Raw genomic sequence first — 72,089 nt, forward strand, 5'->3', positions numbered from 1 at the left:
ACAGCTAAACATAAGCAAAGAGGCTCTTGTGTTTATGTCTTATTTGATTACCACTTCTGCTATGAGATTTACAATAAATATTGTACAGCATCTAGATGAATAATGTGTTACAGGACCAGGGCATCAAACACTACTAATTAATCCTAGTCCCATTCTTTATATTTAGCTCCATTCATTAATACAATTGCCTGAATTGGCTTAATATTAGGGGTATTTGCAGGGCATTTAGAGCTGTCACTGTCAAGTGCATGCCAATTTCCCCACAACCGCAGCCATTTCCCTGAGTACCCGCGCATTGTTTTCCTGAGGCATTTATGCTTGGGATATTTACCTGTTATACCAAAAAGGCAGTCATTCCAACTGAGACAGATTGGCAGATTTAAACCCAACGGGATCCTGACCCCAGGTTCCATAAGCAATAGATTAGATAATAGAAGTTTATTACTTTTCAGAAGAAATGACAAAATTGAACATTAACAGACAGATTGACTTTCCTGTGGGGTCACTGTTCATTAAATTTCCCACTGCTTTTACAACCTGAACCACTACAGTCATTTAGCTTTTAGTTCAAGTCCTTAAAGTGAGAAGATTGTTTCTTTATTACCTTGCAACCATTCTTCATTTTAATGGCATTTTTCAAACTCTCATCTTAAAACTGGCGAACATTATAAAAAAATGAAAACTGTGCTTTCTGTGGCTTCAACATAAACAAAACAAGTTGCTTCCATTCTTCTCATTTACCATCTGACAGGCACGAATTTGTACCAGGCAGGTAACGAGGTGCCTAATGGAGACAGCTTGATAAGGATGAAACATCCTTCACAGAAGTTAAGGGTAGACTTAGATCAATTATCAGTGAAGGTGTGACTCTGCAAAGCAGCAGATTTTGGGAGAGACTTTAGGAAAAGGTGTGCTCAACCAGGTCTTGTCAGACAGAGGAATCAGGGCTAGGAACTGGGGACAGGTGGATGAACGGAGGAGAAAATGCCAGAGAGGGGTTTTGCCACTGGGAGCGTGCACAGATGCAGCAAGGTAATTGTAGCCCTGTAGCTGGACCAGAAAGTAGAGACTTCAATAGCCCTGATATCTTCTGCCTACTTCTCCTGGCTTCTCCCAGAAGGTGGGAGGAATATATTCCATATATATTCTGTTATATTCCAACATATGGAATATGAACGGATGGCATTATAGGTCATCCAGAGGACTGTTGTGGGAAAGGGGACAGAAAACAGTAAGCAGCTCTGCAGAAACAGCCTGCAAAAGATCCCACCCACCAAAAAGGAAAGATTTTTTTTATTATTACTTGTGAGGTAGACATGCTATAACATTTATAAAGTTATAATAAAAATAATTCATAAAATGATTTAGTACCCATCTTAATCACATTGTGTATCTACAGATGTCAATAACTGCCAGGACAGTATCTTATGGACCTTTTTTTAAGGTCACTGGATATTTAAAAATACACGGGCTATAATTCAGAGTGTTTAAAGAGCACTTGGTGTTAGAGATCCCTCTTATTTTACATCTCTGGTTTCCTAAGAAAAACACCTCTCCTGCACATACTACAAGATTTACAGTGATCTGGTTGCTTTGTTTTCTGAAAACACAGGGCTCGTCTACTAGATTTTACATGGTTTGATGGAAGATTGAACAAAACCTTGGTTTTATGCCACCCTCCTGCTAATAGATCGTGATCCTTTAACTCTTTTTTCCTATCACAGACAGACAGTGGAGCACCACAACCTGACCATCTTCCTTTCTGCCTCCTCCAGAAACCAAAGGGTGATAAAAACAACAGGCAAGATGGGAAGAGGCACACATCTGTTGAATCAGTGTTCTGTGACTTAACGAGATTTTTTTAGAGCCCTTAACCCAGTGGACTGTAACAGCTCAGGACGCCTAAACCAAGAAACATTTGGGAGAACTTTGCCGCTGAGCAACAGCGGGGGAAGGAGGATGTGCAACATCATAGGCTGCTCCTAACATTACAAGTGCCAACTGATTTTCCTTTCTAAATCCAGATTTATTGTTTGGGGCCATCACCAAAATGTTCTTTGTTTTCCCACTATGAAACAGATGGCATAAATGTGCTCTACAGTTTTATTGCTGTGTTATAATTTCATTGTGTCATGCTCAAACCAATAGGTTCATTCACTCTACAATAAAACTTTCATTCTGCTGTGCTGTCTGTGGATGCATTGAATAAAATGGCAGTTTAAAAAGTTGCAAGTCGCTAAATCAATATTCCATTATTTGTCTCATATTGGTTTTATTAGTGATAGAAATGCAGCTCAACAACTGATAAAAGCTTGAAATGGTTACTGGGAAAGATGTAATGAGAATAGACTTCTGCAAAACCATTACATTTTTAATCTTTCTTTTCATTTCTTAATAGAAGTTTAATACATTTCCCCAACATGATTACGGTTGACAAAGTTGCTCAGTTCTATTCTTTGTGAGGTTGCTGAAACTACAAGCAGAAAGAATCTTTCTCAAGGTTATACACAAGTGAAAGAAAGCTGCCAATATAAATTTGCCTTGACACAGACTAGAATAAAACAGAAAGCCTAATCTGTGAAGAGACGTTCTAAGGAGCGATTAGTTCAAGAAGAACATGACTTAGAGGGAAAATACCTGAAATAAAGCAAGACACAACTCTCCCCTGTTCTTTATTAGTACTTTTCAAACACAGCAAGTCATCTGTGCAGCACATTTAATCATTTAAGACCAGAGGCAGGCACAGAAACTTGCTACTCTAACCTCAGAGGTATTCTCATTACCCAAGGTGGAGTGGAGTTGATACCTGAATATATAAACACGTTCAGAAACCCAGCTTCAACCACTCCTTTGATTTAAAGTGAAATAGAGCAGACCATACTCTATCGGCATTTCAAACAGAGCCTTAAAAGAGAAAGGCCAAGGAGAGATGTTGATGACAGAAATTCTCTTCTGCAAGAAAAACATCGCAAATCTCTCAGCTCTAGGGGACACTTGCCCTGTACAATTAGCCTTACACACACTGCCAAAGGAGCAGAAAGGCAATTTCTGCGTGCCGGCGAGCCTCCCATTCGCCCTCCCTCGAGGTTGACTCTTTCACACAGATACCATGAGTGCCTGAACTGGCCGGTCCGGTTTAGTGGACCAGTACCTCTGGTTATCCGTGATGGTGACTGGTCCGATGTCTCCATTTTCATGATCTCCCCACTGGAGATTTGCTGGGTAACTTGGTATCAACCTTTGCACAGAGGCAAGCCACGTCAAAGCAGAAAAGTGTGCATTAACTTGATCCAAATACAGACAATAATGTTGTAAAGATATCAGAGATACATGTACATGAAAAAAATAGTGATCTGAAGGACTTATAGCACTCATGTTCTGTTACTAGTGTAATTGTTTCAACTGACCTTCAGGCCTCTTCCTTTTCTTTTTCTTCTTCTTCTTTTTTTTTTTTTTAATTAAAAAAGAAAAATCCTTGACCACTATTTAGTTTTATCACTTTATATATGGCATTAAAAGAGACCTTTTAATGTTTCCAAGTGCCCTTCCAATAATTAGACTTGCAGAAACCACCCTGTAGCATTCCATTAAAATGAATTCACTCACCTGCCAGCAGCTTAAATAACAAAGTGAAGAAAACAATGTACATCAGACACTGGACAGTGACGGCAGGAACATTATGAAAGCACCCACCTAATTTCTGTATCCTCCTTTCAAACCCTTATAAGAAATGTAGCTTTTACATATCCCCAAGAAGTTAAAATTTGACGCAAGTCAGGGAGAGAGGCAACTACACAACCTGGAGAGCTCCTGATGCACACCCAACCTCCTTTGCAGGAAAGAATCCCGCTGAGATGTTGCTACCTGTGGTTGCAGGGGTATGGCACAAGGAGAGCAGTGATCTCTCAGGTAGATAGGTCCAAGGCAGCTTAGGGGTTTGCAAAGCAGACCTACTACCTCAGGCTGCACAGATCTCACAGCACTGCAGTTATTTATGTGTCTCACTCGTGGACTGAGCAGTTCTTTCTATATGAACTTTGGTCACACAGAGCACGCTGCATGCAAAAGAATGGCTTTGCACCGTGACAATGTCTGCTCTAAAGGGTCTAACTTTCTGGTCACACACGGTTAGCAGCCAGGTGTCATAGGGCATGCACCACAGGCACTCCAAGACCACATCCTGTTGATGAGCTCTCTGTCAATGCTGGATGCCCGTCTTCAGGAGGGGGGAAGGACAGCATCCCTGCCATCTCTGTGCCACCCAGAAATGTCTCCAGAGCACCTGTGCTGAACCACAGCCGCAGACCAACGTTGCTGCTCTGGAATATACGTATTTTTAATAAACTGTTCTATAGTGAAAAGTAATTCAGTGGAGTTAAAAGTACTCAGGTGACCACGCCAGCTTTGATGAAAACAAGCAACAAAACTTGCACTGGCAAAGACTTTGCAGGTTCCAAATGAAATTTGTGATCAAGAAAGTGTAATGTGAAGGTTGGTGTCACCAGCATACAAAAACCAAGAGGATCGGCTCAACCTCAACCCCAGTGATATACTTGCATAGAAAACAAATAGTCTGCTTCCAGAAGCTTAGAAGAAGCTAATTATTATTATTATTTTTTTGTAAGTAGTTTGAATTCATTGTACATAGAAAACTGCATACAAAATAGCAAAATTTCAGGGTATTTTGAAGTTTGAAAAAGATGACTACTAGCCCAGTCTAACATGCAAAGCCTAATGCCCTGCAGTGGAGAAAACCCAACTACAAATCCTTGCTGCAGGGACGTGGGACAATGGTGAGGTGAGGACACGAGACAGCCTTCCTCGTGGGCTGGGGTCTGCTGAAAGCACCAGGCTACTGCCTGTGGTGGTGTTGGTATCGTGAGTTTGTGAATGAGCTTCGGGTGGTCAATCTTGCGCTGATGCAGAATAGTAAGCGTTGAAATCTGAAAGCACTGCGCAGGACAGAAAACCCTCTTTTAAACAGTTCTCTTGCATATGGGGGAGATGGCAGCATTTAAAGGAGCCAAGCTGCCAGTGCAGGAGGGCTGAAAGGTAATGAAGGTGGTAGCACAAAGGGGGAAGAGAAGGGAAACTAAGCTGTAAATAACATTTTGTAATGCTGGAAAAAAATCAAGAGGACTTATCATTAGAAATTATTTCTAAACCTATTTTTTCCCTAAAGAATATGTGCAATAAATACACCAACTTTTATGTACTTTGCTTTAACAGCATCTGAAAGATTTTAATGGGGGAACAGAACAAAGAGGTATCGTTTTTCAGCAGTGCTATTAAATAAACTGTGAAAATCAGCAAGTTAGGAGGGAAAAAGAGCTAAGCATCTAAAAGCTAAGCTAAAAAAAAGCAGCTAAAAGAGCTAAGCATCTACCTTTTTACCATCACTAGTCATATCTGATTAAACATGTTAGACATTTTTTCATTTTGCAAAAGTTATTAAATTGTTAAAAAAATATCTGGAGCTCAGACTGACAGTGAAAGTTATATAAATGTTAATCCCAGTTCTTACAGCCGACAGCTCTACTCCTAGCACTGCTTTGGTTGCCTTGCCCAGCTCAGAGTCTCTCAAGCAGTGACCGCTGCTCTGCAGGGTGCGGCACCGGGCGGGCTCACGCTGCTGCAGGTGGCAGAGCCGGGCTATGCAGGCACGGCATGGATGAGCCAGATCATGCTCTGCTCCCGGGAGAGCATCACGAGCGTGTATGTTAGTTAGAGCAATGTTTTGTTCTCTGCTGGCCCTGTGCCTCAGCACCCACGTGCAGAGAAGAGGAGCTAAGCCATTACAATATGCTTATTATGGGCAAAACCCGCAGGAGCACCACCATACAATTGCCGGGCTTGTACTAATTGCCGGGGTGGCTGCCCTCCTCCCAGCCCACACGTCTCGCTAGCTAGGCAGCCAGGCTGCTGCCCATGCACCACAAAGCTGTGCCACCCATCCCTGGTTGCATGTCAAGCCCTCTCAGATTCAGCAGGCCCTCTCAGAGTAGCAGATTCAGCCTCAGGTTTGAGGTCAGCATTTATTTATTGCATGAAAAGCAGCTCTTTTCATTTTAAAGTTGATATTTACCTTCCAGCTTCTGCACTCGGCAGGTGCTTTCACAGGAATTTGCTTATCATTGCCTCCCACTACTAGCAAATGAATACGCATGTGCCCAGACTTTATTACTCTAGTACAGCTGAACTTTGTGAGCTGGAAACAACCCATGCAACGATTCCACGTGGCTGTTCAATGGGAGAGGTGCAATTAGACACCAATCAAACATTCAGATGATAAGTCCATGTGACTGCATGCAAAGAGGAGGTAAGAGATAAATCCCACTACTAGGTTGCACAGCAGAAATCAGAGTGGAGTTCTCTGGTTTTATTTAAAACTCTAGTGAGGTGGGTTACATTAGAAAAATCCTGTCTGACCAACTCACCTTCCAGGTAGATGCAGATGAATATACCTGCCCTCTGAAAGAGCAACCTATGGCTATGATAAAACCACAAACAGAAAAACATACAAACACACACACAATAAAAATACCAGTCATTTATTAGTAAATGGAAATAAATGACTTCGGAGAAGGTGGCTTAGCAGTATCAGCCAGGGAATATTTTAGAGCAGGTCACATCATCCTTCATTTTCTCCAACTATCACTTTTCACAGAAAATCCTGGCAAGAAATGCTGTCTGCAGTGGTTTTGATCTTGGAAATGACCCATCTGTGGTGACTGCTTCAACTGCAGTTAGAAGGTCACAGATAACAGCCTGTGCCTCACACTGTGTAACAGCAGACTGATGCCTGTATCCGGCCACAAATCCATGCATTCAACCCCTCATTTACGTTTGTCCAGCACCGAAACGCTGCATGAGGTGTGACCAAGCCAGCAAGGTATATGAGCAAGGCATGAAAGGAGACAAGACTGGGTCCCAAGCCCTCACATATACAGACCTTGCAACAAGCGGTCGTTGACTAAACAAGGCAATCCTTGTGCACAGCAAAGAGCTGTCATTGTGTCAGCGATGGCAACTGAATAAGAAAATAAAGAAAAAAATAAAATCAGGTCTCTGACCTATGAAATTGGTCCAGGGTCTGTTCTGTGGGAAAACATCCTACGCCACTGAAAGGTCAGGGAGACAGCCTGGTACAGACTACTCCTTATGCAGAGATTTCATTACTGGGAGTATCTGAATAAATTTTCAGAGTGTGTTTCCTTCTTGTTTTTAACCCTCTCAACCAGCCCAAGGAGCCGTGCAGCTATGTACAAAGCTTCCAGCTGGAGAAGAAAACAGCAGGTCATACTAAAAGTTTTTTTCTTAGAAACAACAAGAACTAAGACAGGGGGAAACAGCACAGTAGTTGGTGTGTTTATATGGCATAATATACTGAAACAGGATAGGGAAAGAACACCTACTAACATTGAGAGAGTTAAATGGAAAGCAAATGCTACATAATATAATATAATCAAGAGAATACAGACGAGGACTTTCTTGCAGTGACTTGTTATTTAGCATTCAATAACCCATCACCAAGTCAAAAATACAATTACTGAGCTCTTACTGCAAGAAGAAAAGTGTAGGTCAACTTTTTGGCAAAGCTCAAAGTTCAATTACCCTGTAGCAAATCAATCAAATGCATGTGCAGCAAGCAATGAAGTAGTGCAGGTGTCACCTCCCTGCTTTCAGCTAACGTGGCTTTTCTTAAAAATCAGGAGGCAGCACTAGGAAATATTTACAAGGTTCACATTATACAAAGATAAAAAGGAATCTATCAGTGTGATTTAGAACAACAGGGAACAGTGTTCAAGGCATACGAAACAAATAATGAACATTCATCACCAGTAACCTAGAGTGATGACTTGGTTTTTATAGGCACCAAGATTTATGATACCAGTTCAGCATTATATCCTCCACATTTCAATAGCTAGAAGCCAGGCAGGCAGAGGCAATCACGCATTGAGCCATGTGCAAACACGTTAGCCAGTGCTGATGGATGTGTGGTCAGGACTCTGGACGTGTACATGCACGGCAAGTGTCACTTAACTGCAAACAGTGCTCTGTTCCAGTGACATTGTTCTGAGCTCTGCGAATAAAAACACCAACAAAGAAAGTGAAGTGCTACACCACGCATATGACAGCTTGGGAAGTTGCACACAGTTCCTCTTTTTGCACTTTTGTGACTATGTTTGCACTTTTTTTTTAAATGACTGGTGTAAAACTGCACTTGTGTTCATGACATGCCTTCTGTAATGCTTCACTTACCTCTTCAGCAGACTCCAGTCATATAGTAAACTAGTGAAAAATAACAGGGACGTATCCTATTTACCAGCAGCTGAGTGAGAAAGGATGACACAAAGTTTCTCAGCTGGAATGGATATCTTTAGTTTCTAGCACATATCACTATAAAAGGTCTTTTTATTGCTATTAAAGCATCATTCAATCATTGCAGAATGAATCACAGAGCTGATGCAAAATTCTGCACTCATTCTTTCAAACGGCTGAAGCCAACGTTGACGTTAAGTCATCTTGACTACAGTTTTTTCTAGTGTACTCTTTCCTTTAGTTGTAACAAAGAATAATTTCTGCCTTCCCTCTCTGCTTGTGACTTTTATTTAATTATAGCTACACCAAATACTTTTCTTTAATGGAAAATAACCAAATTCACACATCTTGATATTCTTTCAAAAGTCTATTTTTTAATCAATCTACCCAAAACCAAAATTATATTTATATTTTAAATTATCAAAAGAAAATAATTGATTCACTGCAACTGATAAAGCACATTTAACAATCAATGGAAATTGAAAGAGCACCACTTAAATACAGTTAATACTACAGTTGTGTAGAATTGATATTTTGAAGCACTAGAGGCATTTAAAAATTTTTATTTAGCATATCCAAAAACAAATGTTACAAAAAATTTTCTATAAACATAGGCAAGAATGTTTAAATACGATAATTTAATGTAAACCAAATCCCTTTAAAATACTCAATACTGTAATCAGACGTTATTTACACCCAGTGAAGACAGAACAACCTCCACTAATGTTAATCATCATCTAAGCACAATTAATTTCCATAATTTCTTAAAGAGTGACACTTAAATATAAGATAGTTTTAGTGGGTAAATCATCTGAGTCCTAATACAAGATGAAATTTAGTGTTACATTCAAAAGTGGGAAAAGCAGTATCCTGACTGTTCATGTCATCAGTCAAAGCAGTACTGCATTCAGACTTGGAAAACCTTCAGAGAAGTACAAGAAATTTATAATGTTTATTGCATAATAATGCAATTACAAGATAACAATATTCAGCAAGTGCCCTGAAAAACAAAGCAGTATAAAAACCCACTACAAAAGAAATTTTATTCTTCAATCAGATCAAAAAAGCCAGCCACAAGTCTGAATTACTTTCCCACATTTCACAAAGAAAAACAAAATATTTGGTAATTTGACATTATTCCAACAAGAAGAAAGCTGCTCATGTCTCAGAGGAAATACATTTGGATAACTGGCACATGCAGATTTTATTTGTTTATTTATGAAAGTTTATTCACCAAGGCTTAAATTTATAGCCCAAAATAGCATTCATACTCACGCGCATGGATGCAGAAAAGGCATGGCCCAATAAATTCTAGTCACAGATCATTTTCGATATTTGGTTGTGGTTGTTTTTTTTTGGGAAGACAAACATGTTTGCATTGCATGTAAAAGTATCTCCAGGATGCAGCAACATATTCTACTTAAGAAACTGAAGTGTGAAAGCCATTAAAACTGGTAGTGGAATACAGACCAACAACGACAACAACAAAAAAAAAAGGTGGCTCATCTCTAAACCAGATTGCCCATGTTCAGGGGTAGACAGCTGCTGAATGACCTAATGTGAAATTGGTGATCTCCATGCATTTCCTACATGAAAGTCATATATCCAAACAGAAAAGTTACTGCTAAAACTGCCAGCTGTGCTGGCAGGCACAGAAGATGCCAATATGGCATGGACATTGATACCAGCTCTTTGAGGTGGCTCCTGCAGACTGAGATGAGGCACTTTGTTTTGGTAACGTCTGGCTAAAGGCAGTATAACTGTTGCTCAGTATAAAAGGAGCTTTAACTTCTACAAGTGGCAATTTAGGTCTTTACACCAGAGCTAAAACCACTTCAAAAGAAAAGGTCAGACAGTCTAAAAACAAGATTCAGGCAATTCTTACCACAAATGCCCAAAATATGTTGTAATCATCTGCCCAATATCTGTCATAAATAATAAATATAAGTAAGTCTCATCTTTTTTACTACACTTTGGCCTGGAGTTCCATCCATTAACTCCAATAAATTTGCCTTTGCAACTGAAGAACCCCAGCAGACAATTTAGGTAGCCTACTCTTTGCCAAAAATGAGAATATAAAATTAATCACAGGATCCTAACTTCATTTGTCAATCCACTGTATCAAATTCTTACAGAAGCGTGTGTAAGCACATCCATGTATGATCATACATTTCTTTCTGGCAATTTTCTGTAAACTTCCCTGGATAAAAGATGGGCCAAGGTGCCATGAGATCGTAGATGCCAGCATGCATCTCAGAAATTAACTGAGGACATTAGCAGTGGTTTGAAATGGATGGCACTGGTGTTTTATTTGGAAGAAAATACTGCTTCAGTTTTTTGTTTTAAGAAAACCAACATAACCCAGTAATCTTTCAGGGCTAAATACATTTCAACTGGTGCTAACTGATTAGTAGAAAACAACAATACTGAAGTTAATGCCAGGTTACGTTGGTGTGAGAAGAAAAAATTGAAATGAATATTGATAAGCTAAACTGAATTATCAACTCTTAAATTAAGCAGAAAAAAAGAACCACCACACTACAGCTTGCATCAGCTGAATTATCAACAGTATCTAAACCACTTGGTTGAAATTCTATAGAAGCCTCTACTTTAACTTGCATCAAGCCTGACAGAAATACACATCTCTTCAGCCTCGAAAAGTCACTCCAAACTAACACTTGGGTGTATGTCTGCGTTGTGTTCTTAGAAATGCAACACAGTGGGTCCTCATGGTTTGGCCAGACATCAGGTAGGCTCTACAGTTCACATAGCTAAGCCGTGCTGGCCACACAGTTTCTGGAGCCAGCCTAGACTACCATGCTTCCCAGCACCTTACTTGAATGAGCAAATGTGAAATCAGCAATAAATACTTCAAAGCTGTTGAAAAGAGGTATCAAAAATGCCTGCAACAGATTTCTATAGCCCCTAGAATACAAGATGCACACATGGTACATCTAAGTATGCAAGAGGCAAAATATTATCAGAATTTTAGGAAGGGGATCTGATTGTTGGGGAAAAAAAGCCACACACCAAATGCTTTTCCTTTTTCCATTTAAAAAGGAGAGTAATACCTTTGGGTTCATACGTTTATGGATAATGGATAAAATCCTGGTCCCAGTGAAGACTACGCTAGTTTTGGTATATACTTCCAAATAAGCAGGATTTTATCCAATCTTCAGCATTTCATTCTTTAGTGTTGCATGAATTTTCAAGTTGTAAAGTTGTAATATGCACACTTCTCATCCCTAGAGCACAGGAATAAAAAACAGATAGGAAAACTGAAAGGAAAAGCAGAACACACAAAAAAAGTACTCTTAAATTCACTAATTACTGTCTTCAGTTATTAGCTTCTAAACATGAATTGTAAAAGCAAAAGCTTTAGAATGCACCTTCTCTGCTAGGGCTCTGAAATTATTGCTATTAAGCCAGCATACTCTAATATACTGGTTTGAACACAAAGGCATACTGCTCTTGGCCATCCAAAGGCCCAAGATAGGACACAGCACGTAAAAATCCAAGTGAGAAAAAGGAAATGACCATACAAGAGGCAATACTGAAAAATTAGTCCCCTTTGGTGTAAGTAAGTTTCTAAAACATAGCTTAACAATTCCCCATCGCAGGCAATTCTGAGATTCTGCATCAAGAAGGGAAGGGGATTCCACAAACCTCGTGGGGAATGTGGACACCATTTGGAATAAAACAAGTGACATCCCTCAAAGGAAAGATATTTTTGAGAAGTACGACAGAGCACCACATTTGTACATGCACTTACACTCTCAATACAGGTTCCTTACCGTTTAAGACCCGCTATAGGGGAAAAAGAAATCCAAGACCCAAAAAACAAGTGATTCTTAAACAAAAAAGGAAGTTCATTATACAGGTCCATTAAATTACAGAAATGCATAATAAGCCAAGATAAAGTGCTACAAAATGATTAGTAAATTTTTTTTTTTTTAAAGTCCATAGCATTTTTCCTGTTTTACTTAGTACTGGTGATAACAGGAGATAGTGCAATTGCAGTGGCTGAACTGGAATTCACAATGTCTTCGTACTGTGGGGGTGGATCTAAATGTTGTTCAGTTTCACTTCTTCTCATACTGATTTCACCAGTGGCTTCCTCATAGGAAGGAGGAGGATCACAGTTTGACAGCCTTGTGGATATTGAGTCTGACTGTGCATCCGTATAGCTCAGACCTCCAGGAGAGAGCCCACTGACTTCATACATTTCCTCCTGTGGGGAATGAACAATGCTGAGAGGCTGCGGAAGCGAATCTCTGCCGTCAGACACAGCACCATCACCCATCGCTTCGTGGGCTCCCCTACGCACGTACACCGACTGTCTACGTGTTTTCTTTTTAAACAGGCATCTCCATATGACAAAAATGACAATGAGGATAACAAAAAGGCCAATGATTAATGGAAATGCAAGGTAAAATGAATACCAGCTATGTCCTGTGTTACTTTCTCCCTGAAGTCCATTTTTGTAGACTTTCCAGAACTCCTTCTAGAAGAGCAAGACGGGATATGTCAGTAACGATAAGACAGTTAAAAACAAAAGAACAAAACAAACACTTTAATCAATCAGTTACAAACGAATGAGGGAAAAAATGGCATTTCAAATACTGATGATCAAAATGAGAACTGGTATGAATAAGCACACAAAACAAATTTTCAAGTCTTCTTCTGATGTGTTTAGTGATACAAAAGGCTTTTTTTTTTTTTTATTTCACCAATTCCTTGCTACTTGTAACAATCCTGTATTGGCACTTAATATTTAAAAACCTGTAACACAGACAGGAATAAGCAAGAAATCTAATCTGCATGCACATCAGCTATGCGGCGGATCAAAATTTTTCAGCACCACTCAAGCTCTAAGTTATTATTTATTTTTTAATTATAATGCACTGATACAATTTGACAGGGAAATATTGTTCCAGAATGTCAGACCAATTTAGCAAAGCACAACTATTTTGAACCGTCATTTCATAAATCAGACCTTCTCTCATCCTCTGGCTCATAAAGCAATTGTTGTCAGCATATTCTGAGTTGCTTCAAATCCTCTCTTTATAGTTAAATATAGCTTCATCAATGTGAGAATATTACACGGCTTACTTATTATACTGTAGAAACTTTGACAACACAACTACAGATACATGGAACAGTGAAAAGTGAAGATACAAACAAGGGAAAACAAAGATGAAGGGGGATACTTCTACTTTAAATACTTTTTGCTGTATTATTAATATGCAAAAGCAGGAGCACAACAATCACATCACCATCCAATATTCTCTAGAGTGAATGCTGTGCAAAGCTAGTACAAAGAAAACATATCCTGCCTCAAAAAAGTAGTCATCCTTGTCTGTAATGTGTGATCTCTAGTAAGAAATACTTCCACTGTGTTTTATAGCAATGTATAATTTAACAAAAAAATAAAAACAACCCCCCTGACAGAAATCCCGAGCTTTTTAGCTTCCTTTAAAAATGCAGAGACCTGACCTCTTCATATTCACACTAGCATCTATAAACAACACACATACTGCATGTAAGTATTTAAAAAATACTCACCAGGAAAAATGACATAGTCATTTCTCAGTTATTAGTAAATTCAGGTTGCAGACTGACTTTGTGCACAGACAAATCAGATCTATCCCCCCCTCCGTTCAGAACTGCTGCCACATGAGCAGCATTACATAAATATTGCCACCAAATTGATCTCAGCGTGAGTCCAGAAGCAGTCTGGCCTCTTTAGCGTGGAGGCTAAGCTTGCCCTGTGCGAAGCTGGGACCTGGACAACATGGGTAAAACACATGCTCACAATGACTCTAAAAATATACAAAGAATATACTAAGGTTAAGAACAATGTCATGTGCCTGAAAAAACAAACAAACAAAAAACTGGCTATCACATTTGTTTGTTTTTTAAACGCAATACATTACATTGTTCTTACCCTTACAGTCAGTGCAAGGTCCAAAAAAAGGCTTATTCCAGAGCAATCCAGAATCACGTGTTTTTCCTAATTTCCAAGGCTTGACATCACAAGCAAGTCATCACAGTGCCCTTCTGATACGAACCCTGGTTTAAATCATCTCAGCTAAGTCAGGCAGCATTCACTTCAAACAAAGTAAGCAAGTCTTGGAAGAAGGACTAACCCCTCTAAATACCTCTCTACAAGGGCCTGGATGCACTGCTCCACAGTGAATCCCAGAGCAACTGTGCTGACTTTGGAAAAGCTTATGGGAAAAAAACTAATGTTAAAAAAAATGAAATTAGCTGCACAACTGAGGCCTAGGGTTCTCTGCACGATAGGAAGGAAAATAAACAAAACCAAACACTCCATCTTTCCCTACCAAATCAATAGGCAATTAGGAAGATCTGTTACCCATTACCTTTCCAGCTGGTTTGAATAAAGCAAACTAGATCTTAAATTGAATAAATAATATGTTCTCAATTAAAAAAGCAGAAAAAAGATTGATTAGCATTATTAACCACTATTGTCTGTACTGGAAACCAAGCTTCCCACTTCACCGCTCTACTACCTCAGCAGCAGCAAAGGAATGATATACAATGTTTATTTCTGAGGCAAAAACTGCAAAGATTTACTGGAAGTCAGCAAATACACTGTGCAAGGGTGCATCTTTTTAAAGAGAAAAGTAGTTTTGATGAAAATTAAAAAAAAATTATATCAGTTTTTGCCTTTGTAATGTATTTTATGTTGGACACTGCAGAGGAAATGCACCCTTCCCAGTGTAAGGGTAGGAAGCTGTGATGGGTATTTTAGTAATGTTTCCACACTACTTCTAGCTCAGCGTTATCTGCTGGAGAAATGTATCTGTACCTCATTCATGAAGCTGAAATACCAGCATTGCTCCTTGTCACTCTTGTCACCAGAGTGGCAGGCAGGCAGTTCAGAATAGGTTACATGGCAGGGGGGTGGTCAAGTTAATGGTGTGACCGGACAGGTGCATAAAGAGCTTAATGTAAGAATTTAAATTGCCGTAAAGATGAAAGTAGTTTAGTGTCCACTTTCATTTACAAGTGAGGCAAAGGAAATTCCAAGGCACTTTGGACACGCGCTCGTGTGCCAAAAACTGCAGTGTTTCAGGTCTGCGGCTGTATTACAGAGACAAAGGAATAAAGTTCCTCACAGGTGAAAAACTGCTATGAAACAGTTGTTTAGTCACTATGAAAAATGTTTTCTTTTAATTTTCCCCTTTAAAAAAGAACTTGCTAGTGTATTAAACCCAAGGTTTCCAGCTTGCAGTTTGGCAAGCCAAATATCAAAGCGAACCACAAAGACTGTTAGTTCCAGAATTTATGGGAAGTGCAGGAAACTAATACTTCAGCTTCGAGCTACTCAGCTGCCAAGCAGCTCCCCCCTCTGCTCTGTCATCCCACAGCTGTGCTGCATGGTAAAGTGATGGCACACAAGGAGGACAAGCTACCTGGTCAGAGTCAAATAATGTGCATCACCAAACAAAACCAGGGGGAACTCAGATGAATTTGCACAATGTGGGAGTTGGTACAATCTGCTATGAAAAAAGAAGAGAAGAAAATAACGAAATCCCAGGAGGTAGCTGTAGAACTCATACAGAAGTTAAAGGGTAATTTGAAAGTTGGAACGCTTACAGCACAAACATCCCTTCCATAGTAGCTGGTCTCTTAAACCAAGAAAACAAAAGAGGACTGTCTTTCTACTTGAGAAAACTATGAACTCGTGATTTATGAAAAGGACACTCCAGCAATCATTTACCCTCCAGCACTGCATAGCTGGGCTGAAAAACTAAGTTAAGTAAGCCACAGAATCAGATAACTGCAATGGAAAAGACTTAACATCATCTAGTGTAAGTTACCACCAAGAACTACTTTTCTGCATATTTCTTACTGCTTTAGCATACCTAGTCCGGAATAAAAAGAATTCTCAAAGGCATCATAAATAGACATTTACAGACAAGCTGTCAGGTTTGTTTTCCCTTGTATGTCTAATACTTCACTATTTTTATCTATTCAGAACAGAGTCAACTTCAGTCAACTGGATCTGAACACTGAATTAAAACAAGGGGTCCACATGAAAGTTAAGAGTCTTACACACTGCTGTGTATTTCAGCAGAGGCCTTTACTACATTTGGCAGCACCGTCAACCTCAAATGACTCTTGGTCCATTGTCTGACTTGTTTTAAAGTTGGACTAATAATATGCCAATCAGAAGAGCGTTTAGCATTCAGTAGGTAAAGGATATGAACAAAGCAATAACGGGAAGTGAGAGTACCTGCTACCCTGTGTTCTTCTGGTCTGCCCTCTATTTCAGATGACAGGAAAGAATTCACATCTTCTCTTCTGGGTATTTATCCAGCATTCACAATTAGATACAGAGTGATGCTAGAAGCCTTACTTGATCACATCATTTTAGATCTGGTATCAAGTTTTGAGTTGCTTTCGAAGCTTTCTAGTGTTTTTTTTTTATTCTGAGTTTTTTTCCTACATAAGAGTTATACAGAGGATCTTGCAACTTCTGCAATATTTAAAATAAAGTTTGTGGGAAACACAGAACCCTTACAAAGATGTGACTTTTTTTTTTTTAATCTTCATGCAGTATCATTTAAAAAAACCAAGTTAATGGACTTGAAATGAATATCCATGCTTCAGTCACTCCCAGGTATTTTGCACAGTAACCTTTCTGCAAATCTTTAAGCTTCCCAACAACCTTTGACTACGGACTAGTGACCACATACAGTGCTCTCTGTATGCTACAGCTTCTACATATAAATAGCTTTAGATCAGGTGTAGGGTTCACGTAACCCATTATCTTCTGACAACAATCATCACAGATTGCCACAAAGAGCATAAACATAGCCAGGCAGTGATACTCTCCCAGCTTTCACGTCTTTGTACTTCAGAAACTTCCCTCAGCCAAAGCTGATCCCTTTTATTCAACGGTCCCAGATTGATTTACCAATATTATTTTACTCTTTTATATTCTCCCTTTCTGAAGCTAGGTAAGCTTTTAGCATCCATGACATTTTGTGGCAAAGCAGTTCATGGATCCACTACCCATGGTGAGAAGAGATGGTTCTATTTGCTCTGAATCTGCATCTTCTCATCTCCTTTGAGGACCTTTTTATCTTTCCTGTCAGAAAAACGTCAAACGACTCACCTCTGTTCAATCTTCATACTCCTTACAGACATCTACTACATGTTCCCTGGTTCAACTATTTCCAATATATTGTTGTTATACAAGTATTTTTATCTCTTTAGTCATCTCTCTGGTCCCCTGGAACTTCCCCAGCTACTTATTTGCTTTGTAAGAGATAGGGAGGTCAGAGCTGCACATGATATGTTCAAGATGCAGGTGCACAGTTGTGTAATTACATTCTCCATTTTGTTCTCTATGCCTTTACTAGGATTCTTAACTTTCAGGTTTTTGTTTGACTGCTGGGCATTATTAAGCCAAGTTTTCACCGATGATTTATAAATTTGGATCTTGTTCACAAGGCAAACATATATATATATATATATATATATATATATATATTTATATATATGGAATGTTCCCTTTTCCCCAGTATGCATTACATTTGTCAACACTGAATTTCATTTTCTATTCCCCCCCAGTCAGTACCACACATTTCTGCAAATTCTTTCCTGTCAGCTCTAGCCTTTACTATCCTGATAGTATCATCTTTATCATTAATTTTATCATTTTATGTAACACTTCTGAAGATATTGTCCCCAACGCTGCACAATATTAAAGGCAGTCAATACTTTCATGACAGCTGCCTGTATACTTAATGTACATAATGCTAACTTCCAAGAAAACCAATGCATCAAAAATAACTTGAGGGCACTGCTTGGTATTTTAATGTTACAAAATCAGATGTAGCCCACCTCCTCAGAAGACTGCAGAAAAACAAAGAACCAAGTGGACAAGATTAAAAAAATACGAAAGGGTGATTATATAAAACAAAGTACCATGAGATAAATAAGCTACATATTCTTTTTGAATTCCAATCTATCTATACTATGAAATCATTGCATGTCTGTTATTATTAACATACTATGTTACGACCTCAGTCTACTGTACCTACTTCCCCAGACACCAAGTCTTATTAAATGGCTGTAAAGATGGATTCAACTGTGAGATAAAGGACCAAATAAAGCCTAAGTAAACAATGCTCGTCAGGCATGACTGCACTTCAGTGGAGTTTGGAACCCTAGCGAGGTACTAACAACAGAGTTAAGCAACTAAACAAAAAGGATATAGTAGTAGAAACTGATAATGGATCGGGACCTCATTGGAAATTCCCTCTGCACTGTGACAAAGGTTGTAGCACAACAGGAAGTGTAACTATTTCTACTCTAGTATTTCTCAAATACTTCTGCAAGGGAAAGGGTATCTACCGAAACACAGCATGTTCCTCAACATTTAGTAGTGGAAAACAAGCTGAAGTGAGAGGCAACACAATTATAGAATATCTTGAGTTGGAAGGGACCCACAAGGATCATCAAGTCCAACTCCTGGCTTCACACAAGATTACCTAAAATTAAACCGTATGTCTGTGAGCGTTGCCCAAATGCTCCTTGAACTCCGACAGGGTCAGTGCTGTGACCACTGTCCTGGGAAGCCTGTCCCAGTGCTGGCCACCAGTTTGACCGAACACTGATGAACATATTTAGGCTATTAGTGATACTGTGTTAGATTTTATACAAGTTGCGTCATTGTACACACTATTGTTAATTACACAATGAGCTATCATTAGGAATAGCCACACCAAGTCAAGTTTGAGAGGCAAAAAACACGTCTGTGCATGCACTTTAAAGCTTTGGAAAGAAGAGCATTTGCAAAGACACCACACATCCTTACTGCATCATTTTAATAAAGTTTTAATTCCAGCCTTTTCTACCTTTCCATGTATGACCACCAACAAAAAGATGCCAAGAATGTGAAGTGTCCATTAGGTCTTTACAATAACCTTTTTTTTTTTTTTTTTAAACATAGAACACAGCCAGTGAAGGCTAGGACACATCACTTGGGTAAATTCTGAAAGAAGTTCATAATGTTCCCTGTGCCACTTTGCTCATTAGCCTTGCCTGCACAATTTCCCTGTGCAAAAACATGAGAGAGAGAAACTTTTTTTTGAAGAGAAGTTTTCTGACTCACATTTTCTAACACTAGTTTTTCACTTTGAAATTGGGGCTGAATTTGAGGATAAACCTTAATCTGGTCTGTCCTGAATTAGAAAAAAAAATCCTTGACTTTTGCATTAAATATGTCAGATGACACCATCAAAAGCTTACATACTGTTCTTATTAGTTGGGAGGCAATTTAAGATATGTTGGGTATAACATGCAGCTATTGCATCCAGAGCCATTGGCCCACAATCTTCTTTTAATTAGAGAAGCCAACAGACTTACACAACAATTCTGTGTGGGCAGTATCTGCTTCATTCCAGTCAATGTATCACTGCCCTTGCATAACGTACAGCAGCACTGAAATTGTTATTCTTTCCATATTTTAGATCACTGCTGCTTAACAACACACTCTGGGGGCCTGCAGAAGTTACCTTCAAGAAAGACATTTATCTTTGCTTATTTTTAAGACTGCGAATAATCTGGCCACTGAACACTTTGGCCAGCTACGCTGGCACATGGGATATAAAAGCCTATTTTAAATGGAACACTTTTTGATTCACGTGCTCATTTCATGTGAACATATTCCATAAATAAGTTAAGGGGCAAGGTAAGTGAACACTTGCGACCTCTGCTTCTATATATTCCCTGTAATAGTCCCAATGCCATCATTTCATCCAAGCAAGACAACAGCATCTGTGATATGTAGGTCAGACTTAAGTGTGTGATGATACAAAAACCAGTACACATGCTCTTTGGGTAAGCAGTGCTGTCAAACTACATAATGACAGATTTGTCCACGTTTCCTCAAGTGGGGGTATTTATTCATGTTCCTTTTCTTCTCAGCTGCTATTTTTTTTTTTAAGAGCATAATTATCTTTGAGAACTCTGTCCCTTTCAAATTCAGTTTAATTTGGATGAAAGATTCAAAATTTATTGCTGTGGAGTCTAGCCATCTCCACTGTAGACATTAATTGCTTAAAGAACCATGTCAAAATGAAAAAAAACAGATCTAGTGTAATGTTAGAAAACATACAAACTCTCAGCACACCCCAAAATTAATATCAAAACACCTCACCCATCTACAAATGCACATCAATACATACCGTCTTTTCTTCATTTTCAAAAGCTTCTCTTGCTTCTTCATAGGTACAGATTTCTTCTCTGCATTCATGTTCTATATCCCCTTGCTTTAATTCTTCCAAAAATTTGTTGGCTCTTGGATATCTTTTTAACACAGAATTGGCTTTGTTCTCTGCTATGAACACTGAATAAAAGGAAAGACAAGAAAGGTCACTACTGAAATAGATACCCAAAACCTCATGGTAAAACTGTTCAAAGAAAATGCATGTTTAAGAAACGAAAATCTTTTTTCAAAGTGTTCCCCTTTATTTAATACGATAAAAGGCCTTTGCTAGTTTTGTTCGCTATTATGAGCGTTTGGGACTACAATTTCAGTAGTTATTGCTACTTCATAAACGTGATGGACCCCAGTTCCACATCATGTTCATGTAGGCTTAAACAAGACTGAAGCCTGTGCCTAGGAAGAGTGCTCAGAACAGACAGGCATATGCTCAGCTCAAGTAATTTCTTAAACTAAGATGACAAAGAACAAACAAAACCTGCTTGCGAACATCAAAAAGGTATCTGCAACTGCCTGAGGGCATCACAGCCAGAAGAGCCAGAAGTTTTTGATGACAAATATTTCTGAATATTACCTAGTCATACACACCAGAACAGCTGCCTTTATCAAAGTTTAATTCCATCTGTTTTCTTAAGCAACTTTGAAGCAGACTTGCTGCCTTCACTCCAGAAATGTCAGCCATGAAATAGCAACTCTTTTGGGGATGTAGAAGTAGTAGTCTCTCTATTTTCTTAAATCATACACAAAACCCACTATTTGATGAATCAAATCAAATAACCCCAAAAGGCAACCAGTTATGACAAAGGTATTCTTTGCTTTCCTTAGTTTTCTGTTCAAAGAAGAGAGCTGTAAGTAATCTTCTGATCCTTTCCTGGAGGGAAAAAAAATCAATTTTTCTGTCAAATTCCCTGACCAAATGATTTCTACAGTAACACATAGCAACTGAATATTGCACTGATTTTGCACATAGCAAAATCCAGTAGACTGATTTACTCAAAAGGTGTATCTGCAGTGAACGGTGCAGAAATTTTCCAGGTATTTCAGGTCAAGGAAGCATAAAGGTCATGCCAACTCAACACCGTTCTTGGCCTCTCACATAGGGGATCTTTATTCAGCGCATGGCCATACTAACCCACTCATTCTGCCTTCCTGACCTATCCTACCATTTCTGCACTGGTTCATTTACAGCTAGCCTGGGACCTCCAGCATGGTAAGAAGACAAACTCTCACTGTCTGCAGGACAGAAACTAAGTGGTTTAAACAATGATTTATCTATGACTTTCTAAAAACCAGTTTGCTACTTTTTTCCTTAATAATCTTATTTGAACACTAAAATAGGATTTGCAGCAAGTCTACAAAGACAGGTCACTATACTTTTCCTTTCTCGTAACTTAGACGTGGTAGCATTTTTCAGCAATGAAGATACTACCACAATTAGGCTCACCTACTTCACATTAATTTAATTCTGGTAAGTCTCTGTGATGTGTGTACTTTGTTGTAAGTCATTAGACAGTCATCTTCCTTTCGAAAAAGATTAAATATTTGAAGATTAAACTCCAATATACCAGTCATTCCTACACTTTCAGCTGAATACATGTGGTATGTGCACGCACCACACAAATTACATTATTCATAATGCTGCCAGAGATTCAGGGCATACAACTCTACGACTGCTCCTACTGCAATTTTGGTTTCTAATAGCACCACAGATGAACGCAAGGGCACCTCTTACTGTGTAAGTACATAGTATAAACAACACATAAATTAATTTTTAAAAGTCTCTTAAAAAAAAAAAAAAAAAGATAGCTTCTTTATTTCCCGCACAATCCTTCTGACTCCCCTCTAGGCCTGAAGAACCAGCTTGCCTTCCACATGCCTCAGCAATCACGGAGAGTGATGAGAAGGAGGATTTGGCAACATCAGGAAGCCAGCATGCCGCCCTGTATGGGGATGAAGTGCCCATGCTCTAAGTACTTCTCACCAACTCCTCTTGCGGGCATTCTTGAAGTAGAACAAGCTACAGCCAAAACACTCTTAAAAGCAGAGTCACTGAAGAGTAGATAACACACTCTAAATCAACAGTTTCCCTTCCTTCAAAGGATAAAACCTAGGGAATTTCATTTCACACATGGAATCCATCTTTGAAAATAGAAAACAGAAAACTGTGACAGCTTTGCACTGGATGCAGAGGGAAAAGAAACAGAAAAACAGCGGTAGCTGACAACATTCTGTTTTGAAACTTCTGGCTCTCAGAAAGAAAGTACAAATCTTTGTTTCTACATGCACTTTGCAATTTCTCAAAGAAGCAAACATAGTAAAGGTTTAAAATCTGGTATACCATGAAATATTGCATTCACTACATATTGTCATGAGTTTCTAGGTAATAGTTTAGTTTTCCAAAAAAATCCAAAAAAAACCCCAGCAAAGCATACATTTCTGCTGCAAAATGCATTGACAAAGCACGGCAGAGCACTAAAACAATTCAATATTCAAGAATGGCCAATATGGAAGAAAATTCACCTTTTTTGTTTAGCAATTCACATTCAGAAAGCCTCTCTTCTCTCACAATACAGTATAGAAAATGCATATCTCAAAAAGACAAAAAAGCCCACTAAGGACAATAAACCCCACACCATGTTAACCCTGAATGTATCTGCTAAATAATGCTCTGTTCAAACCAGAAATGACTTTTGACCCTGCAAGACTGGAAAGAATGAAATATAAAATCGTTCATTTGTTTTGATCTGTCATTTTTAAAGCTCTGCACACCCCTAATGACTTTAAATCCTTATTGAGAAGTCAATACCAAGGCTGCAAGGAAACAAAAACATGCACTGATCAAAGCAATCTTGATGGAGATACTGACTGAAATACAGTGATTTAATGAGAATCACTCATTGCCTAATGAATCCTATAAAGAGAGATAGTGGCACCATATTGCAGAAACCACGTTGACTTCTTAGTATTCTATGACTGTCATCATGGAGACATTCTGTCATAATTACACAGGAGGGTGTGAAAAAAAACCAAACTCTTTGGGTTGGATTGTCCACCTAACCAAGCTATAATGTGGCTGAATTCACTGCAGCTGTTACTACAAAGCTGAAAATGATTAGGGAAGAATGGCATGGCAAGAATAAAAGAAGTACAATTTAACTTATTTTTTCACGTTGTTAAGGAGATTAACTAACAAATGCAGATAAAAGAAAAAATCAAAATGATGAGTTTAATTAAGATAGACACAGAAACAAATAATCTAAAATCCCTTCTTCCTCCCCATATTTTTATAGAATATAGATGAAGGTATACAACTACCAAATGTAATGCATTGGAATACATTTATTTCTCAAACATGCTTGCACTCAGTGCTGTGTGTAACTAATACTTGTTTTTTAGCAAGCTCTTATGTATCAGAAAGCTACAAAAAAAAACCTTTTCAAAGTCTTCATCTGACATTATTTTTGGAAAGAGTAATATAGTCTGATCACTTTATTATACATTCTCAGGAAAACCTGTGGTTTTCTATTCACACAGTGAATAGATACTCTAGCAAGATGAAGGTCAACCAGAATCAAGAAGAGTCAGGCAAGGGCATGAGTGAGGGTAAACACGTCTCGGCCTGCCAGCTGAAGCTATCACAAAGAAAATTGGCTTCAGGTCTGTAGCGACAGAGAAATAGGGAGCTGCAGTGTGGGAAAAGTATCCTGATACACAGAAATGCTGCAGAAGCAAAGCCAAGGGCATTGTGGACACCAAAGCCAGCTCTATTGAGGCTGCTGTTGACACTCCCCTTTTCTGACTCTTTACCAACACCCAAACAGATTAAAACCTCTAGCAAATACTAGAAGTAAGCACTTCACTTTAAATAAAAAGCTGCAGCTACTGATAAATGTGAGTCTTTCTGTAGGTGATCTTAATAAAACTATTTGGTTTGCACAGGGGAGAGCAAAGAAAAACATTTTGATCTTCTACTTATAATGCTTAAAGACTGACTTCTGCTGTGAGAACCTAGAGTTATTGAAACAAGCTTAGGACGCAAGGCTGGAAAATCAGCTCTGCAGTCTCTGCTCTGCAGCCAGGTTTCAAAGGTCCATGAATGAGTTTGTGATGCTCATTATTACGGTCCACATATAATATATATGTCAGAACAGTAGTCCAATTCCAATTCAGTGTAGTATGGACAAAGAGCTCTGTCATATGTAATACCAAAATCAGTTCGATAGCAGAGAACAATTTTTGTGCAAATTGATTTGGATTTTGAGTGGAGGACAATTTGGGGGGAGTGCTTCATGGGGAAAGCTTCAAAGCTTCACAGGGAAAAGTAAAGAATACACATTCGTATCAAAGTTAAACTTACCACTATCCATGACGATTACTGTCAAGGCACAGAACTTGCAAATATCAAATCTGAAAACGAAAGAGGAAACATCCTGTTGAGTTTGTGAATCATGATGAACAGAGGAAAGTTTATAATAATATATGGGAATCTAGAGAAATGTATAATAGTGTTGGAAACCCTGTGGTAAAGATTTATCCCCTTTTGAGTTGTATCACTCCTGCATACATATTAGCCTTGGTACTATAAGAGTACTATCCAACAAACGATGACTCTTGAGAAAGGGTGAATGCTTCAACCTTTTTCAAAGCATTTCATATTTAGAATATGCAAAGATACTGGTATGAAATACAAGGCGTGTATCATTTTATACTAATCTGCAACCTCTGTTTCACCCAAATCAACTTGAAAGGTTAAACTACTTTTATCTTATCTAAGACTCAAATTCACTCTGCAGAGAACATCATGTCAACTCATTACCTCTACTCTATGGATCAGATTTTTGAAATCCGAATGAACACATGCAAATTCAGAGGCTAGTGATTAAAACGGGATGCCTGCATTAAGTTTGAGGGTAGAACAAGACCTGCAATTTGGCAAAGGAACTTGCCATACATGTAAGGATCCCAGCCCGGCCTACAAGAACTTACACGTACATTATAGCTCATCTTGGAAGGAGAACAGACAAAAGATGCACTCAGGCAAGAAAAAGCCTGAAGCTCATTGTACCCACCAGGCAGAGAGCCAACAAGAGCCACACCTGAAGGCCGCAACAGCCGGCTGAGAGACTGTTTTCAGTTTCTTGGAGTCTTCATTAGTATGAGAAAAGTTAAGAAAATAAAAGCTTTCAGCAAAGGGCTAGAGAGGTGCAGCTGTCTAACCAAGTTGGTAGAACACCACATGAGGTTAAAGATTTTTTACTAATAAATTACCAACTCCTAAAGATTAGCATTAGTTCTACTTCAGAGGCCAAGTTACACATCAACATATCATTCCGTACCCCTGCCCACAATCTCCTTAAAACCAAAACCTCACAGGCAAACATCTCCATAAAAAAAGTGTTAATAGTGTACAAGTGTTGGCTGTAGCTGCTGTAACAAAAAGGGAAAGTTAAGGCTTCCAGCACAGCCCTTCCAACACGAATTTGTCTAGCAAGAGCAGGCTGCAATACTTGTGAGAAATGCTGCTGAAGTGAATGGAGCTCTATAGAAACATCCCGGTCTACTAACAGAATTGTAGGACTGGGACTAGAGGAAATGTGGGACACGGGAGTAAAGCAATTTTAAAGCAAGTTCATCAAGTCTCTGCGAAGGTAAATAAATGCAAATAAATAGTGAAGATTAAAGCAGTGAAATCTCACCACCATGTTTATTATATCATTCCTAAGTATGGTAGGGTAACAGAAGCAGAGGGCTTACAATTTTTTTCAGGACATATGCAGTCTCCTCCAGTAGCCTTATTTTTTCTCAGCAGACTACTCTAAGCAAAGACAAAAACATCTTTGACGCTTGTTCAATAAAACTGAAATTAGCACAGCTTTCTGGTTAGTCCCATCTTTACAACCCAAATATTTGTGTTGAAAATATTGCCAAACTTTTAGTAATAAACAGGTCACAAAAAATCTGTTTACTGGTAACTATTTGTTTCGTCCGATACAACGTGAGTTTCTCTCCCCATTTATTATCCTCCAGTTTCAGGCAGCTTCCTTGCAACAGCTCCTCAAATAGCATTAAGAGCAACAGAGGAGCAAGACCCCCTCCCACCCTCAGCTCATCTGCTGTAACACAGTACATGAAATGAATCTTGCCAAGCTTCTTCCCTCTAACAGGAACTTTTTATTTTATTAAATTTTGGTTAGCCTTTAATATTTCAGCCTTATAACAAATAACTTGGATATGGATTTCAACATTAGCAATTAAGAAAATGCAAAAACATACAGCCCCATCCACACTCACTGAGTCACACTAGATGGCTCTGCCTACAGGGAGGTTTGCTGGAAACGTGGGCCGTGACATCCCTCTTCCCTGCTAAGGGAAGTTTTCCACCGGGAGCTGAGTCTGATACTGTCTAGGTGTGCAGTGCTGCCTTTGCAACCGGCATAAGGAGCTTAGTACATCATAATATTTGGGAATGAAAATCAGAATATTGACACACAGATTGTAAAACTGTGGGAAACAAGTAGAGGAAAAATCAAAAAGAAAACTGTCTTCTTCATTGTAAGTTGATGCAAGTATATTATGAACTAGTGACAAAATAAAGATTCGCTCAGTTGGCAGCAAAACACAGAAGTTACAGATCTTCTCACCCTTCCTTCATTACAGAAGGAATCAGTGCACCCTTCTCCAGGAGACATCAAATCCATCTTTCCAGTCACTGTGGTGCAGAAACTCCCCTTCAGCAGTCTACATTAGATTTTTACGGCAATGACAAGTATTTAGAGATCCCTCCAACCAATTATACCAATTTTCCTCCAAATGTGCATCATTCTTTTTTTATGCTCCCCTGCCTTCCCTCACCCCTCTCTGTATCTGCCCAAGCTTCTTCATTTCCCAGCCTCCTGCTCTCCCTAAACTCCCACAGCTCACGGGCAGTTTCCTGCATCCCACTACCTGCTGGGCAAGAGGCTGATTCGGGACCCAGGCACTGACTGCCCTGCTGCTGTATGGGCAGGACAGAAAACTTCAGCTCACCCAAGAGACCTTCCCACTACAGAAGAACTTCTTGGGTCTTTGCCCTCTACTTAATCATCTCTTCCCCCAAAGGGAAAGAGATTAATAATATTTCAGTCCTCTACCCCCGACAGTTTTGGTTCAAATTGACTAAATAGTTCAAAGATTGTTTGGAAAAAGGGTTTGAATGCAGACGAGTACATGAATCTTTTTTTTTTTCCCTTCATAAACCAGCTAATAAAACTGAAGAAGGTTGGCAACACTACAGGAACATCTTGACCTGCTATTGACTCATTTCCTCCTCCACACAACTTTTTAAATTTAGTTTCCTGCTTTTTAGTCTTCAAGAACCTCACTGAAGGCTAGGATGGTCCTGTGGTGTCAGAGCAATGTTTTTCTTATATATTTCTATATATACACACACACATACACACCAATGCAAGAACAAAGTAGCCACAGATAATATCTTACTAGTGACACTACTGCTTGTTGTATCAGGAAACACTCCTCACCCAAGAGCCAGTCATACAGTAGACAGCATGGATAGTGCTACAGCTAAGCATCAAATTCTGAGCTCAGCAGTAAGCTGACGTATCTGACCAGCGACTGTTCAACAGGGGATCTTTTCTGAGCACACACTTGACCATCGGTACGACGGTAAAAAATACGAAAAAAACCCACAACCCTAAAACGATGAACCACCCACTTCTAATAGAAAATATAAAGACTCAATGGGAAATAAAACGAGTTATACAGTCCATATGAGACAGCAAAGGAGATGTATCGAAGCCTGTGCTATTTACCAGCACTACTGTGCTCATCACCAAAGGGCTGTAGCATCTCACCGAGAAGCGTTTTGCATGACAGTTTATGAAGCTAACATTGAAGCAACAAACCAAGCTGCACATTTTTTTCCATATCTAACCTAAGTATTTTTTCCTCAATCCTGAAGTGTTCACACTTTGAACACACTATGTATAAGCACGAATCACAGAATATTTTTACAAACATTTCCCAAGCTGGTAGTCATATTCTAGCAATGCAGCATATCCCGTAAATTGGGATAACTAATTTCAACAACAAACGTTGTTGGCCCAAGATAATATTTCTGCAAGATTTTTTTGCATTTATTAAAATAACCATATTCTGCCAGCAGGTACTCTTCTCCTGGCTACATTTCCTGCCCACAAGCTAGATTGAAACCTACGTGCACCACATACCATTAGAGGGCAGAGGACCTGACAGAGGACACAAGTCCAATTTGCCTTTGCTATTCTTGCTCACTGTCTGTTACGTATTCTAGAGAAAAACAACATCAAGAACGAAGCACGTCCTGAAGGAAAGGATCCTTAAGGGATAACGTGAAGCAGCGGCAATATCTTGCCTCACTCCATTTCTCACTTGCTGCGTTAACAGGGACTTCGAACACTTAAGGCCAGCAGGCTCTTCTCCCAACAGGGGACGAACGTGCACTCCAGTACCCAGGTAGGGATGGGGAAGTGTGGTTTGTTTTTTTTTTTTTCTCTCTCCATTCTGCAATACAGCCGTAACAGGGGATACAGTTGTTAAGCTTAGTTTTGTAACCTGTACAATTAATGAGACTACTGGGACGCAGTTTACAACCAGATGCCACACAGCTATAAAATTTTTCATACTATAAATATTTAGGTTCTTCTGGAGCATTTTATAAAAGCAAATACATTCAAGGGACACTGCTAAGTAAAACATCAGATGTTCAGTCCAAAAATAAACAACTCTTTTCTAGTCCCCAGCCCTAAATTGTGTGCAGTGAAACAAGTAAAATACTCCTGTGGGAGGTCTGTTTAGAAGAAAAAACGAAAACAGTAAATAATTACACAGGAAGACAGACAATAACTTTCGAACTGCCATGTATTCAAAATGTGGGATGTGCTTACCTAAAAATCCTAGTTCCACCATGTTTGGCTTTTACATCCTTGGAAAAAAGCATTACAGAAGACTACAATTTTACTCATTACGGTCTTTTTAGAAGACTTTTTTTTTTCAGGAAAAGTGCACACAAGGATTTATATGTATTCAAACACTGTAGAAATATATTGCTTTTCCTCCAAGCAGGAAGTCCACAGTTTAAGGATATGGGAGAAGCCTCTACTTAGTAAATTTGATTTGTCTGGAACAGCAGGGTTTGCCATGGAATCAGGCTGGGAATAAAGAGGGATGAAACCCATCGGAAACTACCGTCATATGTACAAGATTCACCCCACCCGAGACTACAAAGAACAAGGGTAAGAGTGAAATGGAACTGGAAAAAAAGCCCTTCAGCTTTATAGATGCTATCCAATCACAGCGTTATAACACATTAATTTTCATTACATAGGGATCGAAACCACAGACTAAATCACTAAGAGACGCTTGTAGTTAGCAGACTGCCATTATGCCTTAAAATCAATAGAATAAATCATCGCTCACAGAACTAGTGTGATAAGTACAACTCTTCACGCAGAGCAGCATTTGACAGAGAGCAGGTTGCTCATGACTGCAGCTGGGCAACGCTTCAGATGGCTGAGGCTGAAGTCCAAGTTTCTGCCTCAGCTTCATTACCCATTCTTTATTCAGTGTGTTTTTGTCACTTTAAAGCTGTGATAGTGTTCTGGCTGCCTGTACTCTGGTTACTCCCAGGCTCCCCCAGTTCAAAGAGGGAATTACTGTAAGTTAAGACATCTATTCCTTCCCCTGCCCTTCAAAACCAGACAAGAACAATCTCCCAGTACACACATTTTGGCGAGCACGACATCTGTGCAGAGAAGTAACACCACTCTCCCTTTGGCGAGGCAGAGCTTTGGTTAGTTTCATTGTTTTGAAGTGCATGGGGACCATCTGGGCAGTCCTTGGGAAAAATAACTGAATACTTACAAAACCAGCAGCACTGAAACCAAAACTGTACAAATGCTCAAGAGTCCATGCCTTTCTCATCAGCCTACATAGCAGCATCCCAGACACTTTAATTTTCTGGAAGCTGCCATTGAAAAATGTTGCTTTAGGTTAGACATTATCACCCTGCTTTGGGAACACAAATTTGGAGTATTTAATTTGATAACCCACTTAAATGTTGATATTGCAATAATTGATTTCTCTTTTTTTTTTTTTTAAATTGGGAATGGTGCATGATTAAACATAGCCTTCACAGTATGATGTATTTTTATCCTGATTTTGTATGGAATCAAAACTAGTGATATTGTGTTACCTAACCATTCTAACTTCTGCTTCCCCAGTACCTTTTAACCAAATCTGACGCAGATTTCTACGTCTGTGCTCCCGCAAGTTTTCCTCGAATACTGATGACCAAGAAGAACAGAGAAAAGCCATTAATGTTCTCAGTGAAGTATAAGTTGGGGTTTCCCACTTGTGGAAGCCTTTCAAGAGGCATGGTGCCTTTGATGACTGTAAATCATTACCCATTTTCACCAGCACGAGGTAGGCAGGCGGTAAGCATACAGTCCCAGCCTGAACAGACCTTTGCAAGCTGCCAAGGCCAAAAAGTTGGAGAGATGAAAATAGGGAAATAGCACACCGGCACAAGGGAGGTGTCTGAGAATACTGTGCTTTGGTTAACAGCTGGGTCACAAAAATACACGTTAGAGAATGGAAGAGAACTCAGACTGTTGAAGTAGAAAAGTGCAAAAGGTGACAGACAGGAAAACAGCTTCATCATAGTTCTGGTGCTGCATGACCTAATTGCTGTTTAAGTAATGGCTTCCAAATCAAACTCAAGCTGTCAGCTACTTTGATACTATCTATTCTAATTTAAGACTTGAATAGATGGACTCTTATCTGCAACATGGATAATAACCTTTACGTGCCCTGTATTTATCTCTATCGATGCCTATACTCACGTTAGTGAGGAATGCAGCGCAATAGGGGTAAGTCTGAAAAACAAAACAGTTGGTGATGAGGACCCAACATTAACACAACATGCATGGTAAAGATTTTCCTTTGCAGTAGCTCCTACTTGATTCCTTGGGCTGAATATTGTGCGGTTGTCGGACTGCATTAGGTATGCTCTCAGAGCACATCTTTCAGTTTATCTTCATCCAAAAGTAATTCAGTTTGATTGCTTTGAAATGATTCTGCAATGAGAAACCAAAGCACGGAAAGTGGTGACAATTGGGAGTTTTGCTTCCATAGCACACTCCTAATCTGAACCAAAACGCTGCTGCAGATATGTCCAGTGTGTATGTAGCGTATGACTACACTCAAAGAAGTTCAGAAGCTTTGAGGAAGGAAGCTCTGGGTAAACCATTCATCAGCAAAGAATTAAAGGTCGTCAGGGGACAGCAGTGAATGTCTGGCAAAACTTCCTGTGGTGCTGCTACAGAATCACTTTGACAGACAAGTAGCCAAAAACAGAGGTAACACAAGAATCTCCCTCAAGCAAGAAAGTAATCGCTAGGGTGCTAGTTAGGAGTAACACCTCCCAGACAGAACCCCACATTTTTAGGACATCACCCAAAAATGTCAGGCTTATCTACAGATGGAGGGGAAAAAAAACAAAACAAAACAAAACAACACCAACAAGCAAAACGACAACAAAAAAAGGCAAAACAATAAAAACTCAAGAAAACAAAAAAAACAAGGAAACAAAAAAAAGTACACCAGATTTCTTAAGCTATCTATGTGCTTATCTTATCTTCAAAAGCTGTGTGCTCCCTGTGGAAATTGAGCAATGCTCTGGCTCTAAGAATTCAACCTTGTTAACCCACTAAACTCTATTCAAATTCAGCTGAAGCGATGTGTTGAACACACTTAAAACTAATCACAAGAAAAAAAAACCAACAGCATTGCTAATACACAGGACACCACAGGGCCCAATCTAAGAATTAAAAATCTGAAATGCCAGTGTTTGCTCAGAAAGACCAGAGGGGAAGAAAAAAAAGACACAGCTAATCAGCTAACCTGGTAAGCAGGGAGATAACCTAGCCACCTCCCACAACCTCAAAAAAACAGGACAGACAAAAAGCATCCCCCACGTGTAGTGGAAACCTACTATTAGAGACTACAAAGTTAAAATCTGGTTTATGAGCACCATTATTATACGCACTTTCAGTAACTTTCTCTCCAATCTCTGTTACCAGCTTCTAGAATAATAAAGAAGCACACAAAGTCAATTTATAATAAGCCAGGGAAACTCCATTATGATCCTTCTGCCTTTCATTTACAGGCAGCTGAAGTTCTAAATAATGCATTGATAAATTCTTATTCCACACTATTAAAGTGGCAGCTGCTAGCTCTTTTCATGAAAAGAGCCACACGACCTATATCAGAATTGCTGCAGACTGCTTCATTTATAGAGTGTTTTCACCCATAACCTTCCTAAACTAGAAGCAGCTTTGAACGTGCACTTGTTTTACTTTCCTCCCGTTCTGTGCTCCTGATTCCATGCAAATGAAACGTTTGCATGTTTTGTAAATTACAAACAAGCCAACTTCCACTTTGCAGTTCAAACCATCTACTGCTGCTTTACAGATGACAAACTGAGGGATATGAGTCAAAAGCTTCCAACTCCAGTTATAAACTGGGATGTATGCAGATTAAAAATGACATGCTGCTTTAAAAAAAAAGGGGGAAAAAAGGAAAAAAAAACCTTTGTGTTTGAATAACCACTGTATGACAAACCACTCACTTTAAAGCGGGCAGACATTTCGGGTGATCTAATCAGACCATAGACAGTCTGTCAGGGTAAATTGGTCTTTTGGCTATACACTTGTGACCTAGCAGGTAATTACATTACAGCTCTCCATTATTTCTCACGATAGGAGAAGCAAGAGGGCACCCACTGACCTGAGCTGATGTGGATGTAAATAAGTACAACGACCTTAATTTTCACATAGCGCTAAAGTTAGGGAACTTGCTGCTGCAAGACAGCGTTGAGGACAAACATTGAAATGTTTTTTAAAAAAAAGTAAAGTAAAAATGAACAAATGGATGTAGATTTGGCAACTCCTGCAACACACAACCTCCAACTGTATCCTCTACCCCAGGAAGATCCTCATCAGCTGATAGTCCAGCAAAACACCAAGGGATGGATCACTCTGCCCATGCTCTGCCGTAAGACACCTCCCATGGCATCTCACCCCAGCTCCTGGCACAACACACAACGCCAGGCTGACATTTGGGTTGATCCAGTTCTTAGAAGCGTATGCTAAAACAGCTAACCGTTTAGCTTCCAGCAAGCTCCAAGTTATTAATGCCCAGTTTAGTATCTTATGTATTTACGATCAGACAGTTTCCAAGTGTTTCAACTAAAAAAGTTCAGGAGCCATCTAGCCTTCAGATCTTCAAGTTTTTTTCGAAGAAAGCATGTATTATTACATCTTCGGAGGTACCATATATACTTCTACTGGTAACGATCTGGCTATAAAAGAAGGGAAGTGGTCTGGTGCCCAGCAAGGAATGAGTAACTCTGCTCAGTTCCTCTCCAAAACAGTTTATGGGTGGGTTAGGGCCAGGGAGGTAAATACCTGCACATAAAAATCGAGCTGATAAGTGGCAAGTGGTCTCTTCAATGGTTCCTGCCCTTCACTATCTACAATCTCCCCAGACTCTGGGTCCCACCTCCCCCTGCCAAATCGACACATTCAGGATAAGCAAAAAGTAGATTATAACCCTGCTGGTTTTATAAAGCCTTTTCAAAGCATTTATAGGTCAGGGAGGAGAGAGGAAAAAATTACTACATTTACTTCAGATTATGCCTCTCCAGGAAAGGCAAAACACTTTCTTCTCCTTCCCCCCTGCAAGTGACATTTAAACATATTTTTCATGGCCAGTAACAAAGCTGCTAGCGCTGCAGGATACATCAGAGTTGTTGTAAAGAGCAAAGATCTGGCGAGGCGTCACTTGATATTTGTCTGGCACTGCCCATCCTTGGGATGTGAAGGAAAGCCGCGTTTTATTTGGGATACAAAAATCAGAGAAGGGTCAAGCGACAGTACCTGGTCAGAGTCTCTTCACAAGGCTATAATTTCATCGCACGTATGGTGCTTGCCCATTCAGAAAAGGTCAAAAGACCATGGCTAAATAAATATGTACTTTTTTTTTTTCCTACCTGGAAAATCTTATATTTCTTCTCCAACACATCTTAAAACGCAAAACCATGACGCAAATGTCACAAATAATATCTTCACGGATTTTCCAGTAACACAGGCTGGCCGTACAAAATTCAGCCTCCAACTGTATCAGTCTGTATCCAATATTCAAGCCTTCTTTTTGCAGATGAAGAGAAAAAAAGACCTGAGATTCTGTACATTTGAAAAAGATTATCCTCGACTCCCTGAACCTTTTCTTGAAATTGTTATAATGGGGTGAAGGGAAAGAAGCAATAGCTACTTTACTTCCCTCTAAATTCCTGATATTTTGAAGTAAAAGGGGGGAAGATAGGAAGGGAGGGAGGGAGAGGGAGATCAGAATGTGCATTTTCGTAGCCAAAAAACGCCTAGATAAATTCACGCATCTTTGCTGTGCAGGCAATAATTTCATAATAAATCTAAGCCTGCTACTTTGTAAAGTTTATTTTGCTTTTCTGCAGTGAGGAAAAGGTGAGGTGAATATTCTGCTCTGTAAGTAAACTGCATTAGCACTTGCTTGGTAGGCCAATGTCTTACACCTCATTTAACTTAGAAAAATTATCCAGAAGCAATACAAAGTAATTTCTCTAGCTTAGTGCAGCACTTCCCAGAGAAATGTGCAAACAAAGCCTTCTCTTCCAAATATCTATGCACCATCAGCATGTTTGAATACAAGTTTCCACCCTGCCTGTTTTCCCCTGCAGCAAGGCACATATGACGGCATTTCAGAGCATGTTTTAATGGGATTTTCCAGTCAACCAAAAATCAAATTGCACAGAAGTGCCAGAAGAGTTATATGAAAGCTATAAATAGATATTTCATCTTATCAATTATATGGTTACTAGAAAGAAGATAATGAGGCACAACTACTTCACTGATTTTTATGAAGTTTTGTCACATTAGGGAGTTACAGAAAGGCACACAACACACACATATATACATATATTTTAATACCACTACTTTCTCTCCCATAACGCCCACCCCTCTCTTCCCCGCCCCGTGGAACTGGGGGGCGCTAATGCAGCTCCGTGCCCTGTACTGCAGCTTCACAACTCTTCCACCCACCTCCCTCGCCTCTCCTCTACCCCTTTGCATTCAAAGGCTGCTGCAGAAAAGAAATATAACTTCCTAAACTGCTTTTGCCACTGAAGCCAACCTACCAGTTAACTAGTTTTGCATTCCTCCTTAAGTTACCTTCAAGTCGCAATAATAAATTAAATTCCGTTTAGAAAGACTGAAATCAAGTACCATTTTTCATTTTACACACTTGCAATTCTGTAAGAATTGCTAGAAATGCGAAAGTGGAATACTTCAACAGTATTTCTTTTTAAAGGGTGCGAACACAGTTTTCCTATTTTTAAGACTGCTTTCCTTTAGCAAGAGGGCTTTGCGTCTATGTGGGGTTTCCTCATGTCCTCTAGTCCAACCCATTGGTCCTTTTCAACCACCTAGTACAGAACAGTAGAAAAATACAGTTGTATTCACAGAAGTTTTCCCAAAGAAAGCAAACTAGTATAGAGGATGGAACCGTTTTGAACATCGTAACTCAGGAAAAGACTTGAAGTTACCATCGAAATAAACACCAGAGTAAAGCTTGAAGTCACAGCCTATCATCGATCAACCACATGGCATAAATCCATAGAAAACAAAGCTACATGAGTTCCAGTAGTCACAAAACCACCAGTATCACAGCGTACATACAAAGAATTTCTGATACTTTCCAGCACTGTGGAAACACTAGAGCACCTCCCAGAACTAGAACAATAAATCTATTGATACTCTCCTACTCCTTATAAAGTGATTCAGTACATTACACATTCTGCTTTTGAGTAAGAAGCACGCAGAAGTATGCAACAAAAACAATTCTGAAAGATTTTGGCTTTCAAAAATCAGTTTTAAAAGATTTAAGGCAAGAAAAATGTTGAACTCACTTAAACACTGACATGCCAAATTAATGTGCAAAATTAAGTGTATTTGAAGATACAATTTATCTTAGTTATGTTGAGAACACACAGAGTTAAAATGGTTAATTGCTGAAAACTTTATTCGCAACAGAAAGGTCCTCTACCAGCATCTGCACATCTAACGTTCGTTCCTGAAAGATTTAAAAGGTGGCAGTGGGAGGCGCTCTGCCCACCCCTACAGGCTGTATACCTACCCCAGCACCTAGGGAATGTCAAGGGGAGAGGAGTCCTCTAATACGTGCAAACAGATCACTGATGTTTTTTTTAATTTGGTTAGTTCTGTTGTGTACATTTACATAAGAAATACACTGCAGGAGTCATTGGAGAACATTCCTAGGCTTTCTGCCCACCAGCAGCTGCATCTCCACTTTTTGGATTTCTGTGTAAATCATTTCACCTGCCCAGAAATTTCATCAAACCTTTGCCAAGAGTTCCTGAAGAACAGCCATAGTGAAATCGCTTTGACACTCCATTTTTTCCAGGACAACACAGACGTGGCAAGCTTGCAGCTGGTCATGTCCTTACAGCTTGGCATAAGGGGCCTTTCCATTAAGGGTAAGTGCGTTCACCTCGCTCCTCACACTTTGACTTTGCTCCCCCAGATCTATTCACCAGCTCCTTGCCCCTCTTGAAGATCCTCCTTGTGCCTTCCCCTCTGAGCAGCCTGCTGTTGCTCTTCCAGGATGTCAGCAGAGAAAGTTACTGAAATACTGATGCTTTGCTAAGAGTTCCTGTACATCAATCCCAGCTAAAGCTGCTGTCTGGGCAGGTAGTCCCCCCCTACAGCCTGCTCCCTCCCTCAAGCCAACACCACGGGGTTTGGCTGGTGGCCCTGTGGCCAGCCGGCCAGAGTCAGCCCAGTGGAAATCCTTCTGTGTGCGTGTCAGCACATGAGTCGGTTTGACTTCTCGTTTTAAAGCAAATCAGCTCCCTGGTCCAGCTGGCTGCACACTGCTGGGAGTACTACTGGGGAGGTGGCCAAAATGCAAAACCTCGCAAGGATGGAGGGAAAAAGCAAGAACTCTTGTTTTCAGGCAGCAGCACACACTTAGATCAGTTAAGCTGCTTACGAAACCACGCACTCGGTTCTCCAGCCTAAGCCATGCCTTTATGTTGCTGCTGCCCACAGCCCTGATAAGCAGCAGCAGCAAACAGAACATGGCACAGTGAGTCCGTTTCACTGCTGATACTCAGACTGCTCAGCCCCACTGAAAGAAAATGTCAAGGACTGTGCTAATTTCAGCTGCTGCAGGACAAATCTATAGGAAGACAGGCAAGAGTTTGCTAATGATACTGCTGTTGAGACCTCTTTCCCTCCACAGCGAGAATGGAGACTAGGGAAAAAAGACCAGGAAGGTGCTTCTCCTCTCCCAGCTTTAGCAAACAGCTTGGAGAGGAAGACTCCACAAATAAGAGCTGAAAAATACACACAAGGTCAGTGAATAGCACACCGATAAACCTGGAGGCACAGGCAGGTGCAGAAGTTCACAACTGATGAATGCCACTGTCTGGCAGCGTTCCTATAAACTGCCCAGCAAAAAAACTCAGCGAGCTAACAAATTCATGGTTTTTGAGCCCCGAAGGAATAATTCTTCAATGTTGAGTAGTGAAAACTTAGAAATATGGCTAATATAACAGATATTACACACTAGGCAGTTAATTTAGAGGCAGGGATTCAAGGAGGAATTGGTGTAAACTGATCCTTGAAATTGGTTCATGGAATTCATTATTACACTATATGGAAACAAGGAGCTCACAGGAACAGGAATATCCAAAATTACAACGACAGCAGATAATGTCTTGCTGTAAACAAAAAAAAAACATCTCACGTAATCTACGGTTCTGTGAAAAAACAGAAGTTCTGCAGTTTCAGGCAAGAAAACGAACTATGATAAACTGTTCCAATATTACTTTCCACGTCTTCCCTCCATTTTTTAGTATTACTTAATCTGAACGCTGTTGGAGTAATCTTATTGGAGCAGACTGACCGCTATGCTGAAAAACCAGAGGTATGTTGAGTGGATAATCATAAAACATGAGATGCCAACTTTCAACAGTTGTTTCAGAAGCAAGGTGAGAAGGTTGATTCAAATGCTTTAAAGGAAACCCTCCACTGAGCAGGTACACAGCACAGTGCAATGGATAAGATTTGAGTGATCTCAAGCCTCTAAGACATCTGCTCAGAAAAAAATTACACAAGGAGGGACTCTTAGTTTGAGAACAGGCAACATTTCATTTGCCACTGTATTGTTTTAGGAGTCTTTGCCCTAAATTCCAACATAACGGAGCTGGGTTGTACAAATGCTTCTCATCAGTTTTTACAAATGTATTTCCGAAAAGGTGAGTAACTTTTACCCAAAGTTAGTAACGATTACATAAAATATCTTTAAAAGTGAGCCCCAGCCTGAAAATATGTATATATCATTTTCAACAAATATATGACTAGTAAGCCAAAACACAGGGTGTGATTTTAGATGGTTAGCATGCAATTTCTTTAACCCTGTTTGCAGATAGGCTTTGCTTTTGAAATGTAGCTATTTTAATAATGATATTCAGCAACCTTGGTTAAAGCACCAGTCACTTCATAATTAGTACCATCAAAACTAATGGCAAAAAGAGAATGGTATAAGCTTATTTCAGACTTGACAAATGCGTATCCCATTTTACTGAACAGGACTCAGTAAATAGAACAAAGGTAAACAAGGAAAAGCCTGGGTATTGTCAGATTAGATTTCAAGAGGTCAAATAGCTACTGACATCTGAACTCAAACAAAAATAGCTGGCAGCGGAACAGACATTAGACATGAGGTCATTTAATCCACTCCCTTACCAGTTCTGTATTATTTTCTACTGTGCACTGCAAGTACTTTTGTTTATAATGTCGAAGGGGAGAGGAAGCAAGGGATGTGGGGAGAGACGGGGGGGAAAAGCAGGCTGTCTCTGGAGGCTGAAGCAAAATAGGCACTAGTGACATGAGCCAGACAAAGACGGCACACTGGAAACACAGTTGATAGGAGTTCATGAAAGGGTAAGACTGTATGGAAAGCAGCAGAGAAGTTCAGAATCGAACTGAGAACCTGAAAGCAAAAGACCTTAACAGGATTGCACAAAAAATATTTTTTTTGCCTATAGGGAGCTGGAGAAAATGTGAACATACAGAACAAATGAGATTGACGAGATTAATGGACAAGCGGAGTGGATGGGCAAAACGGCTTTGTTTTTTTTCTTTTTTCCCCAGTACTTATACTGGGAGTGAATGGTACCAACTGCATGTTGTGTTGCTCCCTCGCCCGCCCAGTTGTTGATAGGAGCTGCTGGGTAAGGGATATGATCTGGGGTCAAAAGCAAGTCAGACTTTTTTTCCCCAGCAGGATTAATCCTCTGATCCACCTCACCAGATGAATATGGAACAGTTATGCTATTAGAAAGGAAGGAGACCACAGAGGTATGCAGGGCAGCATATGGGAAAAGAAGAACAGGAAAAAGGAAAGGAGCTGCTGTAAAACAACATAGCAAACACAAACTTTTCGCAACAATATGGCCTAAAATAATCTAACACTGTACTGAAGCATATTCTGTCCCTGCTTTTGCCTCAGAGTTCCTTCGTGACTTGACAGAAGTCGCTTTAAAACGCACACAGTTAGTGCCCACGCTTAAACACCATTTTATTTGAGAGACACTTTTCTCAAAATCCAAGTGTTTGATTTGTAAAAGCAGCAGAGGCTTAGACCAGCAATTCAATTTATTTGAACCTGTGCACTTAATGTAAACCACGATATGGAAGTCGAAACCATGAAAAAACACAGATCCTGGGTGTTCCTGAACCAATCCGCACAGCTTTACCCTCCATTCTTCATATGGAAGTACAGGGATGATAACTAACAAAACTCTCCCTAGACGAGGAAGTAAGCAGGCATTTGTCAAGTGCTGAGATGTCAACGTGACAATAGACAAAGACACAGAAGAATTTATAATTCAATATTCGAAGCAGAATGTGAACGCTGATTTGAACAGCATTCAGAAAACAGATCTTGAGGTCACACTGCCTACGTACTGACCACAGGCCAAAACACTTCATCTCATTCACACCCTGAGCCAAACAGGAATTTTTATGCAACAAACAGCATGTTATTACCTAATACAAAACCGTAGTTCAATCTAGATGTGCGAGGAGGCTGAACTGAGGTTAACTAAAGAACTTTTAATTTGTGAGAGCTTCTGGAAATGACAATCGTAGCGCAGTTGTGTTACTCCCTACCTTTAACAAGAGGAAACTGAAGTCCCTATGTTATAATCTCAGCACCTAGACATGTTATAACCAGATGCAATGCTTCGCTGTTTGAGCTAGCGCATCAACTTCTAGCAGGAGTTGGCTGCAGATCTCTAGGTGAACTCGCATGAGAAACAGACAATCCCTGTTTTGCCCGGGGATTTCCTGATACTTGCTAATTGCGAGGGCATGGAGATACTCGGGAATCCCAGGCTCTCTCCTAGGCTGCCCTGGAAGACACACTCCTTTACCTACGAGAGGTTGAAGCGAGGTGGCCGAACAGAGGAGCAAGAAGCCTCACTCCTGCTCTCCCGGGCAGCTCTCCCCCATCCCATCCCATCCCCTCCCCTCCCCTCCTCCCCGGCTCCCGGCCGCGCTCCCACCGCGCGAGCAGCAGGAACCGCGCCGCCCAACCCGCCCTTCCCGGCCAGGTCTGCTCAGACCGCCCGGCCGTGCCCCACCGCCGTGCAGCCCGTGACGAGGAGCCGAGCCCCGCCGAGCCCCGCCGGCCCCTCCCGCCCCGCTCCCCCCGCACTCACCGCCCGAGGCAGGCGCGGAGCCGCCGCCGCCCCAGCGCTGCCGCTGCCCCCCGGCTCCCCGCCTCACGGCGGCGGCCGCACGACGCATGCGCCGCGGGGGGGACGGGGCTCCGCCGCCCGGGCAGATGGGGGCGAGGCCAATGGGAGCCCCGCCCCCAAGAGCGTGGCCGGCGGGCGCTTCATGCCCAGCGGGTTAAGGGTGGGGGTGCCGCCATGTTGCCCTCGGGGGGTTGGGGGAATGCGGGGGGAAGGGGGATAACGGCGCTCACACAGCTCGTGGCCCGGTTACAGCCGCCACCCGCAGCAGCAGCGTGGTTGTGAAGGGTTTAGGACCCGCTGGCAGAAATGGCAGCCTGGCTGCCCCCTCTGTGCCAACTTCAGCTGGCACAGAGCATAGCATGCCATTTTTCCCATGACATGGAAGCGAAGCATGCTATGAATATGCAGTGTTTTTCCTACTTTACGTTACTGCCGTCTTTGTACTTAATGGTTTCAGATGATAGCAGGTTATGATACTGTATACCACTACTTTTTACATTTAACTTTACCGACAGTCAGTAGAAAAAGGAATGAGGTAACAGCTTGGCCACGTAGACATTTAGGTAATGGAAAGATGAGACACGGTTTGCAACAGTTCAGGCGTGTCTGAGCTTCTTTAGTGGATCGTGACTTCTAATTTAAAGCCAATGTTTTCATATATGTCATTGATACCAGGCATTGAGACCATCAGAATTCAAATAAAAGTAATTTTATAGAATTATCTAGAAATTCAACTCCTTTGAATCAATGGGAGACAAAATATCTAGGCTCTTTGAAAGTTGGCTAAGACCCTGACAACAAAAGGCCCTCAGGAGGTCCCATATACATTTAATATCTAGCTGAGTCTGCCAGGTCTATCAGGCCTAAGTCTTTGGTACCCTCCACCAATTACAATTCAATCCCGTAACAACCCACCGTCCTCCGAACTGATAACAATTGCAACAGTGAGACAAATGCTATTTTTGCTTATGTTGATAATACTTTTTAGTTTTAAAAAGGCATTTCCAGTGCTATGAAGAAGGAATTCAGAGAAAACATGTATTTTTAGAACAAAAGATACACTTTAAATTATGGGATTTTTACTACTTTTCAATACAGATAACTTCATTTTCCATTTAGAGTTTGCCTTTTGGCCTGAATCACCAGATCCTCTATTTTGAATTACAGACACATAATTCAGTAAACAAATGTTTTATTTATTTTCAGAAATGAAACTGTGTGGTGTAATTCAATATACATATACCAATTAGGTTCAAATGCAATAAAAATAAAAGGACATGTTATGACTCAGCTGCAACTTTAAAAATATTTTACTAAATAAATGATGGGAAAGGTACAAATTTTAGATACGCTTTCTATCTTGGAGTGGAATATTCTTCAGAATGACAAATGGCCTCAAGTTTGTGCTAAAATAATACCAACTGAAATTTCCGTGGTGTGAACAAAAAATAGTAGCAGGCTCCCTTACATGACCTGAGAGTAAGATGCCTTCCTCACGACGCTCCCATCTGGCCTTTTGCATTTTCTTGTAGGTGACGAGGAGCAATTTTCATGTAAAATGCTGAATTTCTCTTTCTGCCTGCCACAACCTAACACAGGTGCTTGTGATGCAATTGTCCCTGCTGGTCAGGCAGACTGAGAATATGTGGTAGCTCATTCTAGCCCTCTCAATGCATGGCAGCAGAAGCAGTTCACTCTTCTCATCTCTGCCTCTTTCCTACTGTTCTGTGGAGCAGCAACACTTCTTGTTCCCTTTCCTTTCCATGTAGTTGGCTGGAACCTGGAAAGGGTTTGGCAAATTGGTGTTGCTGTTAGAGAGAATGAGGAGGAAGGGAACTGCTCTTGCATAGGTGTAGGTATAGGCTGCTTCAGCATTTGGAGCTCAGGAGGTGCATATGGATGAGTCATAGAACTTGGATTTGACTCCTAATTCTAATGTTGCTAAGGCTGTCCCATCCTGAATCTAGAGCTTAACATATTTTTCAGTGCCTTGGCACCTGATTCTAATGCTTAGATGCCTAATGAAAAAGATGTTCCCAGGAGTCCCTATTCTCTGTTATTTTCATCAGCCAAGACATCAATCTGGTTTCTTCCAAATAGCCTGGTGCACATAGCAGACAAAATGGGGGACTCCCCAGGTGGTGGCTCTCTCACAGGCAAACAGACACATGAAATCTGATCCACAAACTGAGGAATGGGCAAGCTTTGATAATTGTTAATTTCATCTCTAAGGAGTGAAGGAAACTCCCAAGCCATGTGGATGCCTGGAATTAAACAATTTCCCTGCAGTTTGGCTGGACAATGGAGGCAGGTACAAACCAATGTAGGTTAGGTCTCAAAGAGTCATAAATTTGCATTTGCCTTTCTTCGGAAGGCAGGTAGTTCTTGTGTAATAATTTATGAATGCTTACCACAGGTTGTTTAACTATGTAGTATTTGACCATACCTATTTAATTTAATAGCAGATGACTGGGAAATAACCGGAGAAGGCTATAGACAAAAAATTCTTTATAAGGGCTAAGAGACAATATTTAACTTAAAAATTATGCAGTACTTTCTTGATTCCAGACACATTGCGTAGTTTGTTTGTGAAGGCCTAGAGCCAAAATCTCAAAAGGGCAATAAATGTTAAAAAGGACTCTGTGATTGGAGGACAAGAAATGTCACAGTTATATTGGAAGAGAACAAATTCTTATTGATACTTACTGGAAGTAGAGGAGGCATAAAAGCAGAACTTACGAGGCTTACAGTTATGTAGACTTTCTCTACAGAAATTTGTCATTTTTAATAATAGTGTAATAAAAGTGTAATAATAGTGTAATAAAAGTGTAATAATAAATTGGGAGAGGTATCTTGCTTCCAAGGTGGAATTTCTGACAGAAAGAGAAGCATTAGTGGTGGCAATAGATTTGCTGTTTAAGTATTTTCATTGGAATTGAAAACAAATTAAGATCCCTGCTCTTCTACTTCTCATATATTAGGTGGGTAAACAGCTGTGTCCCACTTATTGGAGGTGTTCCACTTTATATGAACACTCAGGTACTCACTACAGCAACCCATCTGCCACCCAAAGGTCTCAACTCCTTGTTAAGCTGAATGACTCTCTGTTTTCATGAAAAGGTCTTAAACCTCAGTTTATCCCTAATTTCTGTCATGGAATAGAAATAATTTTGAAGTTTTATGTCATATCTGCTTTCATCTCAGTTAGTAAACACTCATTTGTTTTTAAAAAGATTGTTATAGGCAATTACACAATTGCTTGTAACTCCAGGTTACCCTCAGGAAGTCAGCTCCTATATCCTGAAGAAAAGAGGTATAAAAGTGAGAATCCAGCCAGACCTTTCTGGAGTGAAACAATTATCATATACCCTGTAGCCCAAGAGCAGGGTAAAGAGTGGGACAAACAAGGATTCCAGCTGAAGGGAGATGGAAGTCCAAATTCTCAGTAAAAAAAGTTGACAAGACCTAAAAATATAGGAGGAAGCAGAGTTGTGGCTTGCACGATAACTGTGGTGCTATACTGTTTTCTTGAAAGAAACATTCATCAATATTATAGTATATACCGTAATTATAGACACAGCATACACATATAAATAAAATGTCTTATGAAATCTTTTTTACGTGTGTAATACGATACAATTAAAAATACTTCTAAATATAGAACTTGGAACAAGCAAAGGGAAAAGATATAAAGTGTTATTTCTGCCCAGAATAGTGCATGTTTATTATGGGTGCTGTGTTTCAAACTCACAAAGTTTTCCTTTTTATGCTGCACATTATATTTGCACAGATAAATTGTGTCTTGCACTACAGCATTTCCCTAGATGCTACTCTTCCACATAAATGTAACTGGTTTATTATCTCTTTGTCCTCAAACGAAGCAAACAATGGTAAACGCAAGAGGTTTCTAAAGTTGCTGTGTCAGACACATATTCAATGTCCTCATTAATCAACATTTCCTGCTCTATGACTTTTCTTCATCTCCTGACAAATGACGAATATCACACATGTTGTTGTTCTGTGCTGAAAGGGCTGTTTTGATAGCAAAAAAACAACGCAGACTGTCTCTCCTCCTATCATCCCCTGGTCTTGTTTTACCATCTAGTTTTGAAGCTTCAGATGGCACAAAGAATCAATAGCTGCTGTGGGAATTTTCCAGTGTATTCAGCCATTTGTACCCTCCAGTCCTTCTGCCATGAGATCTTGGACTGGAGCAACATTCCTCTCAGCCATGTAGGGCTAGATTAGCCTTTTAGAGTCCATTAAAGTTGCGTCTTAATCATCCAGAGGAGTTGGTCTGGAATGGCAGCACCGATGAGTAATGATCCCGAAGAGCCAAGCATGTTGCCTTGTAATGACCCCTAACCCTGCTGGATGCCTCTGCTCAGAGCTGCTTCTCCACTGAAACACTGCATTGCAAAATCTTCAGATCAGCTGCCAAGCTTCACTAAGCAGTGAAGCTGCTAGCTGTGTTTTGTGTATATACATCACATGCATGAAATATACACTCTTGGGATATTTCCAAGTGTATTTAAAAATTGCTATGTAATACATTAACTTTTTTTTTTTTTTTTAATAATCCTTTATTATTGCAGCACAATGACATCGGAATGTTTGGTGTTCTGAATGACTGACCACACATCTAAATGGCTTTGTGCTTTCAGAAAGTAATTTATGATAAGCTACACTCCCTTCCCAAACACTGACAGGACTTTTTGTGTCTTCTGGTTGTATTGTGTATTGTGCATAAAGCACCATTTTGCATCTGTGAAGGCCTGAGTCATAGTAGATGACACACGTGTGCTGTTGAACAAAGCCAAACATTACAAAGTAATTGCCAGTGTTATTCCTATTCTATATTCTGCAATAAGGAGAGGAGATTGTGTAGAAGACATACTATTGTTTTATCGCATACATTTTAGTTTGATTCAGGTGATCTATGAAAGTGCCATACTTATTTTTATGATTTTGAGCATTTCTTCTGTGGTGTTAAAACAAAGACAGACACAAAGAAAAAGAAACTAAGAAAGGGAAGTGAATAAAAACAAAATGGGTGCATTAATTATACAATTCCACCCTACAGAAGAGAAATCACAAAGCCCGCAGCATTGCACGACGTGAATCTGCAAGTTGTTTAAGGTTGTGGTAAACCTTGGCACTGAAAATTATGTGCCCTTACTAGGGCAACGAAATAAGCTGGTCTGTGAGTCTGCCTCCAGATCAGTTCCTTGTAAATGAGAGTTTTTCAGGTGTTAGGACTATGCCCGTGGGTCTGAAACATAGGTCTTGTGTTTTGAACCAAAGCTGTACATGTTTTGAGTAAAAGAGAAGAGGCACGTGTGAGGAACTAAGTGCATGTAGAACAGACCTAGCTGCAAAACAGGGATATAGGCATGATTTGCAGTACCAGTGTGCAGCAGGCACCTGCCATAGGATGAGGAGCAGGGAGCCAGAGCTGTGGGCGGCAGCAGGGCAGGGGCCTCCCCTGGCAGCCCTGTCCCATTGCTCCCAGAGGTGGTGAGCAGAGCTGGGCCAGGGTTGGTGGCCAGCCCACCATGGACCTGGGACCCCCAGGCCTGGCTGCAGGGCTGGGGCAGCTCCGTGGCTGAGCTGGGGCCCCTGGCGGGCTCAGGAGGTGGCAGGGCCGTTGGCCAAGACCTGGGGCCTCCCTCAGCCCTACTCCTGGCCACCACCTAGGCTTCCAGGTGCTGTTCCTCACTTCACCAAGGCTTTGCCTACCAGCAAGCCCTGGCCTGTGGCAGCATCAGCTCAGAGCTGGTGCCTGCTCCCTCAGCAGGGGCTGCAGGGCCCTGGGACATTCCAGGCCCAGACATCTAAGTTGTGCCCACGCTGGACTTCAGGTTAAATTAGCAATTCTTTCACAGCCACCCATGACTAACCTAACTGAGTGGTTGGAAAGGACCAATGAAAGTAATTTTAATGTCAGAAAACATGTGATCGTTACTGCTGGGAAAGCAAGTAAGCAGAGGCCCCCCGGTGAGGTGCTAACTCCTGGTGTTCATGAGTAAGCGTGTGAGTGAATAAGAGGCTTTCAGTTCACTGCACCCAAGCCTGCATGAAATCACGTATGAGTTTCTGTATCAACAACAGCAAAGTAATTATTTGCCTTTGGCTCTGAGGCTTATCCTTCTTAGTATTACAAAGAGCTAGTGAGTTGCATGTATTCATTCACAGATTATTTTGAAATGCCCTAGCTAATGTTTCTGTATATCTGAGGAAATTGCAGAATGACAAAGGTGGACAATTCCTGTTTGGGTAATGCTAATTTGTTTCTACATAGCTAACAGTCATATAGGCAAATAACTGATTTGTGGTAAGAGCAGAAGCAAAAGTAGATCTAAAATTAAAGGTAATTTTTTGGTAAATACACATCCTTTGTCGCTTTGTGTTAACTTGGTAATACCCAGCAACCCTGAAAAAGGTCATATTCTTTTTTTATAGCTCATTATCCTGTTGGATCTGTAGCTAATGGAGGGAGCTACGAGCCATTCTGAAAAACATTCCACAGTCTGCATCCCTGTGGCTGATAGGAGAGCAGTAAGAAATCATCTCAACTAGATGATGAGATCATAAAGAGAAGAAAAAGGTATACGGAAATAGGAAAGTGTCAGATGAGTGAAAATGAGCATGAAAAAATGGTGTGGGTGTGTAGGGATTTAATCAGAAAGGTTATAGGACAGCAATATACAGAGATAGAGCAAACAACAGAAAAGGTAACAAGTCATTCTATAAACATGTTAATGATTAGAGGATGAACCAGGAATGGTCTTTCAACAACTTAATTAAAAGGAAGAGCAAGAGATGCTGGGAGAGTAGTTATCAACATCTCACTGTCCAAAGTGCTTTTGGTGGATTTGTTCAGAGTCCAGGTTCATTCACTGAGTAATAAAATGGAAAATATTCTTCTCATATTGTCAGATAATATGTGGAGAAATTGCAGGTATATTTGAGGACAGGATTAAAATGAACAATAATTTTGATAAAATATAGGATGAGATTCAATTGAAACAAATGAAAAGTGCTACAGCAGGAATAATCACCTACACAAATGTGATATGGTGCTATATCAGTTCTTCAGAGGAAGATCTGGGGAGGGGTCATGATGTGGTAGATCATAAGCTGAATGTGAGGCTGTCCTGAAATTCATATTGGGACTTATAAACAATAGTAGGCTGAAGAACATAAAAAGTCACTTTTCTATTCTGATCATCACTCTTAAGGCCTGTGCTGGAGTACTGTATCCAGTTTCTCAAGAAAAAAAATAAATGTTGGACAGTTGGAGAGATTTTAAATGAGACAAGAAAAACGACCAGAGATCTAAGAAGCATGACTTTCTAGGAAAGACTGGTGGAGCTGGGATTGCTTAGCCTACAGAGAAGAAAACTAAAGGTTGATGTGACAGCAGTCATGAAATACGTACAGGCTCTTCCAAAGAAGGGAATAGTCAATTCCACAGGTGCTTGGTGTACAGGAAGAGGAAAAAAAGACATTTAAATTAAATATTGGGAAAGTCTTTCTCAAGCTTAACAAAACAGTGTCATTCATTGCCTGAATAGCTTGCAGAGTCTTCATCAATAGTACAGACATACACCTGTCAGGAGCGACACTGCCATTGATCCTAAATTGGGACAGTAGGATTATGATTACTAGGTGATCTCTTCAAGTCTTGTCAGGTTCTTAGATAGAAGTTTCTACCAATAAACCTCAAAGTACTTTTTGCAAGAGACATTATGTTTACATAATATGTGAAGGATTAAAGAATCCCCAGCCCACAGGAATATTAAGAATATTTAGAAGCTTAAAACCTACTGGGTTCCCGTATTCTGGCAAATCTCCAGCAACCCAACTGACTACAACAGGTCTACCAACAACCTGTCATCACGGCAGCCATGCAATAAGAAACTTATCATTGTTCTTTATCTTTAGTGTTATTTTAAGCTGGGTGTTTGTCTGTCAAGTACTGGTATAAGTTTCTCACATAGCATCACATAGGAAAGGATCTTATATTTCCTGATGAGCAAATTTGGTTCCCCAAGTATTCATCCCATCTGTAATGAAGTAGTTCCACCTGTCCCTGCCTGCAGGTCTGGCCAGAGCTGAGGCTTTGCATAAGGGAGTCTGCAGTAAAAGGCAACACCAAGGAACTGACACAGTGATGATCCTTTGAGTTTTGAATTTAGCAACCAGCCATCACCAGTGCCTACTCTGCAAACAAACAACAAAAATGGTTCTTACATTCATGCCATGATCTCTGGGCAACAAACACCACAAAGAAACATCACTTTCTTACAATAAACAAACAAAACAAACAAAACTAAACAAAAATAAAACAGAAAACAACATCTCCTTTTATCAAAAGCAGGATTTATATATAATGATAAAACAAGGATAGGACAACACAATACCTGAGTTTGTGGTCTTCCTCTAAATGTTTCCAGGTGCTTTCACTGTTCTGCCAAAAAAAAGCAAAGCTGATAGTTCATACTGAAAATAATAGTTATTCAAATGTCTCCTTGCAGTATGATATTTTTTTTATTATTTATAATCCAGCAAAGAGTAGGATTTCACCTATTTATGCCAACAGATATATTTCTATTGCTTCGGACAGCCTGAAGAATCCTTAGTGTTTTGTCTTCCCCTTTGTCTTTAATTGGTTTCTAGCAACCTCTTGGCTGTAAGAACCTCTCCGTTTAAATCTTATTTACTCTCTGTTTTATTAAATGGAATTCTGAACTAGATCCGATCTGTGAAACTGAATTCCTGGTGTCTTGCCTGTGTCTTACAAAGAGCTTTTGCACTAGAAATATACCTTAGATACCTTAGAAAGGAGGTGTCAGGTGCCTGTGATATGTCTGCTTACCTGTTAGAAGTACAGCTGAAGACAACCTCATCGCTCTTTAAAGTCAGTGCATCTTGTAGTGAGGTGTTAAGAGAAGTATGGGGAAAATATTTTTTACAGAGATACATGATAAAACCATGTAATATTACATGTCTTTTATTGCCTATTGTCATGTACAGTCCTGCTGAATTAGATAGCCAGTTACCTTTATGAGCAGCTCCTATAAGCAGTGCTCTGTGTTCCGTAGTAGAGGCTTTCTGCTTGTTGGCTGGGAGCTTCCCTAAAGAGCCTCCTGACAAAATATGGACTTTGTGAACATAGATCATTTCCATCTGCAGCCTTCAAAAGGAAAGCTACATTTTCCTAGCCCTTTGCTGTACCATATCATTCCCTGGGTGCAAATTTGGTGTTTTACTATAGCACTTTTCTTATCTGTTGCAGTGCCAAGTGAAACAGATTTTTATAAACATTCAGTGGCAGTTTTGTGCAAACCCATTTTATTTTGCCTTCCAGTCCTCTGGTAGTATATACGCTGTCACTGTTACATTTCAGCTACGAAGCAGCCTTTTCAAACTCAGGGCTAGCAAAATATCAGCCTTTTCCAACAAAGAGGGAAGTAGCGTCATGCTCTTAAAATGTGTTAGAAAAAGCATTTAATCCAAAGTATTTGAAAAAACACAGCATTTATACTACCCGGAGGAAAAATGTCGCAAAATTTATATTGTTGCACAAGCAGATACTGTATCTAGACTTAGAAGCTAAGGAGACAGGAAGAAGGCCTTTAGGAGAAAAACAATTTAAACTAGTGTATCAGGCAGAGTAGAGGAGATCAAAATTGTATTTTTCTTCCTGACACTTGTGATTTTACCAAAATCACTATATCAAAATGAAGATCATATTTTTATCCTATGGTGTAATTTTTGCTAACTCAACACTCTGAATAAGTCCTTGAAATCAGATTTAAAATGGTGAATGATCAATGTAATCTCTACCAGCTTTCATTTTTAGATTTTTTTAAAAAGTCTGACTCAGGCCAAGTACACAGTCATTTGAATGCTTCTGTAGTTGTAGTTTTATTACATTATGCCCTATTTGTTATAAATAATGCAACATATAGGCACAAATCCTGATTTGGCTAGAAAATAAATGTTTTTTTCTATTGCTGTCTGAAGTTGTATGTATTGAATCTCCATTAAACAACCAAATATTGTAAAAATAAATTCCATTTCCTGATTCCATATTCAACTTTCTTGTTAAAAATAGATCCTATTACTGTTGTGTATTATTGCTTTCCTTTAAATAATCATACACATGCTTATTATTAAATACAAGATTGAAAATACACAAATGGGAAGGAATTTATTTTGCAGTTCAATAGTGATCCAAAGTCAATGAATTTGTTCCTAGGTTTGATTCTTTCCAAATGTAAGAAATTTATGAGAGCATTTATATTAACTGTTTAAGATAATATAAAGCATCTTTGATTTCTTCTGGGAGCTCTCTTTGGAAATTTATATCATAGCTGCAATTGGCTAATGATTTCAGTTTGAGTCATCCAAATCCTTAGCTCTGAGAACTAATTAAAAGGGCGATATCAGGTTAAAATTCATATTATCCAAGAGAAAACTGCTTTTGTTACAGATGGCTTCTGAAGTTACTTGCAATGGAAGACGTTAAAAATATTTTTCTGTTCATCCTTATGTTCACTTTGTGCTACACAATGAATATAAACAAACTGATCTGTTTCTTCTCAGATGGTCTTTAGGCTTGATGCAAAAAGAAACCAACATAGATAGCTGTTATTTTTAATTGAATTTATATATGCATTACAAAAGTGCTGCTCTTTTCTGTTGGTCTTCAGTGTGCAAATGCTTGCTCTAAAAATGTTTTGAACTTAAATTTGGGCTCAAAATTGATCTCACAGTGTTCTTTAAAATCTCTAGATCAGAGGCACTTTGGACAACACCTGTCTAATATACCAAAATGCCAGTGCTTTCTATCTTTGAGACTTCAGTTTGGGGTGCAGTTCCATGGACAGCTGAGCTGATCTGCCTACGTGCTGTGACTGAAAGGAGGAGAGCTTCCTTCGCCTTTTTGTCTTCCCCTCTCTGTAGTTCTCCTCTCTCCCTTTTTCTTTACCTCAGCCTCCTTTTTCCATCTTCCCTCCTCCAGCTCATGCCCACTTCTGACCCATCTCATCCATCCTCACCACTTCCCTTCCGTATTCCAGCTCTGATGCTCCTCGTGACCTCACCTGTAGTGGCAGCAATGAGATTTTACTGACCCACACTGTGGAAATGAACTCTGAGATGCATCAGCATTGATAGACTTGTGAGAGACAGACAAATGACAAAGGTTTTGGGAGTATCGTGCAATCAATAGTCACCCGCAAAAATTACCTGAACCTAGAGGTTCGGTAACCTACTGACAGGTAGTCTCTGAATGTTTCTGAGTTCTTCAAACATAGAGTTGTGGTTTTCTGCACTCCATAATATAGAGAAAAAGGGAACAGTCTGACTGTTTTGTCACTCTCAGTTACACTAGGGCAATTTCAAAGAAAGGAAGTATGCTAATCTATGTCTGGCACTGACTAATGGTATTCTTTTCAGCACACCATTTCTGTACTCCATCAGCCTTTGTGGCTGGCTTCCTGTAGAACAAAGACAGTGTATTCAGGACAAAATCTAATATATGGGGAAGAGCAGTTACAAAGTTTTGTTCTTCCCTTTATAATGTGCCTGGCAACTATGGACAGGACAAATTTGACTGCAACAAGAAACTCCTAATGAGTTTGCCAAGATGCTGTCCCCAGCGTGTCTCCCTAATTAGGCTGAGAGATTGTGATTTGTGTTGTTATTATATTTACACTCATAGAAACATTAGCAACCCTTAGGAAGGATTAAGCTCCTTCTTAGTGGTATTATTGGCGGCAAAAGAAGGAGTTGTTTTCACAAAGAAAACAAAATAAGAATCAAACAGGAACAGTTGGCTCAACACCAGCAGTTTTCCATCTAAGAGGATTTTTTGCGTATTTTTGTTCTTCTATCATTTAAGAACTGGATCAATTTATTTTTTTGTTTCAAACTGGTGCCCTGAGCAGCGACCTTATTCAACTGAATGAAATCCCACAGCGAGTTTTCTAGAAATTATAAATATTCTCCACGTTAATGAAAAAGCCACCCCTTTCCTTTACCTAAAGGAGCCTAACCATGCCAGAATACCTAATAATCAACCACAGCCTCAACTAGTTTAAGTTAATGCAATTTGGAAGTTAATGTACTGTGTTTTAAAATGTCATAAGAGGCTTGTTTGCCTTATGGTTAGCAGGCATTTAGACATTTAGGTTTCTAGGCTTCTATAAGAATCAGAATCTGGTTTCTGTTCTTCTTAACTGGAAGCCATAATTTCCAGCAAATAAACTCAATCCTTGAGAGTCTAAGGGTAAACAAAAATTGTTAATAATTATAGAAAGTGATAAGAAAGTCATTCTTTTGAAATCACTGGCTCGCTTGTACAAGGGCAGGGTAGCAGCTGAAACCCACCAGTGTGAGGAAGGCTCTTCCTAGCCCAAGCCCACTGGGACACACTGCCAGGGAGTAGCAGGGGCTGGGTGCAACAGCGTTCAACATCCACGTTGGCATGGGAGAAGACTGCTTTTTCCCCACCTGTTTTGAGATGGAGTGGGAGGAAATAAGTTTACTGGCACTGGGGAAACTTGTACAGCTTGTACTGTACCTGTTCCACAGATAAAGTAAGAGCTCATTTTTTCTGTATAATATTAAGCACAAAATATGTTCTGGGTGGTGAACAAAAGCTCTGCAGTCAAAGAACTGCTGTGACTGAAAGTTCCTGCCATAATACGAACATTTTATACGTTTTTGTACTGTACAATGGAGACAAAATAACAATCAGCAATGTATCCAGCATTTGTTTTTTTCAAGAATGTAATTGATCAGCAGTTACAGATGCGAGGAAAGGGATTTTATTAATGCAGCAGTGTTCCAGTAGCTGGGATAATGTGGCATCCAGTTCTAACATAGTCGTAACTGAGCAGAGGTTAAAAAGGACACCAATCTGAATAAGAAAACCTCTTTAATGGCATTATAAGCTTAAACATTTTTTGTGACTGGTCACATATTGTAGTTCTCAGAAGATAACTGTGCTCAGCAGTGGGAGCTGCATGAGCCACAAAGGGACAGATAGAGGAACACTGCTGAGATCAGTGTCAAGATCCCAGAAGTCAGGAATGGCGGAAATGAGTTGGTCTGTGTAATCTCAGTTGATGGCTTCTTGTGCTTGTGTTATGAGATAGTCTTTAGTTGTAACAGCAGCATCCCATTGAATCTGCAGAATAAGCAAGGCTTACCTAAAGTGAGATTCATCTTGTTTTTCTGTAGCTGCCTACAAACAGACCAAGCTAGATGTGTAGGGTCTCTTTTCTAGTCACTGGAGACAAATGGTTATCTTCAGAGAGCAATATGTGTCCCATCTGAAGACAGATATCTAGGATTTTCAGAAAGGAAAAGTTCTCAGTAATGTCTTCTGAAATAGGCTTTGATAATTTTGTGGACTAGAAATCTATGATTTAAATCAGTGACTTAAGATGAAAAAAATTCTCTCCTGAGCACAGAGGAGAATTTCCTTCTCCGTGTTCAATCACTGACTGCACACCAAAGCAAGGTGAGCAGTAGATGCAGCCAAAGTCCTTCTGAAATGCATTCTCCTTTAGATGGCACACATGCAGTTTGGTCAGTCTGAGGAGCTGCAAAGGTTTGGCTATTCAATAGCGTTAGACTCTTTATGGATTGCAGTTAGTTTTCTGGTGAGACTTTACTAGTATGTGCAATCTAATATTATTTTTTCTTATTGGTCAGTTAGATTTTCACTAGATTGCCAAAATTCTTCCCTGACATAAAAATTATCCCGCAGATAAAGGTCAAGTTTCTGCACCACAGACTAGGTAAAACAGAACATTCAATGGAAGGGCTGACAGGACGGTTTTTTAATGTGGGTAAAATGATGTGATTCCCTAGCTTTATTCTCAAAAACTGAATTATTAGGGCTGATTTTTTCCGAAGAAAATAACATTGTGCAAACATCAGATATGGGAATACTTCATTCTAAGCAACTTAAGTTTGCATACTCATAAGACCTCAAAAACTAGGTCTCCTAAGAACATATAGGGCTCCAACAGTGATAGATTTTATTCCAGTTGTTTGTATTGCAATAATCCTAAAATATGCAAAGGACTACACAGCTGTTTGGCAGGTCCCCCAATTTTTATTATGCCCTGAACATTCAAATACATTGAGAAAGTTTCAGTGAGCATCCCATTCTTCAGAGATTTAAACATCAGTCTTTTACAGGCAGGTATGAGCTTGCTCTCATCACATTTTAAGTTGACTGGAAGCCGTGACAATGTTTTAGCACGTGCTGGAGCCCAAGCTGATATACTCTCACAAGGGTTATTAGCTTTGCCCTGTGACAGCAGCTCTACACAGCTTCTAGTTTGGAGCTGACTTGTATCCAGTCTCTCTGGACCATGTCTGCCTGCAGAATCTGTGTAGGGGTGCCCATGGGAAAGGAGTTTAAGAAGCACTGCCTATCTCGTACACATAGGAAGTGCTGAGACGGTGCTTATAATGGGAGTAGTAAACTTGCTTACAACTGGGAGATGTCTCTTTGGCAGCTTAGAGGGGACTGGCTGCAATCGTAAATGTACACTGGGCAAACGGTACTCTGTCAGCTCATTATAATGGTTTCGATCTCGTTAGTACCTGGCACAGTTATGCACACTGCACAGAAACTACATTAGCGGGAAGAGCGAAAACCTGTCATGGGACGGTTACGTCCCGTTAAATCCAACAAACTAAATAACTTGCAGTGGCTTTCAGAGCGTGTATTATTTATTATCAGTCATATGGCCTCCCTCAGCTGTTTTTCAGATTTGACCTGCACTGCAGAGTTTTGCCAGCAGAGTTATTTCAGCTGCAAGTGTGAAAATAATCGTACTCCCTTGCTGATAGAGCTGTGCTGCAGAAGAGAGGTTTTGTTGGCTTGATTAATATTGCAGGGGAAAAAAAGCATAACCTAGTTGACAGAAAACCCCTCTTCAACGAAGGCACGCTGCATCTTCACGAGGCTGCTGTGCCAGAATAGCTGTGCTCAAACTGTGAAGTCAACAGAGGCTCTGCAGGCAAGATGAGCTCTCAGAGATGAGAAGTCTTTAAAAAGCAGCCATAATGGAGCCCACACGCAAAAGGAAGAGAAAGTAAATTTCACTTACTGCGCATCACAGAGAGGGTTAAACACCCTGTGAAGTCCTGGATCTCTTGAATTTGCTAGCAAAGACCTTGTTCTTGTGGGAACAGAACTAAATGCAGGATTCAGGATGGGATTTATTGTTTGGCTTAGGCAGTCCCTGTAGAACTAACTTGTTTATCACCTCACATAACATTTTTTTTTTCTTTTCAGAAAAACTCCTAATGTTTAATTCTTTAAAATATTGAACGATAATGTTTATTCTACATTTCTGTTTATTGGAATGCCAATATGCCCTCTTTCCTTATTGTTGCTTTATTAATGCATTGTTTTCTCAAGATAATGGAAATTGTTAGCACAAGAAAAATATCCATGGAGATCTGTGAGCTTGTAGGGATTAATCATCTTTCTTATCCTTTGAGATTTTTTTTTTTTTTTTAATTCTGAGAAATCTCTGAGGCTGAACGGACTGAGGGAATAGACTGTGGGTCAGATGAAGCCAGGTGAGTAAAATAATCAGGCAAAAAAGAATATTACTCTGAACAGTGAAAACAAAGATAGCCTGAGAAGAACAGAAGGGTGGAATATGCTTTGCAGATAACTAGCCAGTGGGTCCTGGCTGCAGCATATTGCTATACACTGCAGACCTGTCTTCATTAAAATTCATTGATTTCCTGAGATGTGTAAGTTGTGCTTGTCTTCCTCCTGGTACAACGTATAATGGCTTACTTCCTTGGTGGTATTAGTCTTCCGTGCATATGTCAAGATAGTGTTTAATTCCTTCAGATGGTCCCAGGGTATTCGTCTTGTTCGTTCAAGGCCTCAGAGCTAAACCTTAAAGTGATTGAAAAAACAAGACCAAGCTATGTTAAAGGCTGAATTTCAGTCTATGAACTACTAAGACAGCTGATCTCCCCTGGGGGGATAGAGCTTACAAATTAGAAGATAAAACACACAGAGCTGGGAGGTTGGACAACCTCGGGATCACACACAATTCTTCTTCCTGAAGAAGCCTGTTCACACGCTTACTCCTACCTCCTGGTTAAACCAGGCCTCAATTTTGTAGTCAAAATAATGACAGTAACAAAAATACACTATCCTAGGGGTAGATATATATCCTGAAACCTGATGGAGACCAGATACTTAATGAACACCACTAAGGTCTTCATTGCTGGAAATCTGGGTCACAAGTGGAAGTTGTTTATCTATGACAGCGACAGGTAGGATTTTAAAACCCTGGATAACTAGACATGAGTTAGGAATAATGATGACAGTATTTTGTGACTTGGGATGTGTTTATATGAAATTGGAATGGAACAGTGCTATTTTTTCTTACAGTTCTGTTAGATTTATAACAGTACCATACAGAAAATCGCACTCAGATAACCAGATGAGTAACATATTTTGCATCTCTGTGTTGTGAAGGATGAGTAAGACTGAATACGGAAGAAGTCCTGGTTTTGAACACTGTTCTTTCATCACAGACCATCAAAGGTCATTTATCTGCCTCTCTGTCATCTGTCATTTGAATAATAACCTTGAAATTTGTCCATACCTATTGCCAAGGATCACTAAGAAAAAGAATAAATTTCATATCTGTACAATGGTTCATTTGAGACAGAATTATTCAAAAACTTACACATCATATTAATCTCTTCTTAGAGATGTTAAAAGCTGTGTCTTTTGAAAAGGAAAAACTGTTATTTGGATTTCAGCTGAGAGAACTAATAAAAACAAGAAAATGCAATGTATATAAACTCACAGATCAGTTGGTTGCAAAGGTAGATGGATGTCACCTAATGTGCTCATTCTGAAGTCACAATTAAACCACAAAAATTAAAGTTAATAACAAAAACCACAACTGCTTTCCACTCTAAAAGTTTTCTCAGTTATTTGTGGAGGCATAATGAAGCTAATATGGCTGTACTAATATAGCTGTCTACAGGGATGCATATTCCAGTATGAGAAAGGCTTTTTCTGGTCTACTTGAAATTAGTTCTGAAGGAATTAATGCCAAAACTGGAAAAAAGCCCTCTTATAATGATATAAAAGTGTCCACATATGAATTTGAATGAACACCATTGTAGCACTTCAGAATCATAGCTTACCTTTTATTGCCATAATTTTCCATGTGAACAAGCCATCGCTGTAATCTTCTGTCAAATGCCAGTAGCATTAATACAATCTGAGTGCAGTCTTGCATGAGGGTCCTATTCTAAAATGAATTCAGCTGTGTTTCAAGCTGTTCCTTGCTTCCTTTTTTTTTTTCCTTTTTTTTTTTTCTTTTTTTTTTTCCGGTTCTGGGAAACTATGTTAAAACCTGACGAGTCACATTTTTTTGAATTACACTGCTGACATGTACATTCTTTTAGAACTTACGGTATTTTATACCCTGTTTTACAGTGTTTCCTTATTCTTCAAATGAAAATGTGTATTTACATGTAGTGTGTTTAAATGTTCTTGCCTATTGGAAAATACTCTGTATATGCAAAAATATTAAGTTACTTAAACAAACATAAAGTAAAAGAGTATTAGTTGATCTAAGAAAAAACAGTCGTGATGCTGGTGTCATGTTGGTTTCTCTCTGTTGATGAGGACACATACTAATTAAAGCAAGTGAATCTACATGTGCAATAATATGACCACTCTAACCCTGTTTTACTTTTGGGATGATGTGAGGGATGCGTATTTCAGGTATGATTGTGGAGTAAATGTCATCTTACATTTGTGGACACCTGCAATACATGCCAAATGTACTGTTCATGACAAAGCTGTATTTTTCATATCACCCCAGCATTTACCATAAGGCAGCCCTGGTGTTTCTCTTTCACATACAAGTAATTCTGGAGTTTTCAACACTTGATCAATTGCCATCACACTTCTAGGTATGGTGCTTCATCAGTTGTACTAAGATACCAGTAACAGGAGGGCTGTCATAAAAAGAGGTTTCCCTATCTTTTCTGTCCTAGCTACATATGAATCTGTGCCTGTGGACCAGATTATTTGTCTATTCACTCTTGAGATACTAGGAGGATGATTTTCATTGCTTCCTTGGTGAGTCCTTGGGCCCAAGCACCTAAAGGGGCTTGAGAATCGTCTCAGTGACTGGACTATGCCCCCTAAAAAGAGCTAGAAAATGGCTTTTCCCTTATTTTCATGTCAGCTGCTCTTCCAGATGTCTGGCAGCCTTGACAATTGATACATGGCTATTGGGTGTTGCAAACGTGCTGCACAGCTGCTCTGCAAAGTTGTGTGCACAGGCACAGGGAGCCTTGTGCTAGAACCAGAGTGGCCCTGAGTCAGCACTGCTCAGGGCCTTCCCATGCCCTCTGAAAGCCTCCAGCAGGATCTCTTAGCTATGCCTTTTCTGACCAAAGGCAAATTGCCTCTGGACCCAGTAGTTCAGCATGCTTTTCCATGCACTTAAGGGACTTGTGTACTCACACAAGTAGGTCTTCTTTAACTGCAGTGCAGTTGATGATGTACAGCCTTGAGAGAAATGTGGGCAGCATCTGGCTGAGGGAGGTATTGATGATAGTATATATTGCCTGGCTTGCTCAGCCTGCAAAAGTTTGCCACCCTGCTGCAAATCTGGCAGAAATAAGTGCTCTTTAGTTCCTCCGCCTTGCAGTTTGGTGTTATAGCTCAAGCCCATCTTGACAGTTTAAGCGTTTGCTCTGGAGGAGTTGAAGTATGTGCACATTCTCACCCTGCCAGCTCTTCTCTGAGGAAAACAGCCTCTGGCAGAAGAGAAGAGATGGTTCTGAGACAGAGATTATAGTAAACTTCTTTGACAGGTTTCACTACAGCACTTCTGCCAACCCCCTCAGTGGTACTGATGTGGATAAGTCCCAGAGACCTCTGCAGGAAGAGGAATAAAGTCTCATCCTATGGACATCAACAAGGGGTTTTACATCTTTGTGAAGCAAACAACCACGTTCCCAGGTGTACTGGGAAAGCATAGTCAATATGGACACTGAATCTCAGTAAGGAAAGTTACATCTGGCTCATTATGTCATTATTCTGTGAATAATGAAAGCCATATTTAAGACTATAGGAAAAAAGGAATAACCTCAGCCATTTTAAAGTTACAAAGTCCTAGGTAATTCTGTAATGCCTCTGAGACAAGAAAATAGCTTTGGCCCTTTCATAGTTTCAAATGAATTATTCTTCCTTAATTACATAATATGGAAAAACTTACAATGAAGTGATAAATCTAATTTCATTTTTTAGTGATGGATTTGAAGAGTTGAAAGTGATTTCCAGTTACTGCAGCAAAGCACCAGGATCTATTTAGGGAAATAAATTGATTTAGATGCCATAAAAAGTGGCAGCACAAAGACAAAACATTACTCATACTGTTAAATAATTTAGCTAGTCATTTCTGTCTCATTTGAGTATATCTGACTTGCTGCACTTCTGTCCTGCCTTTTAGGATTTATATTAGTAGGCCTTTGAGCTCTTTGAGCTACTTACTCAAAGGAACAACTTCAAACTGAATGATATGCCTCAAAAAGCTTTTCTTTCTTTTTCCTATTAACTTCAGACCCAAAGGTGCAAGGCCAATCAGAACTGTGAAGCATTGTTTCACTTACCCCAATATTATTCAGGGCAGCTCTTTCTGCTCCAGGAAAGGCCATCGTTTCTCTGAGTGGGATTTGCAGCAGTTCAGCAATCTCTCACAGTGATCATAGAATCATAGATACATCACGATACATTTCAGACAACTTCCCTGAGAAAGCTTCACTTGACCGAGATGAGAGAGCAAGCTGGTCCCTGACCTGTTGTTTGAACTGTGATGTAAGTCAAATCCAGTGTCTGATCCAATAAAGTCTGGATGAGCTGCTTAATTCCTTAATCACAGGTCTATTTTGAGCTGCAATGGGGCAGTTAAAAGTGAGTGAACTATCTCTGGAACTGGAGTCGATGGGACCAGTGCTGTCACAAGATCTATCATGAGCAAACTTTGGACAGATACATTCAGCATTATATATTCATTTTAAAAAATATATTCTTCAAATAGCAAATTTATTTCCAAAGTTGAGAAAGTGTATGCGATATGCTGTGTTAAGAAAAAAAAACACAAAACACAAACAAACAAAAAACCACAAAACCATACATTTGTGAAATAAACCCATTAATAGATTGATTCCACAGTCAAAACAGATGAGTAAGTGTTGTTTGACACTTTAATTTTTGTTCAGTGGTAAGTGAAGAAAGAAATTGCAGGAAAAAAAATGAGAAAGAAATTAAAGGAAGAAAATGCTTAAAAGCTAATATTGCTAAGTATGAACTGCAAATTAAGAAAAAAGGAATTACAAATAAGGAAAAATAAGGAGAGAGAAACACATCAGAACAAATGTGGTTGGCAGGCCTGAAGACAGAAAGGTATTGAGAATATAAAATGTAATTGACATCTGTTACCACAGGGAGGTGGACATTGTTGAAGAGCAAAAGAAATACTGTTTATTCAATAAATGTTTTTTTTTTTTTTCCTTTTTTTTCTTCTTTTTTTCTTCCATTTGGAAAGAATCTGAGGAATCTAGTCATAACACATGAAGATTGAAAAAGTACTTTCCAGTCGGTTAGAATGAAGGGAATCCCACGAACTGTAGCTCCCTGAAAGACAGGTGTCCAACCTGTCATGCTAGCCAGCTGTGCCTTCTCACCAGTCAATAGCACGTACTTCCAGAGGGGAGATTAATCCACAACCTGTACCTAGGACCGTAGCATCCAAATTCCCCCTGGGCATCGAGGGTGAGGAACCAGGCCAGTTGTGCACATTGTGTTGCTCTTTGATGGCAGTAAAACAATACCTACACTTGTGGCAGTTAGGGGCAGCTTCAATAGGTTCTGTCTGTGCCGAAATTTTGTGACAATCCTCTCCCGTCTCCTCCTACCCCATACAATGACTGATCGGGTCTTGCACGTAAGGTGCCTGTTGGATTCTTTTAGCAGCCATCAAGATAATGGTCTCTGACAGTATAACCACTGTTTATCCAGGCAGAACCTATCATTCTTCAGGATGACATATTCTGACTGGCTTCCAGATGTGAGTTCCTGACAACCTCAGCACTTTGCAGTCACCTTCTTATTCTAGGGGCAGTGACTCAGTCATGTATGCATTCTTGTTTTAGGATTCCTGAAAATTCCCTTTGCACAGCTCTGTTTTCAAGAATATAGGCTTAGATGTACGTAATACTTCATCATCCATGTATTATTAATATCTGTGGACTTATAGCAATGTTAGCGGTATGTGCTCAGATTTATTTGCTTTTCTTCAGGCTACAATAATTCTCTCCTTGATGGTGACCTATTCAAATCACAATCACCTTAAGAGTGCCGTTGATCAAACTGTTCACTCCTCAGCCTGCCTATAATCACTGTCCTCTTGAGGAAACATTCTGGATTTGCCTCATGAAGTATTGATTTTTCAGTGCCTTGTTGAAAATAACCTTGAGATAACAAATGTAACAAATTATATATAGTATACAAAATCATAACCTGCATTGCTGCTAACTCAGTAATGGATGAAACAGTACACATAACAGATTAGATGCTGTAGGGCTGCAGAATACCCTGTCCCACCAAGAATTACGAACTGTGATTTTAACTTCTAATGCTTATATTGTAATCTCTTGCTGATTATATTCAAATTTCATCTTGTTTTGCTGAAACCGTCACATTGGTTTACTACAGATTCATAAAAAAAAGCTTTCTTCCATGATTTCTGCTATTCAGCTCCCACTGTTCCTATTACAGTAGTAGTTGTCATCCACTGGGAAGGTTTACATGTTATTTTCAGTCATTGTGATTGGAGAATGGTGTTTGGTTGCACACCTGAAATTTGGTAAGTACAAAACATAAAACTCCTTGTAAATTGTGGGTTTCGACTTTAAAATGTGGTCTTACTCTGAAGATACAACAATACATGCTTTTTCTCAGGCCATACCAGCTGACTTCTGGATCTCAGTAATTTGTTGTGGTGAGTGTTTGCTTCCAATTCTCTACAGCAAGAATGCCACTGTAGTACCTTTCTGAAATTACCCATTCAGCTCCTTCTTGAGGAAAACTTGGTTTCCAGGTTTCCACCAAGTATGGATTTTGCCAGTCCAAGGGTCATCATTTTAAGTGTGGTCCTCATGCATCTGTGACACAGCTCCACACAGATGACAATGTCATAAAGCTACACTTAATTGTTTACTATCTTCTAATATACAGTTTAGGGTGGTGGATCTTTCCATACTTAATTATTTCATCTTTGCTTCTATTAATCCTTGCAGTAATGTATTTTAATATCAGCAAGCCACATGGACCTCATAATATTGCAATCAGATATGTCTGCTATTTGTATAGCATTTGAAACTAATGAGAACACAGCTTCTTCGTGGAGTGATAATTCTCCTTGGCTATGTCCTGAAATCTTTAGTCTTTCATTTCTCTGTAGGAAGGTTTTAATCTCGTCATTGCCCATCAGTGATAATTTATCCCAAAAGAATTCAAGGTCTATATTATTCAGTGTTCCATTCACTACACCTAAATTTCCTAATATAGTACTTAAAATGTTACCTCTCCCTTTCACTTTCCATTATTTTTCAGTCCATTGCTTAAACAGGCTTTGCTCAGCATATATTCCAGTTGAATAATTAGGAAATTTAATGGAAACATTACTTGAGTTAATGTGAACCATATGTAACTCCCTACTCCAAATTTGAAAGACTGTCTGACTTTCCACAGTTTTCCAACTTTTGGAAAGTTAGGCTTTTAGGGACTTAGGTTCCCTTTTAAAAAAATAGTTGGTATTTGCACAATAGAAGGAAATAATATGAGCAGATGAAGATGGTCTGTGAGCATGCGTAAGTCCAGCACTGGTACAATTTGATTTGATCTGTTCATGAATAAGCCTATCCTGGCAAAGCAAAACATTATATTGCAGATGGCACCAAGCTGAGTGGTGCAGTTGATACAACAGAAGGAAGGGATGCCATCTAAAGGGACCTGGACAAGCTTGAGAATTGGGCCCACATGAACCTAATGAGGTTCAACAATTCCAAGTGCAAGGTGGGTCAGGGTCAGGGCAATCCCAGACACAAGTACAGACTGGGAGAAGAACTCACTGAAAGCAGACTTGCAGAGAAGGACTTGGGGGTTCTGGTGGATGAAAAGCTCAACATGAGCCAGCAGTGTGTGCTTGCAGCCCAGAAGGCCATCTGCATCCTGGGCTGTATCAACAGAAGAGTGGTCAGCAGGTGGAGGGAAGTGATTGCTCCAATCTGCTCTGCCCTTGTGAGGCCCCACTTGGAGTGCTGCATCCAGGTCTGGGACTCCCAGTGCAAGAAGGACGTGGGGCTGTTAGAGTGGGTCCAGAGGAGGGTCACAAAGATGATCAGAGAGAGGGCTGGAGCACCTCTCCTGCAAAGAAAGGCTGAGAGAGCTGGGGCTGTTCAGCCTGGAGAAGAGAAGGCTCTGGGGTGACCTCATTGAGGTTTTTCAGTACTTAAAGGGGGCTTATAAAAAAGATGGAGAGCGACTCTTTTCTCAATCAGATAATGACAGGACAAGGAGGAATGGTTTTAAACTAAAAGGGGGGAGATTTACATTAGAGGTTAGGAGGAAATTCTTTACTGAGAGGGTGGTGAGGCACTGGAACAGGTTGCCCAGAGAAGCTGTGGATGCCCCATCCCTGGAGGTGTCCAAGGCCAGGTTGGATGAGGCCATGGGCAACCTGATCTAGTGGGTGGCATCCCTGCCCATGGCAGGGGCTGGAACTAGATGATGTTTAAGGTCCGTTCCAACCTGAGACATTCTGTGATGCTGTGATTCTATGAGTCACTACTGTGTGATGGTTGCTGAGACAGAGTAGCAGGTGCACTGCTGGCTAGAGTGAGAAATTGTAAATGCTCTAATACATCCAAGACAAATCCAGCTGCAGTGCAGGAGTTTTTTTGGGCCAGGCTACTGGCTGATTACACAGCACCCCTTTGGATGACCACTTGGGGAAACCAGCACTGTTATTATGACCAATTTACAAAGTGGATGGAAACTTTTCCCATAAAAAGAGCCACCACACAGTTAACTATAATGCAATTATATAATGTGACATTTTATCAATGGAAAACTCCAAATGAAGCTGTGCTGAGAGCAAGTCATGCAAGAGTTTTGCACAATCTTATGAATCAAGCAGAAATCCCAAATAGCAGGACATCTCAAAAGTTCTGGACAGGCAGAGTGCACTGGCAGAACGACCAAGGGAGCTTTTTGAAAATTAGTAAAAGCTGGCAATAAAAACTGGGATGAGGAGCTTTCTAGCATACTCATTGGTATATGTTCTTTGAGACTGTGACCTGAAGAGAACTGAAAACAAACAAACAAACAAACAAAAAAAGCACACAACAATGCTAGCTATAAGCAGAGTAGCCAAGGTATAGGTGAACACCTAGAGAATGATTGTGAATGGATAAATAAGCAGAGAATAGTCACAAACAGGAACACCAGTGGCAAACAGGAGATATTTTTTTTCAGAAATTTACACAAGAAACACATTTCTTTGTATAAATGGGATGGATCTAGCACCATTGTCAGTAGAGCCAATCCAGCACTATATTTAGTCCAGATCAACCCAAAATGAAAGTAAATGTTTGCTTATCTTTGCTGAAAATTTTCAAATATTTCAACCTGACTAACAAACTTTATGGTGGTTGGTTTAGAATTTGAGGAATGAAGATTCACATCAACAACATTGGAATTATATCACAATGATCTCTTCTTTTTTTAGGTGATTTCCAACCAAGACACCTGTGGAAACACCCTGAAGCATTTAAAGGTTAAAATCAGTGGGTTGACTGGACTACTGAAATTAGCAAAGGTTTAATTCAGCTCAAAAGTAGAAAGCAAGACATATGGTCAGTAATCCCTACTCCCCACTAATTTTCCTACTGAGGTCTCTAATTCCTTTGTTATTGCTCTGATGAGTGGCATCTAATTCCACTTTAACCATGATTTGTGCCATGTCTGCTTTTACGGCTAACTTATTTTTGAGTTGATTTTTGGTTGAAATCTTTTTGATGTCTCCTTTTACTTTGTAGTATAATCCAAACAACAGCCTGTGCGTCACTTAGTTTTTGATTTAGATCACTCCCTCTTCTGGGAATTGTCCACTCTTTTCCATACCAATTGTCCTTTTCCTGGAAATCTCATAACATAGCTGCCATCCTTAATCCTTCTGTGATTGCATCATATTCCCACAATTTGTATCCTTCTGCTTCTTGTTATAAATTTTCCAGTTACTCTTGGGCTTCGATACTGTTTTCAGCTTGCTTCCCAAACACTCCAATGCCCAAAATGCTCACGCTTTTTTGGTACCTTAACTACATTCTCTACTTCATGTTAATATCCACACATTCAAAAACCTGCTTTGTATTTCCTAACTGCCCATGGAAAGCATCCTCTGTCTGTAGATTAGTACCCCACTGAACCATGATTATTCCTTGCTTAAAGATGGCAAAACAAAGGCTGTGTACCTTCCAATTCATTGCTTCTATTCCTCTCTTTCCATTACTGGTTACTTAATGGCTACTGTCCCGTTACATTTTTAGTAATCTCCCACTGCATAGCTTGTTTGGGTATATGAACCTGGGTTGCAGTCAGTATGAGACAAAGAACAAATTTTTCTGTTCCCTCAGGTTTTCAGGAAAAACTTAACTGGCTATACTGCCCATATTTTTCACCATGTGTAGTATCCAAATTACAACGTGGCCTCAGGCAGGGAACCAGGCCAGATGTGCCTATTATGTTTTCCTTTAATGGTAATAAACGGTATCTGCATTTGTAGCAGTGCAGGCCACCACTGTGCTCAGTTCTGCACACCCAGTTTTGAAGAAAAGGAGTGTGCACAGCTGGTGGTGTTTGCTGCAGTTGCACATGGTAGGGTCTGAAGAGGGCTTCATCTGTGCAGTTAGTTAGGGACAGCTTCAATAGATTCTGTACATGTTGTAAATTATGTGACCCCTTGTCCAGCTCCCACCGTACATACCTGTTTTTCTTTAGCAGAAATCAAGACTACAGTTCTTAAAAGCATAATTGGTGTTTGCTTGGTCTCATCTGCATACTTGTTTCAGGGTTCCTGAAAATTCCCTTTACACAGAATTGTACAAGAATATAGCTATATGTTTATTTTATGTGCGTTCACCTGGTGTTATTAAAACCTATGCATTTACAGCAATGTTACTGGTACATATTTAAATATATTTGATTCTCTCCAGGTTACATCAGGATAGATGGAATCAATTGACTCTCTGAAAGTTCTTACTTTTCTTTCTCTATTGTGGGAATTGTAGGTAACTTAGACAACTAATTTTAGATGAATTTAGGTGAGATGAATCATGCCATTAGTGGTCAACAAGGATGTTAAATGGCATATATTAGCAGAAGAAAATTTTCCACTAGCAAGCCTAGATAGCTCACACCCAGGAGTCCTAAAAGCAGTGACTTTTAGGATTGTCTCCTGCAAATGTCAGGTACAAATAACTCTGGTTCTGGATAATTCTGAAGATTTAAAACATATTAGTATTTTATAAATGGTCAAGAAGTCAAGAGGGAAGAGGAGGTAACAGGAGACGTGATAGGTAACATCAGTTCTTGGTAAAATAGTGGAAATATGAAAAAGATTCAGCTGAAAAAATTAAAGTGGAAGATTTATAATTAATATTATTTAATATTGCTATAATTTATAATTAATCTTGGTAAACATTTTATGAAAAATAGGCTTCGATTTATTTCTTACAATTATAATTGATAAAGGTACGTCATGGATTTTTGTAAATCATTTGATTTACCATAAATAACATGCTGATAAAAGCATTAGGACTATGCAGTATCAATAACGTACATTTTAAATGGATTAAGAACTGTCTCACAGGTCTCAAAAAGTACTTATCAGCAGAGAGTTATTACTGATGATGACATTTTTAGGAAAGGTCTCTAGAGAGCAGTCCTAGTTCTTAATTAGTTTTATTTTCATTGTCTCTGTTCTTCATCATTTTAAGTCTATTAGCAGGAATAAGTAAAAATGAAATTGGTGCTGTTAACATTTGTGAATGGTTCGAAGTGGTAAAGAACACAAAAACCAGATCAACCAAACAGAGTATTCTGGATTGCAAGGGAGAACACTGAGCTCATTGAAAAACAGAATGATACAAAGCAAATGACGAGAAATGACTGTAGGCTATACTTAACAGGACAGAGAACGGGTCCTGGAAAACAATGAGACATTTTAGCAGAGAGTCAGCAGTGTCTCACTATGGGTTTTGCTATAGCAAAGGTTTTAGGGTGTTTAAATTCCAGAAATGTAAGTGAGGAATAGGGAGGTAATTTTACCTCTCTACATAAAACTCAGTGTATGCAGTTGTGATGTTAATACTTTACAAGACAGTTGAAAGAACAGAAGGGGGAAGAGAAAAAAAACAAACAGAAATGACTCAAAGGTTGAAGAAAATATTTTACTGCAACAGACATCTTTGTGTATTGGGTTTACATGGCAAGGTTGTGGTAGCACAGAGCTGCTGGGGTGGCCTCTGTGAGCAGAGCCCAGCAGCTGCTCCATGTTAAATAAGGGCCAGTTTCAGTTGGCTCCAAAGGGACCTGCTGCTGGCCAGAGCCAAGCCAACAAGCGAAGTTGCCTGTGCCTCTGTGAGAACAGATTTAAGAAAGGGGAAAAAAAAGTGCTGTGCAACAGTGACTGGGAGAGCAAGGAGTGAGACCCAGCCCTGCAGCCTCCAAGGTGAGTGCAGCAGGAGGGCAGGAGGTGCTCCAGGCACGGAGCAGCAGTTCTGAAATCAGTTGGCTGAAATTAGATGATCTGTAAGGTCCCTTCCAGCCCAAGCCACTCTATGACTCTATATACACATATACAATCAAGAGCTCTTTGGAAATGTATTATAAGCACATATTTCATATGGACTCAAAATATGAACCAAAACATTAAGACGTTGATCTACAGAAATGTAGCGAGGCTGTGCAGGGAGAAAATTAGAAAGGCCAAAGCTCATCTGGAGCTCAACCTGGCTACTGCCGTTAAAGACAACAAAAAATCCTTTTACAAATATATCAACGCGAAACGGAGGACTAAGGAGAATCTCCATCCTTTACTGGATGCGAGGGGAAACCTAGTTACTAAGGATGAGGAAAAGGCTGAGGTGCTTAATGCCGCCTTTGCCTCAGTCTTTAGTGGCAACACCGGTTGTTCTCTGGATACCCAGTGCCCTGAGCTGGTGGAAGGGGATGGGGAGCAGGATGTGGCCTTCGCTATTCATGAAGAAATGGCTGGCGACCTGCTAAGGAGCTTGGATGTGCGCAAGTCGATGGGGCCGGATGGGATGCACCCGAGGGTACTGAAAGAACTGGCGGAGGAGCTGGCCGAGCCGCTTTCCATCATTTATCGGCAGTCCTGGCTATCGGGGGAGGTCCCAGTTGACTGGCGGCTAGCCAATGTGACGCCCATCTATAAGAAGGGCCGGAGGGCAGACCCAGGGAACTATAGGCCTGTCAGTTTGACCTCAGTGCCAGGAAAGCTCATGGAGCAGATTATCTTGAGGGTCATCACGCGGCACTTGCAGGGCAAGCAGGCGATCAGGCCCAGTCAGCATGGGTTTATGAAAGGCAGGTCCTGCTTGACGAACCTGATCTCCTTCTATGACAAAGTGACGCGCTTGGTGGATGAGGGAAGGGCTGTGGATGTGGTTTACCTTGACCTCAGTAAGGCTTTTGACACCGTTCCCCACAACATTCTCCTCAAGAAACTGGCTGCTCGGGGCTTGGACTGGCGTACGCTTCGCTGGGTTAGAAACTGGCTGGATAGCCGGGCCCAGAGAGTTGTGGTGAATGGAGTCAAATCTGTTTGGAGGCTGGTCACAAGTGGTGTCCCCCAGGGCTCGGTACTGGGGCCGGTCCTCTTTAATATCTTTATCAATGATCTGGATGAGGGCGTCCAGTGCACCCTCAGTAAGTTTGCAGATGACACCAAGCTAAGTGCGTGTGTCGATCTGCTCGAGGGCAGGAAGGCTCTGCAGGAGGATCTGGATAGGCTGGAGCGATGGGCTGAGGCCAACTGTATGAAGTTCAACAAGGCCAAGTGCCGGGTCCTGCACCTGGGGCGCAACAACCCCAAGCAGAGCTACAGGCTGGGAGATGAGTGGCTGGAAAGCTGCCTGGCCGAGAAGGACCTGGGAGTATTGGTTGATAGTCGGCTGAATATGAGCCAGCAGTGTGCTCAGGTGGCCAAGAAGGCCAACAGCATCCTGGCCTGTATAAGAAGCAGTGTGGCCAGCAGGTCTAGGGAGGTGATTGTGCCCCTGTACTCAGCTCTGGTGAGGCCGCACCTCGAGTACTGTGTTCAGTTTTGGGCCCCTCGCTACAGGAAGGACATGGACGTGCTCGAGCGAGTCCAGAGAAGGGCGACGAAGCTGGTGAGGGGTCTGCAGAACAAGTCTTACGAGGAGCGGCTGAGGGAGCTGGGCTTGTTCAGCCTGGAGAAGAGGAGGCTCAGGGGCGACCTTATCGCTCTCTACAGTTACCTTAAAGGAGGCTGTAGAGAGGTGGGGGTTGGTCTGTTCTCCCACGTGCCTGGTGACAGGACGAGGGGGAATGGGCGAAAGTTGTGACAGGGGAGGTTTAGGTTGGATGTTAGGAAGTACTTCTTTACCGAAAGGGTTGTTAAGCATTGGAACGGGCTGCCCAGGGAGGTGGTGGAGTCGCCATCCCTGGAGGTCTTTAAAAGACGTTTAGATGTAGAGCTTAGCGATATAGTTTAGTGGAGTACTTAGTGTTAGGTCGAAGGTTGGACTCGACGATCTTGAGGTCTCTTCCAATCTAGAAATCTGTGTCTGTGTCTGTATTTTAATAGTACTTTTGACACAGGAAAAACACAGATTCTGGATTTCATACAAATAATCATCAGAAGTTCTGGGATTTATTAAAACTGTAGTTTCTCATCGATTCTTGATTGCCCTGGATATGAAATACCTACCTGAAAGTACCAAAAATGTCCAGTAGTTTATCAACCACTCTGATACTTGTAGAAAGAACAGCAGTGTTGTAGGCGACTCCACGTTTCATCCAATGACTGCCTGTTTTTACTTCCCCTCAATACGTTCATTGAATAAAATGGATATTGTCTTTCTGTTTTTCCATTAATCAACACATCTTCAAGTGGGCAGCAGTATGTTAAGGAGTATTCAGCTACCCTCCTCTAATTTATCTACACACAGAAACCAGATGCACCACTATACAGTACAGCGGTGTTGCACTAGTACCACCGGCAGATGCTATGGCACAATTGATGCCACAAAAAGATAAGTTTTCCATGACTGGTTTTAAAATCCAGTGACAGGCTTAGTCAAATCTACTGTTGAGTGGTTGTTCACCAAACAAATTAGGAACATGATACTTCACATGGCTTCAGCAGA

The 72,089-nt window shown here is 40.2% G+C and overlaps 1 protein-coding gene across 4 annotated transcripts; it reads right to left on the reverse strand.

Annotated features, from left to right (window-relative positions):
• Window positions 1–8,869: 8,869 nt before the first annotated feature.
• Window positions 8,870–41,563, reverse strand: PRRG1 (proline rich and Gla domain 1). Of its 4 annotated transcripts, XM_035542183.2 has the most exons (6): window positions 31,584–31,687; window positions 31,468–31,500; window positions 24,948–24,997; window positions 21,179–21,461; window positions 20,553–20,713; window positions 8,870–12,826 (listed from the first exon to the last, which is right to left on the reverse strand). In XM_035542183.2, exons 4-6 carry the CDS (start codon window positions 21,270–21,272, stop codon window positions 12,302–12,304), a joined length of 780 nt encoding a protein of 259 aa, XP_035398076.1. In that variant the 5' UTR covers window positions 21,273–21,461; window positions 24,948–24,997; window positions 31,468–31,500; window positions 31,584–31,687; the 3' UTR covers window positions 8,870–12,301. The 4 variants fall into 4 exon arrangements, with proteins under 4 accessions (XP_035398076.1, XP_050572524.1, XP_050572529.1 ...); XM_050716567.1 differs by lacking the exon at window positions 21,179–21,461 and adding an exon at window positions 41,469–41,563 and having other exon boundaries at window positions 31,468–31,701; XM_050716572.1 differs by lacking the exons at window positions 31,468–31,500; window positions 31,584–31,687 and adding an exon at window positions 41,469–41,486.
• Between the last annotated feature and the right edge of the window lie 30,526 nt (window positions 41,564–72,089).

Source organism: Cygnus atratus, chromosome 1 (assembly GCF_013377495.2).
Source record: "Cygnus atratus isolate AKBS03 ecotype Queensland, Australia chromosome 1, CAtr_DNAZoo_HiC_assembly, whole genome shotgun sequence".
In the NCBI taxonomy this organism is placed as follows: Eukaryota; Metazoa; Chordata; class Aves; order Anseriformes; family Anatidae; genus Cygnus; species Cygnus atratus.

Bases quoted from the DNA above. Each gene is read 5' to 3' on its own strand.
- PRRG1 (XM_050716567.1), bottom strand. From the start codon at position 31,625: ATGCAGTCCGACAACCGCACAATATTCAGCCCAAGGAATCAAGTAGGA. The intron at 20,714-24,947 runs GTAAGTTTAACT...CCTTTTATTCAG, and splicing joins AGTAATCGTCATGGATAGTG to TGTTCATAGCAGAGAACAAA. The intron at 12,827-20,552 runs GTATGTATTGAT...TTGCTCTTCTAG, and splicing joins TTGAAAATGAAGAAAAGACG to AAGGAGTTCTGGAAAGTCTA.